Source organism: Stylophora pistillata, chromosome 2, assembly GCF_964205215.1.
Source record: "Stylophora pistillata chromosome 2, jaStyPist1.2, whole genome shotgun sequence".
Classification (NCBI taxonomy): Eukaryota; Metazoa; Cnidaria; class Anthozoa; order Scleractinia; family Pocilloporidae; genus Stylophora; species Stylophora pistillata.
The window spans coordinates 38,709,426-38,781,514 of NC_142520.1; the positions used below are offsets into that span (position 1 = coordinate 38,709,426).

General features: G+C 40.0%; 2 protein-coding genes and 2 pseudogenes across 3 annotated transcripts in view; all 4 read left to right on the forward strand.

Annotated features, from left to right (window-relative positions):
- The window catches only part of LOC111318843 (uncharacterized), a 77,103-nt gene extending 66,056 nt beyond the window's left edge, over window positions 1-11,047 (forward strand). Inside the window, exon 9 of the mRNA XM_088749474.1 lies at window positions 10,152-11,047. Coding sequence (XP_088605600.1) covers window positions 10,152-11,047 — 896 coding nt within the window. The remainder of the gene's footprint in view (window positions 1-10,151) is intronic.
- Window positions 11,048-13,752: 2,705 nt separating this feature from the next.
- Window positions 13,753-18,436, forward strand: LOC148739411 (uncharacterized; annotated as a pseudogene). Its single transcript, XR_015997371.1, has 4 exons — window positions 13,753-14,112; window positions 15,110-15,748; window positions 15,964-16,506; window positions 17,190-18,436. The product of XR_015997371.1 is annotated as an uncharacterized LOC148739411 (transcript).
- Window positions 18,437-29,492: 11,056 nt separating this feature from the next.
- On the forward strand, window positions 29,493-43,103 carry LOC148739412 (uncharacterized). Its single transcript, XM_088751254.1, has 3 exons — window positions 29,493-29,757; window positions 42,072-42,334; window positions 42,955-43,103. Exons 1-3 carry the CDS (start codon window positions 29,685-29,687, stop codon window positions 43,078-43,080), a joined length of 462 nt encoding a protein of 153 aa, XP_088607380.1. The 5' UTR covers window positions 29,493-29,684; the 3' UTR covers window positions 43,081-43,103.
- Window positions 43,104-63,349: 20,246 nt separating this feature from the next.
- LOC148739413 (uncharacterized) lies at window positions 63,350-70,171 on the forward strand (annotated as a pseudogene).
- The last annotated feature ends 1,918 nt before the right edge of the window (window positions 70,172-72,089 follow it).

The following is a 72,089-nucleotide window of genomic DNA, read 5'->3' on the forward strand; positions in this document are numbered from 1 at the left end:
CCCTTCTTCTTGCAGTTAAAGGCAAATCATGATTACGAACTCAAGGTTCGTAAAAGCCTTAAAAATCCTTGAAGAAGCTTGAATTTAAAAATAAAAATTTAAGGCCTTGAAAGCACTCGAATTTGAGGATTAGGGCTTGATTTTTGCAATGCTTTTTCTTTAGCAATTTTCAAGTTTAAAATTACATCACTTTCATGGAAAAGCTGAGAAATAATATTAAACAATTTTATAATTGCTTATGCAAACCTTTCCAAAACTGTTCCTTCAGTTTTCCAAAACTTGGCTTTTAAAGTCATTGAGAGTTCCCTGAATTTCGACCTTTGGCATCTGTAGGAAACTACTCCTATATGGTAATATATTATTAGTACCATAACAACATTCATTACACTCCAGCAGACAAAAATAAACTCAAGTAGACTTATTCATGACCGGCAATGACGAAATTGGGTGACGACAGTAAAATGGCAATATGGTAGTCCCTTAAAGATAACTCCAGATGTGCGACATTGAAAGTCCGAGTTCACGAAGCTATGCGTCTAGTTTAGATTAAGGAGGCTGGATATAGCCTTTCACTTTTCTGATGCAAGATATTTAAACTAAAATTACGAAGCTTATCTTTAACGAATCGCGATCACATTTTCCCCTAAAAAAAAAATCTTATTGAAGAATCAGTTTGTTGTAAATATATTGATAAATTCGTTGCCATGGCAACGTTGCTGGCTTGCAATGCTGGGTCCAAAATTAGACTTCACTTGAATTTTCTTAAAAACTAGACGGTGAATTTTTTTTTAGATTTTGCATGCGTCGTTTGACTGTCTTGGTCTACTTGACTGTTAACTTGAAAAATTTTCTGTCAGAAAGTTTAAGGAAAAGAGGCCTTTTTTAGAATTCATCGTTAACTTTTTTCCCTCTAACAGAATATTTTCGAATTTTTGTAAAACATGCACAGAGCCGTTCAAAGTTAACGTGCAAAAAATAAAAAAAATTCACTGAGCAGAAACGGAAATACGTAATGCTAAAGTTTCAAATTTCCGAAAATTTCGACTCGACAAGATGGGAAATTGCGCACGCGCAAAATCTGTGTCACGCCACGTCACTTGCCACGGACGTCACGAGGTTTTGGACGTCTTATTCGCCGAACGTCCTTCGCGCTCTTCTAAAGAGCTTTAATTTGCTAAGAGAGGTTCACCTTCTGGGTGGATTGCGCCTGGAAATGGCTGCTGCTCTATTTTCCTTCAAAGTGCTGGATTTTTTTGTGCAAAGTGTCGGGATGTTTTGTTCCTCTTGGAGCTGATCGACGCGATGTGGTTGGCGATTTGCTAAGAATGGAGACCAGTGCTTCCTTCCCACCGTTGTTGTAAAGATCTTTTAAGTCATCATAACACAGACCGCTTTCTGCAATTTTCTGAATGATGTTTTCTTTGACAAGGAGCCCGTTATCGCCCTGTGAATAGAGCTTGTCTTCGAAAGTTTACATGCGTTCGTGGCGTCCGTCAAAAAAGTCCATGTCTACGAAAGCGAAGGAGGCGGATTTCACATGCTTTTGTTTACAATGTCAGCGCTTGTTAGCTGCAACGGGGATTGCAAGAGGACACAGTGGAGGGCACGTACATCTTTCAAAGCATCGTGTGCGTTGAAATCTTCATAAAAAACAGCTTGATAGACAGAAGGGAGATGCTTTTACCACAGGTAACCCAAGCTCTGTCTCAGGCTCTTTCACAGCGAATAATTAAAGAGTTTGTATAGTGGTTTAGTTGGACTTGCGTTTGAGCTCCGTAAATGTAAAGTTGTGTGAAATAATCAAAGAAATAAGGTCTTACCTTCGTAGAGAGTAGTCTGTATTGTTCTCCTCGCGATTTGAGGCCGTTTTGATGTGTTTTAGCTTGACGCCCTAAATTACCGTGCATAAAATACGGGAAGGTCGGAAAATTTCTGTCGACACATTGTAGCCAAAATCGCTCGAAAACAACACTTAAATACTTTCCCTCGAATCAAAACTCAGCAGCACGGGAGCCAAATAGTTGCCCTTTAAGTTCATCGAAAAAATTCCTACAAAAGTCGGTTTGTCGAGCAACTAATCCAGCGAGAATTTCAAATTAACGGCGTTCGGAATTCTTCTAATGCGTGGAAGGAACTTCTTGTGCAGCTGAGAGAGCGTTAATGCGCGGTCAACCTGGAACCTAGTCAAATCTCATTCAACGGGTCCTCCCCATAGTCTTCTAACACCAACTCTTCACGCATACTAAGGCACCACGGGTAAGAGGATATATGTAAAAATCCATTGAAAACAGTGAAGATGGACGGTATCGACGATCTAGTCAAGTGAATGAGTTTACTTGGGGTACCTTAGTATGTGTGAAGAGTTGGTGTTAGAAGACTATGGGGAGGACCCGTTGAGAGAGGTTTGACTAGGTTCCAGGTTGACCGCGCATTAGCGGTCTCTCAGCTGCACAAGAGGTTCCTTCCAAGCATCAGAAGAATTCCGAACGGCCGTTAATTTGAAATTCTCGCTGGATTGGTTGCTCGACAAACTAACTTTTGTGGGATTTTTTTTTCGGTGAACTTAAAGGGCAACTGTTTGGCTTTCGTGCTGCCAAGTTTTGATTCGAGGGAAAGTATTTAAGTGTTGTTTTCGAGCAATTTTGGCTAGCATGTGTCAACAGAAGTTTCCGACCTTCCCGTATTTTATGCATGGTAATTTAGGGCGTCAAGCTAAAACACATCAAAACGGCCTCAAATCGCGATGACAACAATAAAGACTACTCTCTGCGAGGGTAAGACTTTATTTCTTTGATTATTTCACACAACTTTACATTTACGGAGCTCAAAGGCAAGTTCAACTAAACCACTATACAAACTCTTTAATTATTCACTGTGAAAGAGCCTGTGAAAGAGCCTGTGACAGAGCTTGGGCTACCTGTCCTTTTACATCAGTGGTTTTCCGTCGGGATTGAGAAGAGCGTTACCACCTTAAGCGAGTGTTTTGATGAGTGTAAGGCTATCGGCGAAAAACACTTTCTTCGACGATAATGTTTCTTTATTTAAATTTCCAGCACATCGTAGGAGTGTAGGAGCGTCGAACACAGAAGAATTATGGCCAATTAAAACGGTGTGACAATGCGTACTGCTGAAAAGGCAAGTGCTAAAAGATAGAAGACATTCGCTCAGGAGTGTACTGGAACATTCTCTTGGAGCAAAGTTCTCTCACCATTCACAGTTTTGACAGTGACTTGTTTACACGAGAAACGTAGCTGCTGATATTGCATGTAGGTAGCACCTATTTAATTTTTCGGAAACCAGCCACAATATGGGAAAATAGCTCCGACCATCGCGATCGTATTTGCGGCCGGATTCACGCGTATTTTGGTCACTTGAGAGTGCTGTAGCTTTCCGTTTTTTGAAACGCACTACTAATAAAGTTAGAATAAAGTGTAGGCAGCCTACCTAAAGGCGTAGAACATAGTCTACTAGGCAGATAAAAAAAAATGATTCTGGCCTAAGCGCGGCGGCCATGTTTGTTTCTTTGTGTGTTTTTTTTTTTTTTTTTTTTTTTTTTTTGCAACTTTTAAAAGTCCGGGGTAAATCAGAACCCAGTCTGCGCACGTCAAAGAAACTATATCCAGCCTCCTTAAAGACCTATTAACGAGAATTACTGGACTTTATCCAGAATCACAGTGCAATGTAAACTTTAAATAGAACTGTAACTTTTTGGTTTGCGTCGAAATTGATGTGTTATCCATTACAAGTCATAGTTGAATTCGCATGACGAGCTTTGCTCGAAAAAAAATTTTTTACCACTAAAGCGTAAAATGGTCCATAGGCTCGTCAATGTAAAGTGAGAAGACTCCATTAGCAAGTGAAGAAGAAGGAGAGGCGTTTATCTTCGAAGGTGAAATTAATTAAAGTCGACAATGAAAATTTTACATGCGCAATGATCCGCCTCTTTGTAAATGGCTACGTAATCATAGCATAAATGGCAATTTTCAAAATTGCATAATGACTCGGCGGCGGGAAAGGCCTAGCTAAGCCCAACGTGTCATGACATTGGAGGATAGCATGATTACACTGCGTGACGTGACTACCAAGTAACGCTAACTGTACCCGGCACGTTTTAACCTTGATAGGCTTGTGACATAGAAAGGGCTCTTCTTTGTTCTACTAAAACAATGCCAAAGTTAAATTGTGACAGCTAAATACTCTGATCAGACCTTCGACTCTGAGTCAAAGACCATTCAGCATGGAGGCTGGCTCTGCAAGGACCTTGTTTTCGTAGAAGATTTCGACTTTATTATGTTTTTGAGCTACAGGAGGATACAGGGATTTGGTTTTACACTTAAAACATTTGGATAAATTTGTTGAAATCACATTTTGGATAGATTTGTTGAAATCACATTTCTGGCGTCTACAATACTGAGCTCTTTATGTGTGAAATATCGTTTTTTGTAATCAACTACCAAACATCAGACAAGCGCGGGATCTTAATCCCGCGAAATGACTGTGCGAAGGTAGGATTGTATTCGGCGGTGTCTGTGAAGAAGCTCTAACTACATATTACTACGCGAGAGAGAAATTCTATTCGTTGGCTTGACCATTTTGACATTAAGGTAAAGTTGGATGCCCAAAAAATTCCATTTAGAGCTATATGATGATGCGCAATAAATCTCGCTGCTTAAAAATGATGCTTCTATGAGTTCGAAGCAAGAAAAGAAATCATTTCTATGGTAGTTATATTATAGTTAGTAGAGGGGAACGTTTCCAAACGAGTTCCCCTCTACTAACTATAAAATCACATGGTGTATCTTGAGTGAGAGATGAACTTATCATGGAATGAGCCCTGACATCAAAAATTCAAATATTCCCTCCTAGTAATATGACGGGCTCTTGGCCGGGTTAGGGTGATTGTTAAGTAATTGTAATGAATATCCCACAGTTTCAGAAGCAAAATCCTAAGCATGCTGTCGTTTTTTTTGCTAAGTTTCCTTCTTATTCTCTTGAGTAATCAATCCTAAATCACCTGTTCTTATCTGAGGGAGGAACCTTTATTTAATTTAATCTTTTTTTTTTTCATTCTTTTTCATTCGGTTTTGTCACTCGATTCGCCTGGTTCTGTTTCACTTGGGTAGTCAGTCCTATTTGGGATTTCGTTGTCTGAAAGCACATGAACCAGGCAGATCTGCTTTCACTATAGTTCAAACTGTTGCATGTCGTTCAACAACATCCAAGTCAGAACCTGTGGCCCTTGTCATGTATATAATTTCTTTGCTGCACCCTTGTGTGATTTGGGTTACTGTAGCGCGGACTAGTTGCTTCAGCCTCATTCAGGAGCAAAACGCTTATAGATGCAATTTTACAGTACGAACTTTAAAAATATATACTGATGTTATTGATCTCTTTTGGTGTTTTTTCAAATTATGAGGTCTCCGTGTTTCAAATTTCCTTGGGTAAGTTTGTTTTTTGGTGAAAGTACCCTTTGACTTTCAACAGTGATTGTCATGCAACTTCCCCTAACAATCGTCTAGCAAACAGATGATGAGACGATGATGGAACATCAAATACTCCTCACAAATTAATTGGGAAAGCTATAGCAAGTTGAAGAGGAGAATTACCGTTCAAAATACTCTGACTCAAAGGGTTAAAAAGCTTAACAAGCTTTCTTTTGTAAAGAGATAGTCATTGAATCTCTTGCCGCGGTAGTTTACAATGGAGATAAGATGCAATAGATAGAATAAGTAAGATGGTAAAATTTGAGCTTGGTTGTGAAGTAAAGAAATATATCACTCGATTTTGTCAAGGGTGCATGACTGAGCCGGAAAAGATCTTAGTTTGAACAATGAATCGAAATGCGCAACCAAGGTCAATTTTCGTAACATAGCGGTCAAACGTCGGGTATGTTCGAGGGAATCAATTATTGCCGACTGCGCGCGAATTTCCCGCGCAATATGTGAAATAAAACACAAGGAACAAACAATGTATCACAAAATAAGCCAAAGATTGAGTATCCTGTTTTTTGCTTTAACAAAAAGCTATACGCTTTTAAAATATCATGGCAAAGTGTGTTTATTGACTTATTACGTCACAGATCTAATTGTAATAACAATGATAATGGTTATTGTAATTCGAAGCACGCGCGAGCAATTAGCGTAATTTCAAATTATTAAGACCGGGTTTATATTTAGAAATAAAAAAAATCTTTCTTTGTTCTTTCTCATGACCTCAGAAGGGCCGAGAATCTTGTAAAACGGAAAGATAGTGAACTGAGGGGTCAACCCCGCAGCACATTCATCAATATGCTTGCTGACTCCCAATCTGTGGAATAAAACGTTGCGGAAGATACCCCTATTTGAAACAGGGTAAAGAATTCACCTTCTCAGCCACGAATCAAACAGTTCGGATAAAACACTTGATGAACTGCACCTCAACAAACTTGACTTACGTAATAACATGTGCAAGATGGGGACATAATTTTATAGGAGAAACGGGTGATGTCCGGAGAAATAGAGTGGCAGTTCACAAACAACAAATTAGAGACCCGCACACACGTTTGCTGGGAGTCAGCAAGCATATTGATGAATGCAACCTTACCAGTGTATTCGAACGAAGATGCAAAAGCGACCGTCTGACAGGTAAGAAAACAAAATCATCCGCTATCATCTCGACTTGCATAAAGGACCTTGAGACGGACGCTTCAATGACTTCGCTTACAAAATCGAGTCTCTTGGTTTTCACAATTTGTTAAAAAATTTTTTTTCTCGAATTCATACAGCTCTTAGGCGAGGAAAACAAAAGAAGAATGTAAAGACTGTCAAGCAAAGCTCGCCCATGCATAAAAACTAAAAATTCTCCTGGAGGTACGAGTTTCGAGAAATTAAACCACCCGCCGACTACAGTTAAACAAATGAGTCTTTACGACGAAAATTTAGGACCAAAAAACGTTTTCTTAATTTACTCATTTCAACACTTTTCTTTAAAGATTCTGTAATATTGTTCATTCTCATATCACACCGTTCAGATCTTAGCAATGATAATGGTATCTTGAAAATTTGAGCAACTCCCACGGAAAAAAAAAAACAAGCAGCCCGCAAAAGATGGAATGAGATTCTAAAGCAGACGTTTCCTCTTCAAAAGGAAGTCGTTAACTGCTTCAAGGCTCTGTCATATCTGCTCGATAAATTGTGGATGACGTAAAAAAATTATCTGTAAAACCTTACATTTTCAATAACCTTAATGAACTACACTGTTAGCGATTAGATTTAAAACTGTCAAGCTGAGAAGAATGTTGCTATGTTTTTTTTTTTCTTTCTGTACATTTATGTAAAACTTCGTGTACTTGACGCTAACCATGGAATAAAGTCGTCATGCCTTTAGCGTATGACGGAGCCCTATAACTTTTATGAACAGACTCTTAATCATCGATCATTATTTGGCCGCAGACTTCCTCAAGGCCAGAGGAAGATTTAAGACTAAAATTACGCGAATAAAGATTAAATTCTTTTCTTAATTAAGGAATTAATTGCCAAAACCGAAAATATGCATAATACCTCTCAAGAAAACGAAAAAAAAAAAAAAAAAAAAAAAAAGAGAACTAACCGGTTTTCACCTGCCTTATACAAATTTCTTTAGCACATATTTGTTTTACGGAAGTTACATGCATTATCAGTGGGGCTCTTGGTATAGGTTATAGCATGGTTTTGCATGCAATTTGGCGTAAATAACAACGCAGGCAACAAAATTGCACGAGCCCGTCGGACAAAAGCTTTTGGAAATATCTGAAAAATTTACAATTATTTATTCACACCACACTACACGATAAATCCTGTAATTACTTGTAAATAATTTAAATGAAAAAAGAAAAAGAAGCGTCACAGAAAGTGGGGGATAGCTTAAGCAATGTTAAACTTGACGTTTCTTTAAGCTAATCATATTTCCTGGTCAAGGATATTCCTTCCTTATTATTTTTTTCATTGGCGATTCCTTTTTAACACATGGTGGAATTTCCTTGATCGAACACTGGATTATTGTAGAACGCGAAATATATTTCATGAAACGACGTCTGAAAGATACCTAAGACTGATTCTGATGTTTCAGGATTATAATTTGTCAGCTTTGGCAGTTGCAAAATACACTAATTGCACGATTCGGGATCGTGATGACAACTGTCTATTTTTTTAAGAAACAAATATTGAAATGGTTGCCATTGTCCGGCGAAATTTTAGATGGAGCGAGGAAGTTCTTTTCCAAAGTTCATTATCGTTTTGGCTCGAGACAAACTGTTTTTTTCTCGTAACCACAGATATAGACAAAGTACTCTTAACTCAAAAGCGGAAAGGGATCAAGGAGCTTGCATCTTAATAGGTAAGAGTTGATCATGTCTAATACACCGATGGAAGATTTGAATGATACACTCCGTGGAAAACTCATATCCTTTACAAAATGTAACTTTATTACATGTATCTCTGGCTTAACTCTCAAATAAGGGTATTGTAGAATTTTGACGGCAAACTAACTAATCTTTTTGCAAGAAAGCAGATAATCAATTCTAAGAATCAGCTTTGGTTCCACAAGAGTTTTATTATTTCAACCTTTACATGTTTTTTTCTCTGAAATATGAAAGCTCTGGTAGACAATATATTGCTCACATAAAAAAATTACCAAAATGGCACTTAGCTTTCAGCCTCTTGCAAGACTTGAGTATGTCGTAAGTATACCTGGAATCCTTTTCGTAATGAATTCATTTTGCACAAGCGAGGAAGGATTATTTGTTATAGTTTCCTGTTTTACTCATTGGATCTGTTTTGCCCTTTTGGTTATTGAACGTTATAGTCAGATAAAACGAAAATACGCATCGAGATATGTATTTCATAATCATGGGGATGAACAGCACCTTTAAATTTAAGGTAGTCAAGTTGGTAAAGGTTTCTTCTTTTTTTCTTACGGTCAATAAGACAAGATTATATCTTTCAAAGTTTCCTTTGCATAAGAATCGTTCTTACTACGCGTTTAGAACCACTTTTTTTGGATGGAGATTTTTCATGCTAATATAAACGCTCTGCTTAGGTCGCGTAAAACACGAGGACACAATTCAAGGGTTGCTATAGATCAACAAAGGAAAATAGTGCTAACTGCGTCAAGCATATAAAAGTTATCATTCCACAATAGCTGAAAGATCCTTCAAAACTTAAGTAGTAGACTAAAAGGTTATTAAGATTCATTTCTCTCTGCTCACACAACTTAAGCTATGGACTTTGTTTAGGAATTTTCAGGCAACATATTAATGTGGATGCAATATGATTGTTATACGTCTTCATCTGACACATAATCAGTTATCGAGTGAAAAAAGGCTTTTATCTTTCATAGTAAGCTCTTACAATGTACGTTTGTGGTCTTATACTCAATATTTTCAGATTCAGCACAAGAAAATAAGTATGTGGTGGATATTCCATCATTTAACAATCGCCTTTTTCGCTTTTACCATGGAGTTTGTCACAGCTAGTGATCAATGTAGGACAGAGGTAAACACACAAGGAATGGCTCTTAAGCGCTCTGTCTTCAAAAGATGGTCAGTGGCGGCTCCTCACCTCTGCGATGTCAATTGTGGACAAGAGATCACGTGCCAAAGCTATAACTACAATCGAAAATACCACATATGTGAGCTAAATAACCGCACCAAGGAGGCGAGACCAGAGAATTTCCTTTCATCCCCTGGATGGTTTTATATTAGAAGACTAAACGGTAGAGGTATGAAATCAAATGTCTGTCTGTGTGATTTGTGTTTCTTGAATTCTTTTCTATCCTCGGCCGACCCAGTTCCTGTCACTTGATAAAACTAAGAATATAAAGACAATGGAAGACGTTTCTTTTGTACAGTTCCCTTAGGTTCTATCCCTGAATTACCGGCGCTGTCTTGTCAAGAAATAAAGGCAAGTGAAGGTAAACACACCATGAACGCGAAATATTGGCTGTATCCAACTAGCAAAGGGAAGGCAGTACTGATTTACTGTAATATGGTTAACGAAGGTAGGTTCCATAAGTTTTGTTTGAGTTGTTTTATTTTATGAATAGTTATCAGTATCTTGAAAGTATCATGAATTATGCATCTACTATTATTAAGATCACTATCCTAATATTTGGTTTGGATAATTTATTCTGCAAAGGTTCGTTTAATTTTACAACAAATGGAAACAGTGGACGACATGGAATCATACAGAAATTCACTGTTGCTAGGAGCGCTCGTTATCTCATCAAAGCTTGGGGCGCTCGAGGAGGAACACACTCATGCAACTATGGATCCAACTCTGGAACATATTATGGCGGAAAGGGAGCTTTCAAAGAAGGCAGTGTCAGGCTGACAAAAGGAACTGTACTGAACATCGTGGTGGGGCAAAGGGGTGGAGACTCAGTGGAGGTTAAAGGGGGGCAGGCAACCAACAAAACGGCAGCTGAACTCGGACTGTCTGTTGAGGACAATGCTGGAACTGGTGGCGGGGGAGGGAGTTTTGTTTATACTACGAACAACGTGTTACTAATAGCTGCCGGAGGGGGTGGGGGTGCGTCTGGTGGATATAATGGAGTGGATGGTCAGTCGGGAACAAATGGAACCAGCAGTGTGGGAAAAGAACAGTCATACGTGAGGATGGGTGGTACCGCAGGGCAGTCAGGTGAATGCAACACTCTTGGCGGTGACTACCATGGGGGAGTGGGTGCGGGTTGGAATGGTCAGGGTTGTTCAAGGAAAGGGCCTAGTCACGGAGAGGGAGGTGGGTCACTTGCTCAAGCCTGGATAGGAGGTCGAGCGGGAGATATGAACAGTGGAAATAATGGCGGACCAGCACCAGGAGCAGTGGGAGGATTTGGTGGTGGTGGAGGAGGAGCAGAGGATAACGGCGCATCAGGTGGAGGTGGAGGGTACTCTGGAGGAGGCAGCGGTACTAGTTCTCCGCAAGCAGGGGGAGGTGGAGGCTCGTATTGCGGTGGGGAAAATTGTCGTGGTGTGAATGGCAGTAACTTGAGTGACGACGGCCTGGTGCAAATCATTCTTTTATCTTACTAGCATGAACAATCAGACATCTCCAAGGTTTTTTTCTAGTTGATAACGACATTGAGTTATTTTTTAAAATAGACGTAGGTTACTGTACAACATTTAAAACCTCAAAGCTAATTTACCTGAAAAAGGACTTGAAACGGTAGCTAACTTAACTTTTTTTAACTATCAGAGCGAGTGAAAAACTCTTTTGATCATGAATTGTACAATTAAGAGTTGTTGCCAATCTGTGGTCTGTATTTTCACACGTGGCATATAAAGATGCAGCATGAAATGAGGAATACATGCGTGTACTCAAATCAAGAAACAGATCTAGAGAGTAAAAAAGGAAAGTTAAATTCGAGTAGAAGTCGTACGACATAAAGTATATCTAATAGGTAAATTGTCACTTGATGAATGCTCATTGTTTTCTTTGAGCTTGGCTCTCAAGATCAGTATTCAGTGGCTAAGGAGTTGGATTCGTTGTTACGGGCAGATAGAAAAGAGCACGTACGATCTGGTGAAAATCGAAAATTGGACTCGTAATGGTAGTGATAAGGTCGAAGGAATCAGCGTCGAAACAACCGGAACTTTTCCATTTATTTTGATTGTGCTAATGACTCATACGCGCTTACGAAATAGTGGCGGAGTCGCCAGCAGAATCGGATAAAGCAACTAAGCTCAAGCAAGGGGGGCGGGGGCAGAGAAAGTGCGGTGCTGCGTCCATGGGGGGGGGGGGGGGGGAGGGAGGGAGAGGATTACATCTTTTTTTATTTTATTGGATCCGAAGTTTAACGAAGGACTGAACACTCGAAACGTCTGCCCCAGAACCTCCATATAGGTGGTGAATTACATTATCATCAGCTCAGTTTATAAAACCATTCTTCTCGTGTTGTTAGTTTTAATTCTCTTCCAAAGGCAATGAAATAGTTAATTTGTGGAACGCCATAAATTAGCTAATTTATGGAACGCCATTCCCGATAATATTAAGTCACAGGCTTCCATTTCTTCTTTCAAAAATAAGTTAAAGTATTTCTTCTTTCAAAGGCTTAAATTGGTATTTGATGGAGACAACATTAGTTCACATAAGCTAATTTGTCCTAAATGTCGTAGAGTTAATCGTATGAATATTTGTAGTTGCTAATTGTTGTTACTTTTTCTCTTTTCTTATGTAAAAAAAAAATATATTAATGGGTACTTTGGGTTAGGATTGGTTTTCCACTTTTCTCTTTCATACTCGGGGTTGGGTTTGGGTGTTGATATTTTATAGGGGACTTAGAGTCCTACTATATTATCACCTGCCCCTGGGCGAATCATTAAATAAATAAACAAATAAATAAATAAAAAAGATTTATGATGTTTTTAAGCTTACTTAAAAACCATTAAATGGAAAACTTATCTTGATCAGTGGCTCGTTTCGTCGTGCTTTTTCTATTTCGGCTATAACCCCTCGGATATAAGCCCCTCTGTTTATGAGCCCCCCTAAAAATCCTTACAAAATTATATTATATAGTTGTATATAGAGAAGGCAGATCATGTTTACTGTAGGCACTCTCGGTCGAGAGTCGGTCGATACTCAGTCGATATGTCGGTCGTCACTCGGTCGATAGTCGGTCGACACTGGGTCGATAGTCGATAACCTCGCCTTGAGCGAGACCGATATATCGACCGACTATCGACCGAGTCTCGACTGAGTATCGGCCATCGACCGACTATCGACCGACTATCGACCGACTGTCGACCGAGTGTCGACCGAGTTATCGGTCGAATATCGATCGACTCTCGAACAATATATTTACCTACAGTAACATGATCCGAGAAAGGGAGGGTAAATGTAACACCAAAGTAATGCAGAAATCACAACGTAACGTTAATGTTTTGGACTGCAGTACATTGTTTTGATTTGTCACGCATTGACAGACGGGGTTAGAGTTATCGAGGGTAAAAAAAATATCGAGAATGATCTGAAGGGAAACGAAAATTGCTTCAAATTTGTGGAATAAGACGCTCGAGTTATCGAGGTTTTGAGTTAACGAGGGTAAAAACTGCCATAAATGTAAGTTAGCGCGAGGTTCGAGTTATCGGGATTCGACTGATATTACCATAGTTTAAATGGGTGGAGTACAACTTGGTCTGAAATCATACAGGTGACTTCAAAATCAAACGAACGCGCAGCACAAGTTTGATTTGAAATCCCAACTATGAATTCAGACCAAAACTGCATCCATTTTGAAATCGCAACATTCAGTCGTTCAGATATACAGGAGTGTTTAGGAGCTGGTTTGTGGAAAGCTGCAAATTTATAATGAAACCTTGCGGCAACGCGAGTCAGCGCTAGGTCTGCCAGCTCAGGGGTCTACCGTTGATTATGAGGTTCCAGACCCCCCCCCCCCCCCCATAGCATACCTATCCCGACTCGAAAAGTCCTGCGGGAAGATTGAGACAGGCAAAGTCCGGCAGCTTACAGCACAAATAATGACGGCCTGCTTACAGGCTAAGTAACACCTTAACCCTAAAGTTTCCGTAACTCTTACTTCATGCGGCCCCTTTACCTTTCCTTCTATTTTCAGCCTTCGACGTTTTAGAATTTATTGCAGCCTATGCGCTTTAGGTCTTGACTCGATCGAATGATTTTGAATTTTTTCGAGCCATCCGGTAACTTTGAGCTGTTAATCTGCACAACTGTCAACAACAGATTCGCATTTCAAGATCACTTTTCATATTTGTCTGGGCTTTCGCTTTCCTCCCCACAATACAAGTAACATAACGCATTACACGAGCAATTAACAACACTGCTTCGGTATGTCCGAGAGAAGTAAACCACTCGTCTGTTGGCGATATGCAGAGATGTTCATCTAGGCTTGTTTGTCCTGTGTTGTTGGTGTGTCTAGTAATCTGTACCACTGCCTTGGTTCATGTTGAGATCATAAACCAGCGAGTTCATCATGTTAAAGATGTTATTGCGGAACTGACGCAAACTTATGACTCGATTAAAGATACCAATGATGCAAGCAGCTTTAGAAAATCTAAAAGGCCTTATTCCGTTGGAGAACCTGGCTGCCACATCTCCAAAGAGGGACAAGGTGCGATGAAAGGTATTCCTTCGACATTGTGTTTTGTTCTGAATCATCAGTCGCACTACAATAGGTTGATTCTGTGCTTTCTGCTCAGCTCAGTAAACTCGAAATCCATTTACCAACACAAAATGAAACATGGTAAAATGCGTTCAGTCCCAGACAGACCTTTCATCTCGTCTAGTAGATGTATCTCTTTCGTAGATTTTGTTTTCGTTTTTGGCTGATTTTTCTACGAATTGTGATGACTGGTAACATGACACTTGGATTCACCTTATCTGTTACCCGTTAATTCTTAACCATTCATCACTAATGCTTTTAGTGAGCAATTAAGAATAACAATTAAATAGCGATAGTGAAGAACAATTTAAAGTTTGCTTCGTTATATTTTTCTTTTGTAAGATCTCAGATCTGTAGAATGTTCTTTTCTTTTTACATATGTTTCCTCTCGTGCTGAAGTGATTAGCTGTGCACGTGGCCGTAGGGTAATGGACTGTCAGGAGGTCAATTTCCTGAAATAAAAAGAATCTAAAACTGCATTCAATGCTTGTATGTAAACATGCAGTATCTTTAAGGTAGAAACGAAGATGTCAAAAATCTTGATCCTTTGTCGATAGGCATTAGGGAACAACGTTATTTATCGCCAGGAGAGATCGAAGGGAGGTCACATAGTTATCAGAGGGATGAGATCGATTATAGAAAATTTCTGTTCATCTGATTGTGTGATATATACAAAAAGTTAATCTGTGATACCGGAATTTATCACCGGTGATGTACTCAGTATACTGTAGGAGGCATATCCATCGGCAAATGCGGAAATTATAAGCTCAAATATCAAAGTACAAAAAGCACAATTTAAGGCCTGAGATGTTAATTACGTTTACGTTGATCGCTTAGAATTCAAACATGCAATTCTCAACGATAGTCTCAAGATCTCAGATCGATAGAAAATGGCTTTTTTTTTTCAAATGGGAAAATAACGACAACGTTAGGTCAAAGTCTTTCTTTTCCTCGCCAGGGCGCATCGACAGAGTTCGCCGATTTTCAGCGGAATCTGGAGCCAAACCAGATCAAATTGCCATGGTGGCAATCAGAAATGAGATCAACAAAACCTTACACTCGCTGTCCCCACTATCATTCTGTTCACGGAGAGAAAAAATATGCGTGCAAGGACCGCCGGGAATGCAAGGACTCAGAGGATCACGAGGGTGAAGAGGACCAGGTGGAGCCCAGGGAAGAAAAGGATCACGTGGTATCAGAGGAGAACCAGGATCGTACGGAAAGCAGGGAAAAGTCGGACCACCGGGTCAAAGGGGAGAGCAAGGGTTAAAAGGAGTCCCGGGTCCCAGGGGGCCACCCGGTGCCAAAGGAGAACCCGGAGAGTCCATTTCATCCCCCGTGGTTGGGGTGTCACCGAGTAAGCAAACGGTTAAAGAAAATCAAAGTGCAGTGTTTCAGTGTTCTGCTAGAGGAAATCCTAAACCGACTGCGTCATGGCTAAGGTCAAATTCATCTGCATGGAACAGTCGTTTCGTTTCTGGTCCTGATGGGAAGCTAGAGATGCACGACGCCTCTTTAAAGGACGCTGGAAAATTTATCTGTGTGGCAAGAAATATACTTGGATCAGCGAACCAATCTGCTACGTTGACTATAGAGGGTACAAAGTTTATTTGACTAATTGAAGTTACGTACCGTGATTGAGGGCTTTACTAATAGAGATTTTCCCTCGTATAAGCCTTTTTTTGTTATCTGGTTGAAGAATCTTACTTAATGCATCACCTTTTTACGCAATCATTTTCTTCATTATACAATGGAAGAGACTATTGTTATTATTCATGGAAGCATGAATATCTCCTAACAATTCCTTTTAAGCTCCTCCACGCGTTCAGCTCGTTCGAGGTCCTACGCACGTTAAGACTGCGCAAAACATCACCCTACCTAGATGTCACGTGACAGGATTTCCGAAACCTCTTGTTACTTGGACAAGAATTTTGGATTCTCTCCCCAAGGATAGAATCACGTTTGCTGAGGGAAAGGAATTAATTACCCTTGCTTTGGCGGAGAAGCAGGACACAGGATCATATATATGCACTGCTACAAACTCACTTGGTAAAGTTTCTGCTGTCACAGCATTGGTAGTTTGGTCTGCTCCCAGGTTTGTTATGAAGCCACCAAGCAATGTAATCAAATATGTAGGAGAATCGTTATCTTTCAGTTGTTCCGCCGATGGTGATCCGACTCCATTAGTTTCTTGGAAACGCACATCTGGGGCCTGGGTTGAGGCGCGAATGAAAGTTCTAAATGGAACCCTAAGGATATCTGGACTCGTGGATGCGGACACAGGAACTTATGTATGTGAGGCTAAAATTCCCCATTTGGTGCTTGAGGCTAGAGTGCATGTAAAGGTTAAACAAGGTGAGTAAGAGAAAAGGTCGTTATTGATACCAGTAAATTGGCAACCTATTGCTGTGAGTTATCTTAATTTCTTCTCATTGTACGCTTCGAATTTCGAAGATTTTAGTTTAGTTTATTGTAATAAGTCTGACCTATTTCTTTGACATAAACCTTTAGTAAACCAGTGTCAAATGTTCTGCAATTTTTAAGCAACCGAAGAGAAAAAATTGGTTTTGATTACGAGTATTTATCTGCGGTGGGCCGACCGATCAATTGTCGCTTGATATTTCGATCAAGGCATCGGTAAACTCTCGGTGTATAATCGACAATTGGTCGGTTTTCGACCTTCTATAAGTGGACTACTTATTGATGGACTGATCTGTTATCTAGCTGGGCTATCCATATTGCCTATGGTTCTCACAATAGTTTCAGGAAACGTGTGGACCATCGTCCATCGTCACTCTGTAACTAGTCAACCCCTGAAACGAGTTTATTTCTCATATATTCGGTAAATTACATATGCTGAAATAACATGCACATGAACAATTATACAGAATTATTTGTTTCCATTACACCAAATAACCAGTGTGTGTTCTGAATTTAGACAAAAAAAATTATCATTTATCTATTATATATCCTTCATTGAGTTTGCATCTGCGTGTGCTCATCTTAATAAATAACCAAACAAAATAATGTTCGCTTAGTTGAGGACTGCCTAAGCTACTCGAGTTTGACCAGTGCTGACCGTAAAACTACATACAAGCTTGGGATTTCAAAGTGTGACAAGTCAATGTCTAATGGCTGGTATCGTTTCCAAGGAGCTGCTGGAACAAAAATGCCAACCACTTGTCCACCACCTTATAGGTGTGGAACATCTGCTCCAGGTTGGCTTAATGGTGTTCTTCATACAGTGGCTGAGGGTCAAGTTACCAGGCAGGTCTGCTTTCACTGGTCATCAAACTGTTGTAAATGGTCCATCAACATCCAAGTGAGAAACTGTGGCTCTTTTTATGTGTATCATCTCTCTGGTACACCATCTTGTACTTTACGTTCTTGTAGCACGGACTTGTTGCTTCTTATCCAGGAGCAAACGCTGACAGCTGCAATTTTACAGTAAGGACTATAAAAATATGTACTGTACGTTATTGACTCTTTTAGTGTTTTTTTTTTTTAAGTTATGAGGTATCCGTGTTTCAAATTGCCTTAAGTAAGTTTTTGTTTTGTTCAAAGTACCCTTTGACTTTCAATAGCGGTTGTCAAAGAACTTCTCTTAACAATGTTGTAATTACCGTCCAGCAAACAGATGACGAGATGATGATGAATCACACAATAATCCTTACAAATTTATTGGGAAACCTGTAGAAAGTAGAAGAGGATAACTTTGACTTCAAGAGTCAAACAGCTCAATGAGCTTTATTTAATTTTGTGATGAGATAGTCATTAAATTTCTTCCCGCGGAAGTTTACAAGGGAATTGAGAGACAATAGATAGAATAAAGAAGAATTTGAGTCATACGCCTTTAAGATATCATGGCTAACTGTTCGTGTGTTATTTTGTAACTCGTGTGAGACAATTTAGTTCTGGCAGCCTAAAAGCTGCACATGCGCAGACATTTGACCGCTGTGTTAGTTTTTGCCATCGTTCTCTTTCTGTCTACTCACACGACGATTTTTTTTTATTTAACTTTTTCATTTTTTTTTTTTTTTTTTTAATCGCTGATCAAAGCGGTATAAAGGAAGCCCGTCATAAAGGACTCTAATTATGGATTTATCATATACTTTTCCTGTCCAACGCTTTTAATACATGCAAATTACATAATTCATTAATGTAAGAAATGTGGGTGACAGCTTCTGAATATAGAAGTGGTATGGGTTAGAAAGATCAACCTTCAGATTAGGATTTTTCGGACACTTCTGATAAGTCCTTTGAATTGAATAAACACGTAAACTGACCAGTGACTTTGTTTCTTGTGGCTGCCTATGAGAATTATTCATCCCACATCATAATCGGATGAAATACACGTAAAGAAATGATCCTCGCAGATGAGCTGCAACTCGAGAAGGTTTACCTCTTTTCAGTTTTAAATGTTACGGAAAGTCACATTGTGAGCGAATTCAAACGACGGTGTGTTTTGAAGTTGTGAGTTTGCTTGTTTCTGCAATGGCGTGTGTAAATCTTGTCTTCCTTCCGCCGAAAATTGACACAAAGGAATTTAATGCGACTTTCGCCCATCGAAACCTTCGGTTTTTGTCGTAAAATTTAAATATCGGTAAAAATGGGTAAGTTAAAGGAACTTGTTTTCGCTTAACGTTTCTCAAAGGAACAAAATGTTTTGGAGAATTCAGATACATACATACATACATACATACATACATACATACATACATACATACATACATACATACATACATACATACATACAGTTTATTGAGCATCCCTGAAAAGGGCTTTTCAGCATCAATATTAAAAATAGTAAAACTAAAAATATTGAATGAAGTAGAGTCATATTCAATGAAGATATGAAGTTCATATATTATCATCACGGGTTTATTACGAATGAACGGCCTGCTCCCAGTTTATTAAGAATCAACGGCCTGCTCCCAGTTGGCTTGTTAGCTCAATTGGTAGAGCGCTGCACTAGTATCGCAGAGGTCGGTGGTTCGAATCCCGTACAGGCCTGATTTTTTTTCAGGTCTGATTTTCGCTATTGCATAAATAGCGCTCTCTACTGCGAGGATCGTGCATCATACGTAGAATCATATTGTGAATTGTAACTGTTAACCGGAGATAGCTTTCGTTTTAACTTTCTAAGTTACGTTTTGTGAAGGATAAGAAAATTACTAAGGGTTTTTTAGGCAGCGTGTCAATCCGTTTAAAAACAAGTTTAGTACTACAAAATTTATTTCAAAATCAATTTCGCGGAAACATCAGTGATTTGAGGGAGGGAGAGAGGAGAATATTAATGTTATTTATTGGCTAAAGGTCTTGACCGAAGTCTTTGCTTAAAAATGCTTCCCAGCCTGTAAAACAAGATATATTTATGAAAAATTGCAATGAAGTTAGAGATGTTCTTCAATGTGATTCAACACGAAACCGATACAGCCTGCTCACGAACCGAGAAAAAATAATGCAATATAATTTGGTTTTATCAGATCTTAAGTCTGACGAAGGGCTAATAGTCGAAACGTTAGTTCTAGAACTTCCTTACGGCGGCTAATTTACATTATAATCAACTCAGTTGATAAAACCAGATTATCTCCAGGTCTGGCGAACTATGGCCATCTGATTACTAACAATTCAAGACAACGGGGACTAGCTTACTCGGGCAAATATGTAAGCACATTTTGACACTGACGGGGGAGCCGTCTTTTATTAACTAGACAACATCAGTAACACTTAACCCCAAACTTCTAACCTCTTATTCTCCCAAAGCCGTCATACCTTTCCTTCTATTTTCAGCTCAGTTTCGACACGTTGAATTTTATTCTAGTCCAAACATGACTTTTGGCCTTAACTCCCTCCAATGACTTTGAATTGTGTCAGCCATCCGGTAACATCGAGCTGTTAATCTGTGCAACTGCCAACAACAAATTCGCATTTCAAGATCTCAGATTTCATATTTCAAGATCTCAAGATTTCATATTTGTCTAAGAGTAACCTAAAAGATACATGATCCGTCTAGGCTTGTCTTGGCTTGCATTTTCCTCCCCACACTACAAATAACATTGCGCGTTACACGAGCAATCGACAACACAGCTTCGGTATGTCCGAGAAAAAAAAAAAAAACCACTCTTCGGTTGGCGATATGCAGGGCTATCGATCTTGGTTTGTTTGTCCGGTATCGTTGGTGTGTTCACTAATCTGTACCACTGCCTTGGTTCGTGTTGAGATCAGAAACCAGCGAGTTCGTCATGTTGAAGATGTTGACTCGATAAAGTCTACCAAAGATGGAAGCAGCTTCAGAAACTCTAAAAGCCTTGCGTATGTCGGAGGACGTGACCACCACATCTCTAAGGAAGGACAAGATGCGATGAAAGGTATTCCTTTGACATTTCCTTTTGTTTTGAATCATCAGTTGCACTACAAGGGGTCAATTATAAATGCAGAATGAAAAATTCTAAAATGCGTTAAGTCCGAGAAATGTCAAAGGAATACCTTTCATCGCATCTTGTCCTTCCTTAGAAATGTGGTAGTTACGTCCTCCAACATACACAGGGCTTTTAGAGCTTCTGAAGCTGCTTCCATCTTTGGTAGACTTGATCGAGTCATAAGTTTGCCTCACTTCCGCCATAAGCCGGTGATATATTTGTCTCCTCTCAGCACAAGGAAAAAGAAAATGGTTAGAAAACTGACACGTATGTAGAAATCACTTGCATATTTTATCCGAGGTTTATTGCATATGGTGGTGGGTAAGACCTACTCCACGATGTTCCGAGAAATTCTTTACTTATTAATGAACACTCTATATACTGCTCGCCCGTTTTCATCTTATTCTTATTATTGAATACAGTTATCATTCTCATATTTTTTTATTATCGTTAAACGTGCGACATGTAAGTTAGTTCTGAGCGATTCTCTTGCTCGCTGCTACCGGACGTAAGGCGCAGTTTTTTAACGAATGATTTAACGACTACAGTAGGTGATTTGAATGGCTGCCTGGATTTATTGTCACCGAAAAGGGTTTCTAATTGGTTGAATGGGTGTCAAAAGAAAAATGAGGTATTATTTGATGGTAAGAGTTGGTCACGCAACAAAATAAGAAGTGAAGGGCGCGGTAAGTAGAGCGTTGTCTTTCCAAATTCGAGAGGAAAACGGTTGTTTTGAAAGCAGAAAAAGACACAGCTGGGATAAGTCTACCAAGGGGAGAGGTTTTCCTTTCAATTTTATCTACAGGCTGTGGAAAAAGCATGATTTTCACCGTGTTTGCACTGCCGGTGCGAAAGCTGAACAGACCAGCCTCAAGATCAATTATTTCTCCTCTAAATTGTATTAGTGCCGACCAACTTGCACAAGTAGAAGGAGTTTGTACAGCGCTTGAATGCTGCGTTTACCACAGTCTTCCAACCTTTGAAAAAGCGATAGGTGCTTCTTAACTTGCGACCTCGTGGCCTGTAAATTCTGTAGGTTAACTTAGATGAATGCGTCAACCAAAAACCAAGTTCACTACATAACACATAAAAAGTTTTGTGCGCTATGTCGGGAAACTCAATGCCTTTACCTTGGGGATCCAAATAAATTTTTCGCTGAAATGTCGGTTGTTTCCCCATCGGAAGACTAGCCTCGCTACGCAAATTATGCATTCCTCGTTTTCCGAATTTTCTGTTGGTCTTAACTTTTTTTACCGCTTTAAGTGGTGTATCGCTGCGCCGTTCCGTCCGCGATCACTGCACGTGAATATTTAACAAATGATAAAAACCATAGCGTACACCATTGAGTTATGGTGCACGCAGGAGGTTGCTAAGCATGAAAGAAGCGCAAGAGTCGCGCGAGACGATAGTCGAGAGCGACTCTAGCTTCTTGAGTGCTTACAAAACCTCCCAAGTGCGTCCGTAAGTCAATAGTGTACTCTGTGGCGTTTTATACATTGATACATTGTACCAAAATAGTTTTCTTTTATTTAACAAATCTTGGGTAACCAGAAAAAACAAGCGCGTGCGGAAAACTAGTCTTTGCATTTGCTCACGTCAGCAGCGTACACTCATGAGCAAATGGTGGACGCTGAATTGACCAATCAGAGCGCGCGCTTTACTTTGGTTATGCTACAATTAAGAATTTGTTCATGCTTAGCGAGCGGGCATCCATAACTCGATATGCGCACAGTTAAAAGCATGAAAAAATTCTTTTATAACAGAGCGACAAGAAGGATCTGTGCGAAGAAGCTTTTTTTATTGTGCTAGAGTGCAAAACTCTCACATTGCGCAAAAAAGTAAATAAACAAACCTATTGGCTGGCCAAAAACACGCAACATTTTATACTTTCGTTTGAGCGAGCGCATTTGATCTCGTTAATCAATAACTGTGAATGAAAAGCTTAAAATTGACGGGAAGAATGGAGAAAATCAAAGCTAAATGAAGTCAAGTGTCACTATAAAATGTTTTAAAACTCAACGATCCGACAACTTTGCGAAACTTGCAACTTGGGAGTTTATTCAGCTTTGCTTTTGCTGCTTGTTGGATCAGGACCTAAAAGGTCAATGCCTATAGAAAAATTGGGCAGTTCTTCGCTAGTTGCTTCCATATTTTAAAGAGAAGGAAATCTGCACTGCAGCTTAAAAGGACGGCAACTCTAGCGATCTGCAGCCAAGTAAAAAAAAAAAAGCCCACGTCATCTTATTTACGAACAGGCGTGCGCAAATAAAGGTTTTGTTTATAGCGGCTCAATAGGACTAAGATGGGGCAAGCACGCGCGCTATGTTATAATTTGTTTTGGTACATGACGCGCCCATCATTTTTATAGAAAAGATTCCATTTCATTCCATTTGACTGTTCATTCAAGATGTTACTTTCGTAACGTATTTTCCTTTTTTTGTTTTGTTTTGTTTGTATAACTTGTTCATCAGTGATTTTGTAAATTTTTCTTTGGTTTATTGTTATTCATGCTGAGATTCCTGTGGTCAATGCAAGTTGCGTAATATGACCTTTGCAATCATGTGGCCGGAGACACCACATCCAACTCAGTCAAGTTGCGCCATCGGCGTTCTCGCCTTTTCTACTATCGCTGTTGTAGCTATCGTTTCTCTGAGTGATCGTTCCGTTAATTACTACCCTCGCAGGAGCAAGATCAAAATAAGTCTTCGCTACATATTTTTAGTTGTAATCGCGCCGCTATAGTTTAAGATCTATGCCCTATAACTGCTCTTGTTTAGATTTTGTGTCTTAGCTAGCATTAGTTTACGTAAGCCTTTTGTATCGCTTTGCCTTCAGTTCGAACCACATAATCACCACAACCATTGCTACGACCCTGCCATCTCAGTTACATCGCAATTTGTAATCTAACCATTGTATTGGTGATTCATCGCTCCCTTCAAATAAACGTTTATGATTGATTTTCTGTGATCTGGTTACTTTGAACTGATTACGTGCGTTCGAGTACTTCAAGCTCCTAAGGCGAAACCCTAACCTACACGTGGCTTCGCTCCTGGAAAGTCACACAAGAATGCGTTACATGTCTTCTATTCCTTCAACGATGTCTTTCACCTGTAATTCTAGATCTTTGTGACATGAGCAAAGCTTTTGACTCATTACATCCGAATTTGTTACTGGCGAAGTTGAAAGCATATGGACTGTCTGACTCCGCCTTGGTATTAAAGGGATCGTATTTTGATGATCGAGAAAATAGAACAAGAATTGACAACTACACAAGTGCTTGGAAAGCTGTCAAACGAGGCTGCCCGCAAGGTTCATCCTTGGACCGCTATTGTGGAATGTGTATCAAATTAAAATGATTTATTCTACACTGCATGGCGTTAAATCTCAGTTGTCCGCCTATGCCGATGACGATCAGATATACTGCTCCAACTTGAATCTGCACACAGCTATAGATAGAATTAAGAAAGATGGGGAAGAGACATCGAGGTGGTATAAAACAAATTTTCTGCAAGGCAATTATAACAAATACCAAGCAATGGCTGTAGCAAGGGACACGCAACAAATGGAGTTAGTGATTGATGATTGCAGAATCCACTTTACCGATGTTTTCAAACTGCCAGGCGTAATTATTGATAAAGACTTGAATTTCTCGCAGCATATATCAGAGGTCTGCATAAAGACCAGCAAAATGATTGGTGTTCTACAAAGTCTAAAGAATCTAATCCCGATGAACGCAAAACTACGAAGTCAATATATAAAACTGCAGTTCTACCCCATCTCACATACTGTAGCTTGGTGCGGCACTTTTGCCGTGCAAGTGACAGAAACAACTAGAGAGAATTAATGAAAGAGGTCTACGTACAGTCTTCAAAGATGGAGTCTCTGCTTATAGTGACCTTCTTACACAGACTAGAATGACTAGTCTATATAACATGAGATTACCAGATATCGCTATCTTTATGTTGAAAATCAGGAATAGATTACTGCCTTACAATATACTAGAACTCTTCTCGCCATCGCCTTCGAGCTACAACCTGAGGAACTCGGACTTTCATGTTCAAAGGGTAAAAACTGTCAAATACGGAAAGCATTCCCTCAGATTTTTTGGGCCATTTTTATGGTCAAAATTGAGTATGAAGGACAGAAACGAGACCTCCTTAAGAAGGTTTAAAGCAAATATAAGGAAAAAAGATGTGAGCGAATTGGTTAGTGAAAACGCATGCAAAAAGTGCCACCTGTGTAACTCATAATTCTTAAACAGAAAATATTATAACTAGTAGAGTTGATATATTATAAAATTGTATAGATAGTTTTTATTGCATATGTGTATTTTTAAGTATATTGACTATTGTATATATTTGAAGAAGTTTTGAATAGTTAAATCTTATTATCTTTTAGTATTATTAATATATATTTATCAGTAGTAGGTAATTTAAGTAGTGTCCCCGATTAGTAGGCCTGAGGACAAGCTAGAAGATTAGACACTTAGATAAAGTTGTTGATTGATTGATGCAAACTATTATTGATACGCTGTGAAACACATGCGAAAACAATTGAGTCTCTCTTGTGTTTTACCTGGAATAACTGTGATACTGACCGCCAATAAACAATGTAGATGCCATACGATCACTATTGAAACACTCACAATAATTTTCTCATATTTCGATTATCGCCCATATCCAGAGAAGCCAAGAGGAGATCTCGAATTTAATCAAAGGACTTCCAATGGTTTATTCGATATGTAGAAGTTTCAAATAAGATTAAGTGGCATGAATAATAAGGATGGGAAATATTGTTATGTAAAGCAACTTTAAGAAGTAGTATGGAAAATTTTATATTAAAAATTAATATGGAAAACTCGGGACTTTATGACTACATTATTTTTTTCTAAAAAAAATGAAAAAAATAAATAAATAAAATTAAGAGGCCTACTGAGTAATAGCACTTGATCAGGTCTGTAGGCTTTTCGAAGTTCTACTTATCAAAATTGTCACATGTCTGTTTAAAAATCGAAAAAAGTGTTTACTGCGGTGAAATCTTATGTTTCGTTTTATGTGTTTCGCAAGACTGATTCATTAACGATCTGCTTATGAATAGTTTATCGGTTGCAAACTGGGATGAAATAAGACGCAAGAAGTAGATGATTTGCATGGAAAAACATAAGCAATTTTTAACGGTGCAAACTTACAAGGTGAAGGATGCATCATCCGGCAAAAAGTATATTAAATTATAAGATCTCAAAAAGAAGCCTTCCCTTTCGTTAAATTGTCTTCATATGGGTTTGAGGCTCCCATTTTTACCGTTGCATGGCAACCTGGCAGATCAGCTGACAAGCTCTAGCAAAATTAAAGACATTTAGAAAACTGTGGCGATGTAGACTAAGTAATAACACAAAAACAAAACAAAAAAACTGAATTAAACAAGTTTTAACCGCAGATAAGCGTTGACTCTGCTCATCTGATTGGATGACCACGAGTTCAAGAAAGATGTTTACCATCATCACGTAGTGATATAAAACACCCCTTCACGTCCTGAGTTTCATAATTCAACAATTGTCAATGCACAGTAAAGAGGAAGTAAGATCTATGGTGGTTTCAAAGGTCTTTTCAAGACCATTCGTTTCATATCTAAGAGTTTTTGTGGCAGATATTATTATATATAAACCAGTTTTCAAGAAAAGATCAGAATATTCTGGTTGAGGCATTTCACAGTTCAGTTTGCGTACATATATATCGGTTTGGCAAGGTATGCCACTCTCTCGAAGGGCGGTCCTCTCGACTTCCCCGCGAAAGAAAGTTTTCTTGTTTTTTCTTTGCCCATGAAAAGTGTTTAGTGGAACATTCAACATTCATAATTTGGTTGTTCTCCAATTGTCCTTTTTTTGTGTCGCCGTAAGCTAAAACTGATTTCTGGCTAAATATCCCGCGTGGACAGCGATCGAAAGTGTCGAGCACGCTCACGAACTGCTCTCTTGCTACAAGTTAAAAGGTGTACTTAGTCATTTCACAGATAAAATATGGAAACTTCACTTGGAATCAGAAGAGAACCTTCTATCCGACTTAATTTTCTTATCAAAAACTCACTAAATTGGAGGAAAGAATACTTAAAATGCAAGTGCAAGTCGGGTTTAAAAAAGAAACTCTCAGTGAGAACGACACTTGACAAGAGAGTTTACCTCATTAAAGCCATGATCTCTAAAATCGTGTTTTAAAATCTCTTAAGAAATTTGGTCAAAATGCCACAGAGATATCAATTTGAATCTCAAAAAAAAAAAAAAAAAAAAAAAAGATTTCTTATGTGCTTGCATTTTCATAGAGTTTAAGTAATAATTTATTTTCTCATTTGATGCTACTTCTAATCACTGAAACAGGTACAAGAAGTGTCCTTAAGGTTAGAGGGTGAACGATGGAAATAACTGCCTGAGGAGAAAACTAACCAAATTAACTGTCTCAGAACAGCGTCTCCGTGACGGGTGACCAAACATCTTTCACATATCACGGCCAAATGCGATTGGCTAACACGTTTCTACGAAGTGTAGCTTTAAATTGGAGTTACATCTCAGTCAACAAACTGCTGTTATAAACTTCTTGGTGTGCTCAATAGCTCCAAAACATCGAAAGTATTTCTTTTCAGCTGGTTTTGTGCGGATATCAGAGTTTTTCTCCACTTGTTCCTTGTCTCTGTGGTGCTTCCCCTCAGACAATTTCAGTCCTGCCCAGATGGTATGTTTTAAAGCTTGCATTTTTTGATAAGAAACCGTTATTTTTCTGCTCTTCATTTTCCAGCCAAGCAATATACCAAAAACAAAAAGGAAACGCAAATTTTCGAAGACTGAAAGTCTCGTGCATAGAGGCCTCACTAACAAAATGGCTAGTGAAACTGGTCGTCCATTTTAATGCGCTGGTATCTTTTGTTCATTCAAAATTATTTTAGATCCTTTTTCCCAATATATGAAAGTGTGTTTGCAAAGTTTTGTAATTATAACTTAACAATATCCGCAAGTACTTAATTGGTCATCTATTTTACAGCTTATAGCCTTGAATTCTCTTCAGACACTCATTTGAATCCATAAAGTTCTATCAAGGTCACTCAAAATTAATGACTATATGTTCGCAAGTTCCTTTTGTTTGTCTGGTGCTTGCACGAACTAAAGTAAGAGCCTAACGTTAGCCTCGCACTTAGGGAAATAAAAACTGATATCTTAACTAGTTGGAAAAATTTTTTTCTAAATTGGAAAAATTTCCTTCCCTTTTTTGTTGTTTTTACATGCTCCTGTGGAATAAGAATCTCTCTTTGGATACGTGATTATTCGCTGGTGTAATATTTAGTTGACATCGGAAACATGTTGCCGACAGGTGTTAAACATATACCAAAACGACTTTCTAGTAATTTTTGGAACTCGGCATTCGAGGAATACTGTTTTCTTCATAGCACCCTTTCCGTGTTATGTATTACGAATTTTTGGGAGCCCGATGAGTGGGTTTTTTCAAAGCTAATAAAAACGTAGAGAAAGTTGTTGAAATGCAGGCAGAGCAATTATGTTTCCAATAATGCAAAAGGAATACTGGCTGCGAATGAGTGGGAAAATCAAAACTTCTCACTTGACGGGTGGCTAAGAGATAGATGACATGAATGTCTAAACATGAACATATTGAATTTAGTTATATTTAACAACTCTTTCTTGGAACATTCTCGCAATTCAATTAAAATCGAGGCACAATGAAGGGACAGGATGATTTTAAAGTTCAATGGCGGTTTCTAAGGGTTTTTGAATATTAATTTTCTATGGACACGTTTTATCCCAAACAAGTTTAATTTATATCGATAATGAGAAAAACAAGTTCTAGCTAAATAAAGACATTTCTATTGTAGAGGATTTTATGGAAATTATTGCTAAATAAAGACATTTAGAAAATTGTGGCAATTTAGACTAAGTAATAACACAAAAACAAAAACAAAATGAAGTAAACAAGTTTTAACCGCAGATAAGCGAAGACTCTGCTCATCTGATGGGATGATCACTAGTTCAAAAAAGATGTTTACCAGCATCATGTAGTGACATAAAACAACCCTCAATGTCCTGAGTTTCATAATTCAATAATTGTCAATGCACAATGAAGCGAAAGGAAGATCTATAGCGGTTTCAAAGGTCTTTTCAAAGCCATTCATTTCATATCTAAGAGTTTTGTCCCAAACAAGTTGAATTTTTGTGGCAGATATTATCATATAAACCAGTTTTTAAGAAAAGATGAGGAATATACCAGTTAGGGTATTTTACAGTTCAGTTTGCATGTATCGGTTTGGCAAGGTATGCTTTTCTCTCTAAGGGGGGTCCTCTCCACTTCCCGTCTAAAGAAGGTTTTCTTTTTTTTTGCCCATGAAAAGTGTTTGGTGGAACATTCAGCTTTCATAGTTTGGTTGTTCTCCAATTCTCCTGTTTTTGTGTCGCGACAAGTTAAAACTGATTTCGGGCCAGATCGCCCGTGTGGACAGCGATAAAAATAAGAGGAGAACCTTCTTTTGGACTTAATTTGCATATCAAAAACTCACTAGATTGGAGGAAAGAATACTTAAAATGCAGGTGCAAGTCGGGCTGAGATAAAAACTCTCAGCGAGAACGACACGTGACAAAAGAGTTTACCTCATTGAAGCCATGATCTCTAAAATTGTGTTCTAACTTTCTTAAGAACTTTGGTCAAAATGCCACAGAGATATCAATTTGAATCTTAAAAAAATAAATAAATAAGATTTCTTATGTGCTTGCTTCCTTTTCGCAGAGTTTAACTAATAATTTCTTTTCTGGTTTGATGCTACTTCTAATCACTGAAACAGGTACAAGAAGAGTCCTTAAGGATAGAGGGCGAACGATGGAAATAACTGACTGAGGAGAAAACTAACCAAATTAACTGTTTCAGAACAGCGTCTCCGTGACGGGCGATAAAACATCTGTCACATATCACGGCCAAATGTGATTGGCTAACACGTTTCTAGGACGTGTAGCCTTAAATTGGAGTTACATCTTAGTCAACAAACTGCTGTCATAAACTACTTGGTGTGCTCAATAGCTCCAAAACATCGAAATTATTTCTTTTTAGCTGGTTTTGTGCGAACATGAGAGTTTTTCTCCACTTCTTCCTTGTCTCTGTGGTGCTTCCCCTCAGACAATTTCAGTCCTGCCCAGATGGTATGTATTAAAGCTTGCATTTGTTGATAAGAAACCTTTATTTTTCTGCTCTTCATTTTCCAGCTAAGCAATATACCAAAAACAAAAAGGAAACGCAAATTTTCGAAGACTGAAAGTCTCGTGCATAGAGGCCTCACTAACAAAATGGCTAGTGAAACTCGTCGCCCATTTTAATACGCTGGTATCTTTTGTTCATTCAAAATTATTTTAGATCCTTTTCACAATGTATGAAAGTGTGTTTGCAAAGTTTTTTAGTTATAACTGAACAATATCCGCAATTACTTAGTTGGTCATCTATTTTACAGCTTATAGCCTCGAATTCTTTTCAGACACTCATTTGAAACCATAAAGTTCTATCAAGGTCACTCAAAATTAATGACTATATATTCGCAAGTTCCTTTTGTTTGTCTGGTGCTTTCACGAACTAAAGTAAGAGCCTAACGCTAGCCTCGCACTTAGGGAAATAAAAATTGATATCTTAACTAGTTGGAAAATTTTTTTTCTAAATTGGAAAAATTTCCTTCCCTTTTTTGTTGTTTTTACATGCTCCTGTGGAATAAGAATCTCTCTTTGGATACGTGATTATTCGCTGGTGTAATATTTAGTTGACATCGGAAACATGTTGCCGACAGGTGTTAAACAGATACCAAAACGAATTTCTTGTAATTTTGGAACTTGGCATTCGAGGAATACTGTTTTCTTCATAGCACCCTTTCTGTGTTATGTATTACGCAATTTTTGGGAGCCCGATGAGTGGGTTTTTTCAAAGCTAATTCAAACGTAGAGAAAGTTGTTGAAGTGCAGGCAGAGCAATTATGTTTCCAATAATACAAAAGAAATACTGGCTGCGAATGAGTGAGAACATCAAAACTTCTCACTTGACGGGTGGCTAAGAGATAGATGACATGAATGTCTAACCATGAACATATTGAATTTAGTTATATTTAATAAATCTTTCTTGGAACATTTTCGCAATTCAATTAACATCGAAGCACATTGAAGGGACAGGAAGACTTTAAAGTTCAACAGCGGTTTGTAGGGGTTTTTGAATATTAATTGACTATGGACACGTTTTATCTCAAACAAGTTTAATTTATATCGACAATGAGAAAAACAAAAAAGAAGAAAAACAAAATAAAAATCACAATTTAAAATTAAGAATTTGTTGGCATGTGGTATTTCACGGACTGGACTGGACTGGACTGGACTAGTAAAACGCGGACTAGTCAAGCGTAGACTAGTAAAACGCGGACTAGTAAAACGAAAATAAAGAAAAATTATCGTCGAAGAAAGTGTTTTTCGCCGATAGCCTTACACTCATCAAAACACTCGCTAAAGGTGGTAACGCTCTTCTCAATCCTGACGGAAAACCATGTAAAAGCAATCTCCCTTCTGTGTATCAAGCTGTTTTTTATGAAGATTTCAACGCACACGATGCTTTGGAAGATGTACGTGCCCTCCACTGTGTCCTCTTTCCATCCCCATTGCAACTAACAAGCGCTGACATTGTAAACAACAGCATGTGAAATCCGCTTCCATCGCTTTCGTAGACATGGACTTTCTTGACGGACGCCACGAACGCATGTAAACTTTCGAAGACAAGCTCTATTCACAGGGCGATAACGGGCTCCTCGTCAAAGAAAACATCATTCAGAAAATTGCAGAAAGCGGTCTGTGTTACGATGACTTAAAAGATCTTTACAACAACGGTGGGAAGGAAGGAAGCACTGGTCTCCATTCTTAGCAGATCGCCAACCACATCGCGTCGATCAGCTCTAGGAGGAACAATACATCCCGACACTTTGCACAAAATAATCCAGCACTTTGAAGGAAAATAGAGCAGCAGCCATTTTCAGGTGCAATCCACCCAGAGGGTGAACCTCGCTTAGCAAAATAAAGCTCTTTAGAAGAGCGCGAAGGACGTTCGGCGAAGAAGACGTCCAAAACCTCGTGGCGTCCGTGGCGAGTGACGTGGCGTGACACAAATGTTGCGCATGCGCAATTCCCCATCTTGTCGAGTGGAAAGTTTCGGAAATTTGAAACTTTAGACTTACGTTTTTCCGTTTCCGCTCGGCGAATTTTTTTATTTTTTACTCGTTACCTTTGAACGGCTCTCTGCGTGTTTCACAAAAATTTATTGCTACAAAGACGAATGTCATTAATATAAATCAAGAAAAGTAAGGGGCCTAACACAGATCCTTTTGGAACTCCAGTTACCGAGTTTTTCTTAGATGAAATATGGTAATTATCAATATGCGTTGTTTGCGTTCGATTAGTTAAGTGCGACGAGAACCACTCATGTACAATACCTCTTATCCCATAATGGTGCAGTTTATCAAGTAGAATAGTGTGATTGACAGTATCAAACGCTTTTTTAAAATCGAGAAAAATACCACATGTGAACATTTTCTTGTCCATATTAGTTTGTACTGTATTCACTATTTCCAAAACTGCATGCTGAGTGGAAAATTTCTCTCTGAAGCCATACTGGGCTTCAAATAATAGTTCATTATATTCGATGCATGATTTCAATCGGTTGTAAATAATTTTTTCAAAGATTTTATTGAAGACGGAGAATAGTGAAATAGGACGGTAGTTGCTAGGGTCGGTCTCATCGTCGCCCTTGTATACCGGAATAACTTTTGCATGTTTTAGCTTCGAAGGATATTTTCCACTTTGGACAGAGAGGTTGACAAGCTCAGTCAGTGGTGAAGCGAGTATGCTCTTTGCACGTTTCAAAACACGAATAGGGCATGAATATAGTCCATAAGCCTTGTTTGGTGGTAAAAGCGAGATTTCTAGTTCAGTATCTGATGAATGACTTGTTCAAAGAAAAAGGAAGTGGTGAAATTGATATCTGTTAAGTATTCGTTATTGTGATAGTAAGTTTTAACTCCAAAAGAGTAAGTTTTAACTCAAAAAATGAAGATGAAAGGTAAACATTGCTAAATATTTCGTTAAGTATTCGTTATAGTGATAGTAAGTTTTAACTCATGAGTAATAATTTTTAACTCATGAGTAATAATTTTTAACTCAAAAAATTCAGATGAAAGGTAAACATCGATAAATATTTTCGTATGTGTGCCAAATAGGCACGCGGGTTATATTCTAAGTAGGAATATGCGAATTTGTGCGTGAGTGAAGAGATCTCGTTTCATGAAATCTGTCAACAGGAAGCAGGACGAAAATGACCAAGAAATATTTCGGGAATATATTTCTATTCAAAACAGTTCTTCATTTGCTGATATAAGCGAAAAACGTACGAATTTCTCTCATGCACAAAGCTCACGCGGTAAATTTCATCTGCTTAGATCGTTGATTACTTGACTTCAGAGCCGGAAAATTGCGTAGCGTTCGTTGAAAATTCTGAAAAACTGCGATTTGTACTTTTTGAGCAAGTTGTTTCTCGAACATAATATTTACCGGACCATGGAATCGTCAAATTGTCGCTAGGCCCTGCTAGAAGTCCGAAACCTCGGTCTCCAATCTACGTCCACAATTCGCATCGCTTTAGAGAATCGTGCTGTCCGTTGACTCGAGAGCTTATTCTGTCACCTTTAAGACCTTGACATCCATTATTTTCTAAGGAAAGTATTCTATAGCATAGCTGCTTTATATTCTGAGTTTCCCAAGGTCTAACTCGATGGCAAAGGAACGAAAAATCCGATTTGAAAATTTTGAAGGTCGGCCGCGCAGAAGCCATATTCTCAAATTTGATCACTTTTGTATGAACGCACAGAATAATGACCCTCTACTACCCCCTAAGACCATGAAAATATATGCGCAAACGACGGATTCTGATTGGTTTATTGATCTCCAAACTATGGAGGAAGTTTGGAGACAAAATTCTGCTTAGAAGGGGAGGTAGGGGGGAAGCGTTCTCGCGCGGGCGGTTACGCACAATTAAGCAAAACGAACTGAATTTACTTTCGCGCTGCGGATTTGATCCAACCGCTCCTTCGTAACAGGGAAAGTTACTATGTGGCAGTACCGCAAGGCCATCTACGGCATGACTCACTAGACAGCATAAGCATAAAAAGAACGCAACCTTGTGATAATCTGAATAAGGGCTAATAGTTTCTAAAGAAACTGTTTGGGGCTGCGTCGATGGGGGTAACGAAATAATTTCAATATATCAACAAAGTTGAAATGGTAAATCGGCCACCGTCACGATTATAAAAGCTGACGTTTCGAGCGTTAGCCCTTCGTCGGAGCGAATAGAGGAATTGTGGGTTGTGTGTGCTTTTAAAGGCAGAAAATGGAGCTACGTGATTGGTGGGAACATGGCAACGAGAAAAACGCGAATAAATTAGTGGAATGAAAAGCATTCGTTGATACCTGTGGGATGTAGACTGCCGGTTTGAAAGATGAGCTTTTGTTCAAGAGTTTTGCGGCTTCCGTGCTACCTAAGTGTAAGGAAAGACCGCAGATTGCCATATGTTGCTTAGAATGATTAGGTAAATTAAAATGTCTAGCGACTGGTTTCGATGTGTCCTTGTCATTCCTCTCCATGTCGAGAAGGTGTTCTCGGAATCGGTCACCTAGTCTTCTGCCTGTTTCGCCGATGTAAATCTTTTTGAAATAAGTGCAAGTTATGCAATAGAATACATTGGCGGAGGTGCACGTAAAGTGATCGGAGATCTTAACGGATCGTTTGGGTCCCGATATTTTCTCAGTGTTGTGAATGAAAGGACACGTTTTGCATCGTGCACGAGCGCATTTAAAAGTGCCTTGTTGGTCATTAGTCTGAAAAGAACTTCTGACCACAAAATTGCCTATGTTTTTGTCGTGTTTGAATGAAATGAGCGGAGGCTGCGAAAAGATAGTGCTTGTCTCTGGATCGTTTTGAAGTAATGTAAAGTTTTTAAGAATGATGGATTTAACTGAGTGGTTGTGAGGGTGAAACGTGAGAGTGAATGGAATACGGTCGGAGTCTTCCTTTTGTGACGTTTGTAGTGCTGAATGTCGATCAATAAGTTGGGTGCCGTGGTAACCCGCTTGAACTACAGAATCAGGCTAACCACGTTTATCGAAAAACTGGCGAATTAAATCTGATTTATGGTGGAAATCAGAGTCATCACTACATAAACGACAGAGTCTTAGAAACTGAGAAAAAGGAATGGAATTCTTAACGTGAGATGGATGCGAAGACGAATGCAACAAGTAATTATGCGAGTCTGTAGGTTTGTAATACACACCGTTGCCTTCAATTGAAACTTTGATGTCTAGAAAGGATAAAGAATTGTCAGAAATTTCCCAGGTATATTTCAGAGCCGGGTGAAAAGAATTGACTGCGGTTATGAATTGAGTCAGCTCCTCTCTGGTAGAGGAGGTGGCGCCGATACAGTCGTCGATGTAGCGACCGTAGAGTTTAGGTTTGGAGCCGTTGTATTGGCTGAAAAAGTGGTGTTCGACAAAACCTACAAAAAGATTTGCATAGCTAGGTCCCATTTTGGTACCCATGGCTACACCATTGGCTTGTTTGAAAAAGTTTTCCCCGAATGAAAAACAATTGAGTGTGGGCACTAGTTCGGCTAATCGTAGTAGTGTTTCAGATTTAGGTTCCTTAACAGTACGTTGATCAAAAAAATGTTTGAGGGTCAGATGACCTTCACCATTAGGAATGACAGTGTAAAGAGACGTAAAATCCATGGTGAAAAGAGGTTTGTTTTGGCCAAGGAAATTAAACTCGCGAAAAATTTGAAGGGCGTGTTGGCTGTCTTTAATATATGATGGTAAAGTTTTGACTATGGGAGCCATAATTTTGTCTAGATAGCCGGAGATAAGTTTGGTAGGGCAACTGCTAGCCGAGACAATGGGTCGACCCGGATTGTTAGGTTTGTGAATTTTAGGTAAAAAGTAAATACAAGAAGTTCTAGGAGTGATTATGATGAGATTTTCGCTCCAGTTTTCATGCATCTTCATTCACCAAAGAATACCATCACCAAATTAAGTGCGCCCAAAATTCTTTTTCACGTAACATCATGAGAATTACCATTAGAGCTATGTGCCGAAAACGTAATCACCTCACGGAACAAATCCTACATTGGCGCTCTGAACTTTCCAAAATCTCTCCAGCAGTTTTATTACAATCCATCCGCGCCAAAATTCAGGAAACTAATTCGAAACTTTTCAATCATTTGAACCAAATTAAGGCCCAAAAACTTGACCAACTTATCGGTCTCCAAATCGCTAACCACTCATTACCAGAAAACCTCAAAACTGTAGTTACCATTCCAGAAAACCTCTCACTTTCCGATTCAGATAAATCCGTCTTTAGTACGGGCTTAAATTTCGTTCCCATTTCTGAAACAACGGACGAATTCTCAATTAAACAAGACGTAAAAAAATTCCTTCGCCGCGTTCAATTAAAAGCCTTTTTTCACGACAAAGAGGATTATTCTAGCACCTCGAACAAAGATAATTTTGAAACACTTCAGACTCGAAAGTCTAAATGGACTCCCCCGGAGGGCCAGTTCGCATGAATTAGACTTTTTTATCAAAAAATGTCGCCACGATATCAACAAACTTAATTTCAATCGTATTACCAAATTTTCCACTCTCTCTTCTGAAAGAGTGGTCGGCTCTAAAAAGCCTTAGAAAACGCAAAGACATAGTTATCAAAACGACCGATAAGGGCGGCTCAGTCATTGTTTGGCGACCTCTACCAAAGAGAAGCTTTGCGGCAATTTTCTGACACCTCTTTTTATCAAAAGGTTGAGAAAGACCTCACGGCCAGCAATCAAAACACCGTCAAGAATACGATCAACCAACTCATAACTAAACAAGAATTACCGGTGACAGCAAAAAATCTCATTATAACCACTCCTAGAACTTCTTGTATTTACTTTTTACCTAAAATTCACAAACCCAACAACCCGGGTCAGTCCATTGTCTCGGTTTGCAGTTGCCCTACCGAACTTATCTCCAGCTATCTAGACAAAATTATGACTCCCATCGTCAAAAACTTTACCATCATATATTAAAGACAGCCAACACGCCCTTCAAATTTTCCGCGAGTTTAATTTCCTTGGCCAAAACAAACCTCTTTTCACCATGGATGTTACGTCTCTTTACACTGTCATTCCTAATGGCGAAGGCCTTCTGGCCCTTAAACATTTTATTGATCAACGTACTGTTAAGGAACCTAGATCTGAAACACTACTACCCTTAGCCGAACTAGTGCTCACACTCAATTGTTTTTCATTCAGGGACAACTTTTTCAAACAAACCAATGCTGTAGCCATGGGTACCAAAATGGGACCTAGCTATGCCAATCTTTTTGTAGGTTTTGTCGAACACCACTTTTTCAGCCAATACAACGGCTCCAAACCTGAACTCTACGGTCGCTACATCGACGACTGTATCGTCGCCACCTCCTCTACCAGAGACGAGCTGACTCAATTCATAACCGCAGTCAATTGTTTTCACCCAACTCTGAAATATACCTGGGAAACTTCTGACAATTCTTTATCCTTTTTAGACATCAAAGTTTCAATTGAAGGCAACGGTTTATGCACTAGTGTGTATTACAAACCTACAGACTCGCATAATTACTTGTTGTATTCGTCTTCGCATCCATCTCACGTTAAGAATTTCATTCCTTTTTCTCAGTTTCTAAGACTTCGTCGTTTATGTAGTGATGACTCTGATTTCCACCATAAATCAGAGTCAATGTGCCAGTTTTTCGATAAACGTGGTTACCCTGATTCTGCCGTTCAAGCGGGTTGCCACCGCGCCCAACTTATTGATCGACATTTAGCACCACAAACGTCACAAAAGGATCATTCCGACCGTATTCCATTCACTCTCACGTTTCTTCCTCACAACCACTCAGTTAAATCCATCATTCTTAAAAACTTTAAATTACTTCAAAACGATCCAGAGACAAGCACTATCTGTTCGCAGCCTCCGCTCACTTCATTCAAACGCGACAAAAACATAGGCAATTTTTTGGTCAGACGTTCTTTCAGACTAATGACCAACAAGGCACTTTTAAATGCGCTCGTGCACGATGCAAAACGTGTCCTTTCATTCACAACACTGAGAAAATATCGGGACCCAAACGATCCATTAAGATCACCGATCACTTTACGTGCACCTCCGCCAATGTAATCTATTGTATAACTTGCACTTATTGCAAAAAGATTTACATCGGCGAAACAGGCAGAAGACTAGGTGACCGATTCCGAGAACACCGTCGCGACGTGGAGAGAAATGATAAGGACACATCGAAACCAGTCGCTAGACATTTTAATTTACCTAATCATTCTAAGCAACATATGGCAATCTGCGGTCTTTCCTTACACTTAGGTAGCACGGAAAGCCGTATAACTCTTGAACAAGAGCTCATCTTTCAAACCGGCAGTCTAAATCTCACAGATATCAACGAACGCTTTTCATTCCACTAATTTATTCGTGTTTTTCTCGTTGCCATGTACCCACCAATCACGTAGCTCCATTTTCTGCCTTTAAAAGCACACACAACCCACACTTCCTCTATTCGCTCCGACGAAGGGCTAACGCTCGAAACGTCAGCTTTTATAATTGTAACGATGGCCAACTTATGATAATCTTATGCATATATACTTATTCTTATGTCCGAGCGTCCCATCCAGCGCATAAGCTTTCATATGCTTATTCCCATGTTTACATCGCAAGTAAATACCAAACTTAATATTGCAGTAAATGGTTTGAACCCGGGGGTAACATGTGAAGGTGTAGTCTGATCGTCTGGGTGAGTGTAGTCCTGAGAAGGACTGTTGTCGGTGGTAGTGACTGACGTTTCGACAACCTGTGCGGAAGTCATCATCAGAGTCAAGTGAATGACTGTTGTCATTAGAATGTTCTTATTACAGTTCGTGTGAAATGATCGGTTGGTTTTGCCGTGATGTTATTGGCTGTAAGACTCAAGTGACGTAAGTCGGTCGTGATTGGTCTGTTTCGATCTGTCGGCAAAGTTAAGTCGTTCTTTTTCGGTCGTTTGTGATGTTTATGTCGTGAATGAGTCGTTTGTATGGAGCGGGTAGTTGTTGACATCTGTTTAGGGGAGTCTGTTCTAAGTTAGTAAACCAGCTTTCCAGAGTCAGTCGTTGAAAATAGTCAGTGCTGTAGGTTAGGCATTGCGCAGAGTCCCAGTAGATGTTGTGGTTGATAAGTCGATGGTGTTCAGCAATGTGATTGGTGACATCACCTTTCCTCGTCGCCCGTCTGTGTTCAGTCAGTCTTGTTGTGAGGTTTATGCCAGTCTCACCGATGTAGGAGGCTTGGCAGTGGGAACAATTGATCTTATAAATCGTTCCCTGTCTGTTCCTCGGTTCGTCATTAAATGACAGCAACTTGACTAAAGACGAACAACCCGCACTGAAACGACTGAGAAACGACGAGAACATAGTCATCCTACCAGCCGACAAAGGACGAGTTAGTGTTGTTATGGACAAAACTGACTATCACGACCAAATGGACGCACTAGTTAACGACAAACGAACCTACGAAGAACTCAAACGTGACCCAACTCTTGCACTTCAACGTAAGCTCAACAGTAAACTACTGACACTCAAGAAAACGAACGCCTTCAACACCCAACGGTACTATCGACTGAGGTGCTCGGTACCACAGTCACCGAAACTCTACGGTTTGCCGAAACTAAACAAACCTGGTTTCCCGATGCGACCTATTGTTTCTTTCTGTGGCTCTCCCATATACCAACTATCCAAGTACGTGACGACAATACTACAACCGCTAACCGACAAATCCAGACATAAACTACAATCCACCGAAGACTTCATTAACGCTACCAAGACTGTTCAGATACCTGACGACTACAAAATAGTGTCATTTGATGTGAAATCACTGTTCACAAGTATTCCACTTCAATTGGCATTACAATGCACTGAGACTGCAATCCGACAATCTACCGACCCACTACCGCTACCGACAGACGACATTATGGACTTGCTAAACATTTGCCTAACGTCTACTTACTTTCAGTACAACGGTAAACACTACAAACAGTTACACGGCACTGCCATGGGGTCTCCAGTTTCTGTTGTTATAGCAGAAATTGTGATGCAGAACATCGAGGAATGCGCCCTTTCGACTTGCCGACAAACGATACTGCTTTGGTTACGTTACGTTGACGACACCTTCACCGCCGTTCGACACTACGAAATTGACGTATTCCACCGTCACCTTAATGAACAAAACACTGACATACAGTTTACCAGAGAAGTCAAAGAAAATGGCAAACTTCCTTTTCTAGACTGCTTGGTAAGCCACAACGACAACTCATTACGGACGACAGTTTACAGGAAACCGACACACACCGACAGATTACTAGACGAGTCATCCTACAACCCTACATCACACAAAGCCACAACTATCAGAACTCTAACACGACGCGCACAACTAGTATGCGACTCGACAGACAGCTTATCCGACGAGAACAAATACCTTCACCGTGTTTTTACGAAGAACAACTACAACAACGACTTCATCCGACGAAACACTCACCGACCCACTACCACTACCGAAACAAACGACACCGCAACCCCTACGACTACAGCAACCATACCGTACATAAAAGGCATGTCTGAAAACATCTCGCGCATCTTACTACCCTTCAATATCCGCGTCGCCCACAAACCCATCACCACACTACGTCAGTTACTAACCAACGTTAAAAACAAAGACGAACCGAGGAACAGACAGGGAACGATTTATAAGATCAATTGTTTCGACTGCCAAGCCTCCTACATCGGTGAGACTGGCAGCAACCTCACAACAAGACTGACTGAACACAGACGGGCGGCGAGGAAAGGTGATGTCAGCAATCACATTGCTGAACACCATCGACTTATCAACCACAACATTGACTGGGACTCTGCGCAATGCCTAACCTACAGCACTGACTATTTTCAACGACTGACTCTGGAAAGCTGGTTTACTAACTTAGAACAGACTCCCCTAAACAGATGTCAACAACTACCCGCTTCATACAAACGACTCATTCACGACATAAACATCACAAACGACCGAAAAAGAACGACTTAACTTTGCCGACAGATCGAAACAGACCAATCACGACCGACTTACGTCACTTGAGTCTTACAGCCAATAACATCATGGCAAAACCAGCCGATCATTTCACACGAACTGTAATAAGAACATTCTACTGACAACAATCATTCACTTGACTCTGATGATGACTTCCGCACAGGTTGTCGAAACGTCAGTCACTACCACCGACAACAGTCTTTCTCAGGACTACACTCACTCGGACGATCAGACTACACCTTCACAAACTTAATATTGCAACAATAATTTTTCGATAAACAAAACAGCAACCTTTTGAACTTTCTTTCCACAAACCTTTACAGTAAAATCTGGAACTGTGATTGTCATATACTAACTCCTACCCAGACCATATTTTCTGTCTTTGAGGCCTAATTTAATTTTACATCATATTCCTCAAAACGTTCATTTACCAGTCCAACACTTCTTAGAACGATTCATACCCTAGTGTGGAAATCAAACATCACTTTCAATTGACGACATTGCATGTCTTTTCCAATTCACAAGTTGGCTCACAGAGCCTTTGATTTGCTAGAGTTCATGACGAGAATGTGTAGCTTTGAGTTGAAAATTCTGAAAGATTTTAAGAAAAAAATAAGTAAATCAACAATGCTCAAATAATCCTTGTTGCGGCCATAACTCGTATTGCGTTTAGGAATTAGATATTGTCAATCCCAAAGCTATTTTCGTCTAGGCGAGGAAAATGTGATTTGAAATAATGTACACAAGTTGAAAGTACATAACTGAAACTTCTTGCCTCTTTTATCATTGAACATTAATGGCAAGTATTGAGTTTTCTGAGCACAAATTTTCTTCGGAATTTGGGCTCGTCAAAGTTACACTTTGTAATTGTCGGTATCATTTTTAACAACTGTGAAGCTATGTGTTTCAGGTGTCCCGCAAAAAGTAATTGAGATGAAAAAAATATATATATAAAATATTTTGATGAATGTAAGTTGGGGCAGCAGAGGTCATCATGAAAATTATTTGCATTTATATAAAAGAAATAAAAAATATATATTTTCCGGCGTTTGGAGGTCATACGATCTTTTTCTAGAGATCTATTTGGCTGGAAAAAACTAAAGAATATATATAATTTGATGTTGGTATTTTACTGAGTGTGTCATAATTATCAATATAAGTCCCAAGCGCTCGGAAAGCGAGTTTAATTAACAACAGCTGCGACCTTTAAAATTCATGACCCATGTCTCTATTTAACATTTAATGATTTAAATTTTTAGATGAATGCCGTATATTAGCATTTCCACCGACTCTGTTCTTTGAGGGAGAACGTCTTGTTAACCACACCGTAAGAAATACTAGTGTGATTGACAGGGACACATGTGAATATCGTTGCTACCTGGACTATGACTGCGTCAGTGTTAACTTTTATTTTGGAGAAAATGGAGCAGAAGAACACAACTGTGAACTGAATAACTCAACGGCTAAAGAGCATGATAAAGATCTGGTGGAAGCAGCGAACTATGTGTACCATGGAACTAAGGTACATGGACGAGCTGTTAATTGCACCTCTCTCTCTTCTAGCGATTCACGAGAGCAGAGGGGTACTTTCGTCCATTATTTGTTATTTTTACACAATTTTAGGCAAGTGCTTTTATAAATAAGCAGTTGCCAAGAACAAAAATCCTTTGAGTGCCTTGTGGACACCCAACTCTATTAACAAAAGTATGTAATTTGTCAGTTTAGAACCATGCTTCACCGGCCTTGAGTAAACCGGCAATTGATCGCTTTCTTTGTTTTAATAAAGAAAACACAACCATGCCCCTTACATGATAATTCTCGTAGGCAAAAATAAATGGGTCATTTTAAGGCATTACCGCAAAAGTTTTTATTCAATTGGTTTTTCGAAGCTTGAATATACTACGTTTAAATTTAATCGAAATAATTAAATCCATTTCATGGCTCAGGAGAAGATCACAACGATGGATATAACGATATAGTCGACCTATGACTGGGGTTACTAAGTGCTGTTCTTAGGAACGACACTGTACTCTTTAATTCGTGTCTAAAGACGCCCCTTCCCGATTTTTTTTTTTTTTTGTTTGTGTGCGCTCACGTTCTCTGGGCAACTACCTGTGACATCCCATTTTTTTTCTTTTTAAGAACTTTTGCGCTCAATCTCCATGCAAAAACAACGGCACCTGCCACTCGGGATTTACACGACAACGATTTCGATGTTTATGTGCGTCTGGATTTACTGGCCACGATTGTGACGTGGGTAAGACTTGAGTTGATAGAAATTAAATTTGTATTTAATCGCAACACAGTGGATGGTTTAAGATTCAAAGTCGGCTGTACTTATTTCACTTGTTAACAGTGACCTAATGCCGAGGAAAAGGGGGGGGGGGGTAGGGGCGCAATCTCAAATTTCTTTTTCTTTTTCTAATTTCTGGGTATTGTGTCTTGTTTAGGGTGAACAGGAAGGAGCTGTAACCAGCTCCGTTACTTGTAAAGTTCGTTTTCTTTTTTAAAGATCGTCCAGCCTTTTTCAACTTGCAGCCTCGGGTGCACTTATGTATTATTCTCTAGACATCCCTCGGTGGAGTCTTTTGATATCAATAAGAACTCAAGCCACCTCCATTAGGACCAGTCTATTTCAGGCATTCAGTGGAAAGTAGAGCAATGGATTTGAACTCTCCTATTCAGAACACGATGCTTTATCGTATGATCGTGATAAAGCCTTTAGAACTGGGCGAAATTGTTGGAGGCGCAGTGGTCTCATAGTTGGTGCGCTCGACTCCGGATAGAGTGGTCCGGGTTCGAGCCCGGGCCGGAGACATTGTGTTGTATTCTTAGGCTAGACACTTTACTCTCACAGTGCCTCTCTTCGCCCAGGTGTTTAATTAAAAATGGGTACCGGCAAATTTCATGCTGGGGGGGGGGGGGGTAACCCTGCGATAGTCTAGCATCCCATCCAAGGGGGAGTAGAAATACTCCTAGTCGCTTCATGTTTCAGACACCGAAGTTAAGCACCGGCCTGATGGGCCACTTGGCTGACTGACCAAATTAATGCACCATAAATGGTAACCTGATATGATTCGGAAGATGATGGTCTAGTAGAATAATTGCTTAATGGATGACTGAATGCTTTTTTATCAACGCTGAAAATCATAAAAACTCTGCACATCATGCACAACAGCTTTAAAAGTTTTATTCAATCCTCACGTGTTTTTAAGATAGATTTGATGATCTAGGACTCACCTATCTCACTCGTTTGTTATGGGACTAAGAAGAGCCTGGGCTGCACCTAAGAAATTCTTAACAGCGGCAATTATTCTAAATCACCACATTTAAGGACCATGTGAGATTGCAACGCGCATGCGCGAGATCAGTGCACGTTAGCTTGCCAGCAAGATTGGTCACGAACGTTCGAATCAGGCGTGAAAAAATGTCAAATATTGAACATATTGAGGATTACGCCTTAAAAAGCTCTTCTAAAAAGAAGGCAAGAAGCTCCCTCATGGCGGGAACGAGGTTCCCAGGTCAGAGGGTGCTAGTGGTGTAGAAAACACTACTTCAAACGGTTTGTCGGAAAACGCGCCCGAAAATGACATAACACAACAGAGTGAGCTGTCAATATTTGGCAGTATGCTAACGAATTCTATGCTTACACTCCAAACAACTTTGACTCAGCAGTTTGAAAAACTGCAAAATACTATTGAAAGAACTTGGTCCACAGAGGAAAATAATCTGTTGGCGAGCTCCGAGGGAGATCACAGGAGTGAGAGTGACAATAACAATAGCGACAAAACTAACGATCGCCCTCGGTGCGACGAGCCTCGGCCAAAACGCCAAAGAGTTGCCTCCCCATCAAAAATATCTGTCTTGTCAGACGATGTGACAGAAACCGCTGCAAAACGGTCGAAAAACGTAGATAAAAAATGTGATGTACTCGACGCAATTGCTCAACGCCTCACAAAGACAGAGCCGACCGACGTTGCTGTTAACGAAAAACTTGCTACAATCGTGAACGGACTCATGTTAAAATTGAAAAAACCTGAAGAATCAAAGCTCAAAGGAGAAGGGGAAAAAATCCTCCGACCACAAAACTGCGAAAGTTTGGTCGTCACAAAAGTGGACGAGCTTATTTAGAACAGACTGAGGCCGAACACGAGGTCCTTTGACTCGAGGGTACAAACAGCCCAAGGCATGTTGATCAAAGGTGTCATTGAGGTCACCAAAATGCTCAATGAAATGCTGGACCTGAAGTCCAAAGCAAATGACGAGTCAGTGAATGATAGAATAGATTATGAGAGCAAACTTAACCAGCTGATCGACAAAGGAATGTCAGCTATAGAAATGCTTAGCTACGCAAATTTCGAGATCAACATGAGACGATGAGAGTGTATAAAACCCGACCTCAATGAAGACTACCAAACCTCGCTATTCTCCTCGTCAGTCCCTGTGAACAACTTCCTTTTCATCTGATGTAGAAAACCTACCGTCATCTCGAGGTAAAATACTCAATTCTTTTCGCACAAAGGCAATAGAGATTAAAAAAAAAAGAAAAAAAAAAAGAAAAACTGGGTTGCTCAACTTAATTCCTAGTCATCCACGATATTTATTTGTCCAAAAAGTTACGTTGACATTCCTAATACTTACAGATATCGATGAATGCGGTAATGGAAGCAATGCTTGTGATATGAAAGTCAACTGTACCAACACTAAGGGCTCTTATAATTGCACATGCAAGGATGGATACAGTGGAGATGGATGGTCATGCGAAGGTAATTCAGATTAGCCTCACAAGCCGAAACTATATAATAACTATCGTCTTAGTAAATGTTACTTCTTGAATTTTTGAATGCTGTTCCATCTATGAGATGAAAATGGCAATATACCGATGGCAAGTCATGTGGACACTTCTCTAGCTAGCATTTATTTTACGAAACTCACCGAAGTCGCCTATTTTTTTTTATATCACGGCTGATATACTTTTCAGCGATATACTTTTGTTCGTTTATTCCTTTGTTTGTTTCTTTTTTTTGGGCTTTATTGCTTCTATTGAATTGCCCCGACATCTCTTTTACTTTCAGATATCGACGAGTGCAGTAACGGAGACCATCTCTGTGACGTCAATGCGAACTGTACCAACACTGACGGTTCCCACAACTGCACCTGCAGGGAAGAATACATCGGAGATGGACAGTCATGCCAAGGTACGAGCGAATAATGAATCAGAAATATGACTTCGATCGCACGCTACATCATAGTAGCCTTAGCATTCTACAAAGCATCGTTAGCTGGAACTATTATCCTATTAAGTGCTACGTGCTGCATTTTAAGCAGCCTTACCCATGCATGTTTATGCAAGGGTTCACCATGTTCTACATTTTGCCTGTTTCAGAGCCATTATAGTGGTGGGCTAAAAATAATTGTGATGAAATGTTCGTTTACAATATCTAACTCGTAAAACACAAAAAGGAGAACCGTTGTTTTATCCTTTGCAATGATTAATAGCATCGCACGACTGAGATTCTTTATCCACTTTAAAGCAACAAAAATGAAAAAAGTGCAAAATATATTTGTGGTGTCTCAAATATTGACGAATGTAAAGGAAATCACTCTTGTCACCTGAATGCTACCTACGCGAACGGCAACGGATCGTACGTTTGTACTTGTAAGCCCGAATGTACTGGAAATGGACGCAATTGTACAGGTATTTAATGTATTACATTTGTGAACGATCACATTTGAGAGAAAAGTAATACCATACGTGCCCAAAGTGTATACTTATCATATCATACTTTTCCAGATAGAAAAGGAAACACATGTGGGCCTGTTGGTGTGGCAGACCGCAACACAATTCCAGATGCCAGAATGACAGCAAGCAGTGTGTATGATGATTCTTATGCTTCATACTTCGGCCGACTGAATGAAACCAGAGAACGGGGAGGGTGGTGTCCTAGGAATAAATTTAATAGAACCGACTACCTTCAAGTAGATATGGGTTCAGTGCTGTCTGTTTGTGCTGTGGCTACTCAAGGAGAAGTGCGATTTTTGGAATGGACCACCAGCTATAAACTGCGCCTATCCATTGACGGTTTGACTTGGAACACTTACGAGGAGACAAATAAAACAAAGGTTTGGAAGTACCAGTAAAAAAAGAGTCGATTTGATCAACAACTATTAGTGATGGTTATAGGGCAAGGGGACTCCAATTTGGTCCGTGAATAACGTGAGTGAGTTACAACATTGTATCACTGCAAGCAAGAGTGTGAATTGTTGTTATTCACGAGTACAGTATGCATATGGTTATTTTACGGTGGGACAGAAAGTCTTGTGACCAGTCAACCAGAAATATTGCACAGCTGGAGAAACAAAATAGCCATCTGTTAAATGCATTAAAAAAGAACCACATGTCTAAAAGGTTTAGAAAGCACTACAATTGACATTTTTTAGTAAAAATCGAAGAGTTTGTGGCGAATACGGATAGTTTGCAAGCAGATATAAAGCTAAGGAATTCGTGCCATCTTTAACATTTTCTATGAGTATAGGAGGGTGTATAAACGAGCGATCAAAACAAGAAAAGTGACAGAAAATTTTACTCCGTTTAGAAAATTCCGGCCGCAACAAAAAAGCACAACATTATGTTAATGATGTGAGCTGTTGAGACATGGTCAGATGCCCCCTCCATCCCCTCCCTCCCCTCCTTCACCTACAAGTACCTCCTTGTTTAAATGGAATTTAGAATTGGTGGACTACAACAAGGTGCTCAGTTTCTTTCTTTTTTTTTTTTTTTCGGTTTTCTTTATTCTAGGTCTTTCAAGGAAACTCAGATAGAACAAGCATCGTGAGGCATTCACTTAGAACTGACTTCAAAGCCAGATATGTTCGGTTTTATCCTGTCTCACACCATAACCATCCCTGTTTGAGGGTGGAAATATACGTGCTTAAGTAATGCATGAAAGATTTCTATTGGAAAAAAAGTGGGTACGCATGGTGTACAGTAGGAAAATAAACATCACCAAAAAACTAAAAAAACTTTTTAAATCTAATCTCTACACACCTTTCGCTGCAGCATAATAAAACAGTTACACAGGATAAACGTGAAGTGGAAAAGGTATTCCAGAACTGTGTTAAAAGTTGTGTTTAGTCACTGTCGCTTATTAATTCTGCATTATTGTTGCTATCGGTGTGAGTTTTCTCAATTTTCCGATAAGTTGATAGCTTATGCAAACAATATCAGAAGATACAGAGGAATCGAGAGTAAGCGCGAATACCTGCAACTTAAAGGCGGAGTAGTCAGTCCAGCCAATAACAAAACAGATCTGTGGCAGAGCAACGCCATCTTGGAGCATTAATGTATCAACAACAGTGCTCTAAGACATATCAGTAACAAGTCACTATACGACAACATTAGCGACGGGTAGCTATTCAAACGTCGTTGCCTGATGAAAACAAGCAGCACTTAAGAATGGCTGCCTGTAAGGATCGAGAATCGTTCGTCAGCGACCATTTTGGTGAGTTGCTCATATTTTGCTCAACGATACCCTTTGGTAAACTGTTTTCAAAAATCAAGTTTAAAAGTTCCGACGAGTGTTAATTTTTCAGAAATTTGCGAAAAGTGCGGTTTTCCGCATGGCAAATTGTCCAAAACTCACTGCGAAAAACCCAAGCTCCGTTGAAGGCTTAAAATTGATTCAATTAACACCAAACTTCACACGATTTAAGAAAAAGTCTTCCCATTCATTTGTGTTGTTAATTTTTTCCGTGCACAGTTATATTGTGATTTTTTTTTTGTCCCTTAAGCAACACCCTCAAAAAGTGCTGTACATAGGGCGAAAAATAGGTAAAATTTAACGCGATAAAAGTGTACCTGGTACATAATTTTTTAAATTTTTAACTAGATATTCGTAATAAAATGTCCTTATTCAATGCCTGAGTAAAATTTGAGGCTTTGAATCGGAACGCTTCCTTTTGAAAATACCACAAATGTTTGTGTCCTGAGCGAGCAAAGATATCTGTTGTGTAAACAAACGCTAATCTAATTATTCCCTGCCAGGGTAGAAAAAGGTTTTGAAATCAACTTTAATTTTGCAAAATTTTTGCTGTTATGTCACAAGATATTAGGGGAAAGGGAAATCATACATTCAGAGTTGCGTGAGAGCAGAGAGAAAATAAAATCAGTGTCGAAAATGTACATACTGTTGCTACATCGATCACCATTATGCAAATTACTACCTCAGCTGTAGGAAAACTATGATATCTCTTGCTCATTTTGTTGAAAGACTCTTTTAACCATTTTAGTGAATTGCTAATATTTCGCCCAAAGAAACCTTTCAGTAAACCCTTTTCAAAAACCATGTTTTTAAGTTCCAGCGATTCTTAACTTTTCATAAATTTACGAAAATCTGAAAACGCGGTTTCAGGTTACCTGAGTTCAGGCTCCGCATGTCGTACAGTCAAAAATTAACTGCGAAAACCAAGCTCCGCTCAAGGCTTAAAATGAAATCAATCAACACCAAACTTCACACGTTGTAAAGAAAGCTATTCTTATTCAATTCTGGTGAGTAAATTTTTTCGGGCACATCGATTTTGGGATTACTTAAGCCCTTAAAAGAACAACCTTACAGACCATGCAAAATGGCGTTGAAAAACGGTGATATTTCGCGCGAAAAAAATGTAGCTGCTACCTGACACTTTGGATTCTTAACAATATATTCGTCAAACATTGCTGTTTCCATTCACTGTGCAATTTTTGATGCTCTGAATCGCATTGCTTTCTTTCGAAAATGTCAGAAGTGTTCGTGACCTGAGCAAGCAAAATGATGGACTGTGTAAACAAATAACTAGGTAATTTAACCATATTGATACCATGAATATATGAAAGTTCATATATTTTGAACTGCGGTATTAGATAAGTATGATGTACGATCTTCACAGTAGAGAGCGCTATTTATGCAATAGCGAAAATCAGACCTGAAAAAGATCAGACCTGTACGGGACTCGAACCACTGACCTCTGCGATACTAGTGCAGCGCTCTACCAATTGAGCTAACAAGCCAACTGGGAGCAGGCCGTTAAGTTGATTCGTAATAAACCCGTTAGGGTTAGGATGGAATAAATTACAGGATTATAATAAATTACTGGATGGAAGAGCTTAGAAAAATTTGTACTCATCCTAACCCTAACCCCTTAGGGCTAGGGTTAGGGATAAATTACGGTAATTATAAGGTTGGAGTTAGGGTTAAATTACGATTAGGGTTAGGGTTGGGGTTACGGTTAGGATGGAATAAATTACAGGTTTATAATAAATTACTAGGGGGAATAGTCCAAAACATATGAACTTTCATATATTCATTGTATCTGATTTATCATCACGAGTTTATTACGAATCAACTTAACAGCCTGCTCCCCGTTGGCTTCTTAGCTCAATTGGTAGAGCGCTGCTCTAGTATCGCAGGGGTCAGTGGTTCGAATCCCGTACAGGCCTGATCTTTTTCAGGTCTGATTTATACTGTTGCATAAATAGCGCTCTCTACTGTGAAGATCGTGCATCATACTTAACCATATTGAGTTGTTAAATATCCAAATTAAATTGGGTCTCCGTTGTAATGACTTCTAGCTTGTAAAATGTAAAGAGACAGGTCAAAAATTTTTTAAGATGTTTGATAAGGTTCTCGAAAACATTTTTGGGCTGAAAAATCTGCAAGTGAAGTACACATTACATTACCACCTTCTCACATTCAAGTAAAGTCAGCATTATGATGACTTTTGGCAAGTACATTTGCTGACGATCTCTTTCAGTAGAGCCAAGTACAGGGCCTTTTTATGAATGGGCTTTGATGGTATATTGAGGCCAAGATCTTCATACATTTGCTGCAACGTGGGTAACCTCAAGGTTTTCAAAGAGTCCTTTAGCGCCATTTCAGAAAGATCGTACTGATCGTAGATCAGGGGATGGTCAAGTTGTATTGACGTGACACTCTCCTTTGCCTCGCTAAAATTACTCTCCTCCTGAGCTTCTCGGATATCAGCGTCATCAGCATCTCATTGGCGTACTAACACACTCTGTCTTGAGAAGAAAGAGGTGATCTGAGTAGTTGTGAGGAATTCCGATGACTTGAAAAGTCGTGCACCATCGGTGCCCCGGGCACACCGCATATCTCGAGCAACTACCTCAGCGTCAAGCTTGTGGCCTGTCGTCTGCCCTATTCGAAATTTAGACAGAAGGTGCGACTTTTGTTTTTCGTTGAATCTGTAAGCCTTCTTTATTACTCTGACAGCCCAGCCTTCTTTCAGAGATATACGAGAATCTACCTTTCCCACAGTATACACAGATAGTACGTCAGTATACTGGGTATACGGACGTACTATCCTTTGCCCTTTGTAGTAAATCTGAGATTGAAGGGTAAAAGTGTCATCGTGTGGTTATCAGACTTTGAATGAAGTTTTTGTTTTTTTCAGTCTTTGGTATATTTATGACAGCCCATTTAGGGTCTCATGTGGTGCGTGTTTGCTGGGATCGGACGTCGGTTATGATAAATAGAAATAATTCGCATTGGTACACTGAAATGCTTGTACAGAATAATGTTCTCCCCCTGCATTCTCAGGAATTATTGATCAATATATACATATTATCTCTATATATGTGAAAAACAACCATTGAATTGTTTAAGAGTCATTCAACAAACTGAGCAAGAGATATCATAGTTTTCCTACAGCTGAGGTCATAATTTGCCTAATGGTGATCGACGTAACAACTGTATGTACATTTTTGACACTGATTTTATTTTCTCTTTGCTCTCACGCAACTCTAAATGTATGATTTCCCTTTTGCCTAATATCTTGTGGCATACCAGCCAAAATTTCCAAAATTAAAGTTGATTTCAAAACCTTTTTCTACCTGGAAGGGAATAATTAGATTAGCGTTTGTTTACACAACACATATCTTCTGTTCGCTCAGGACACAAATATTCGTGGTATTTCCAAAAGGAGGCGTTCCGATTCAAAGCACCAAATTTTACTCAGGTATTGAAGAAGGACATTTTATTACGAATATCTAGTTAAAAAGTTAAAACATTATGTACCAGGTATACTTTTATCGCATTAAATTTTACCTATTTTTCGCCCCGTGTACAGCACTTTTTGAGGGTGTTGCTTAAGGGCCAAAAAAAAAATTACAACATAGCTGTGTACGGAAAAATCTAACATAACACAAATGAATGGGAAGACTTTTTCTTAACACATGTAAAGTTTGGTGTTAACTGAATTTATTTTAAGCCTTCAACGGAGCTTGGGTTTTGCAGTGAATTTTGGACAATTTGCCATGCGGAAAACCGCACTTAAGCCGCGTTTTCAAATTTTCGCAAATTTCTGAAAAAATAACACTCGTCGTAACGTTTAAAGTTGATTTTTGAAAACAGTTTACCAAAGGGTATCGTTGGACAAAATATGAGCAATTTACCAAAATGGTCGCTGACGGACGATTCTCGATCCTAACAGGCAGCCATTCTTAAGCATTAGTAGAGTCGCAATTTGCCCTGGATACCATGTCTCCACAAATAATATATGATCTTTATAATGAGAAAAAAGGTTGCACTTAACGTTCATTTACTATCTAAGATCAGCTTTTTGAAGCACTTGGTAATAATTAATGAATTAAAACGTATCAGATGACATGCGAAATTCCCATGGAGAAAGGTAGAGGGTGGTGCTATATATGCTAATTAATATGTACTTTGCAAGGTTTTGCACCATTTCGTCTGGAATCACTTGTGATGATTATCTTAGAAATAGAAATATCGCAACAAACGAAAACCGAGAACAACTTTCAAACTAAGTTAAGTTTTAACTTTAGCAGGGATAACTCTTGGGTCGACAATTACAAATAATGTCAAATAAGATAATAAAAAGAAAAACGACCAAAGAAGAAACAAACAAAGCAGAAAAAAAAAAAAGAAAATACGAACCGCCTCCCAGTTAGCTCAATGGGTAGAGCGCCGGACTGTTGTGCGGGAGGTCGTGAGTTCAAATCCGGCCGGACCAACACGCAGGGTCTTTAATAATATCTGCAAATGGTTAGACTTTCTAGTCTTCTCGGATAGGGACGATAAATGGAGGTCCCGTCTCACAAGGCCCTTGTATGTGATAAAAAAATTTGTGGGACGTTAAAGAACTCACACACTGTTCGAAAAGATTAGGGCACGTAGTGCCTGGTGTTGTGGTCTATCTTTGTGTAGTGTCTATCAAATTGATTGGGGGGTACTGCGCCTTTTAATATTGTATAGAATGGGCGCAATATAAATAAGGAATTCATTGATCAACCCCCGGCCTGAAACCTGATGTTTCTTTTAGCAACAACGGCACTGCATAGTAGCATGCAAATTGAATTAGAAATATCTTCAGATCTATCAGTAATTTAATCATTATGATTGGTAGCTAATTCTCAAATCGCCAACACAAGAATTTAGATTTAATTCACTTCAAATCTTCATGAAAATGAACCTTACATGATGCAGGCCAGAGAAATCGGGATAAAACTGTTCATAATTTGGGAATACTCAGAACCTGATGCGATTGTAATTTAGAATAGTAGTCTGTTTTAAAACGATGATCTTTCAAGCTGGGTTGATCTTGAATATCGCTGTTAGAAAATATACCACCAGAGCATACATGTATTAAAACACTAAAGGCAATGTTAGTTTCTTCAAGTTGCTTTTGTGTTGCACATAGGTCAATATAAGTAACATAAGTATTGTTAACAATGCTAGTTTTTTTTTGTATATTTTAGATTAAAAACCTATTAAAGAGAATTACTGGACTTTGTCAGGAATCATCGTGGAATATAAACTTTAAATATAACTTTATTTTTTTCAGTTTTGCGTCGAAATTGATTGTTACCCATTGCAGGTCAAAGTTGAATCCTCATGACGAGCTTTGCTCTGGATAAAAAATCCTCACCGGGAAAGCCTAAAATGATCCATAGGTCTGTCAAGGTAAAGCGGGAGGACTCCACGAGCAAGTAAAGGAGAGGCGTTTAGCTCCAAATGTGAAATTAATTAAAGTTAACAATGAAAATATTTCCTGGCGCGAGGATCCGTGCTGCTTGTGGGTTAACAGTGTTAAATTAGGACTCTCTCGCACAATTTTCACAGTTGTATAATGATTCGGTGGCGGGAACGGCCTAGCTAAGCCTAGATGTGTCATGACATTTGAGGATAGCCTGATTATACCGCGAAACGTGACTACCAAGTAACGTGCGTTGTACCCGACATGTTTTAACCGTGATCTATAGGCTTGGGACACAAAAAGGGCTCTTATCTGTTCTGCTAAGACAATGCCAAAGTTAAATTGTGACAGCTAAATACTCTGATCAGACCTTTGACTCTGAGTCACGGACCAGTCAGCATGGAGGCCGGTGAGCTGCTCGCCAGGGACCTTGTTTTCTTTCAGGATATTAAAGTGGCTGAAGTTGCTTTTATGATTATCTTCAATAAATTAAAGAAATCGAAATCCGCAACAACAACAACATTGACTTTATTTTTTTTTTTAAATTAAAGAAATAAAGGCTTTTGTAGCCCGCAGTTAGCAAAGCTATTCTAGGCTGGCTACCTAAACAGACACTGTATAGGCTCTCACACATACACACACACACACACACACACACACACACACACACACACACACACGCACGCACACACACACGCAACAATGAAATAAATAAATAAATGAGCAAATAAAAATAAATAATAAATAATAGTAGTGATAATCATGTTAAAGGTTTTAACTAGGCCAGTCACACAAGGGAGTTTTTAACAGGTCAAAGAGAAAGCTAATCAGTTGAAATACAAATATAAGCTAGAAAGGTCAAGGTAGCGCAAGTCAACATTCATCTCCTCAATTTCAAGAATTTTCAAAAGCAAGTGAGTTAGCTCACGTTTAAAAGGTGCTTTCCTTAGCTTACGAATTTCAGGGGGGGTGCCACTACATATTTTCGCACCAACTCTGGAAAAGGAAAACAACTGATGATTTGTTCTCGCCTGTTTTATATAAGAGCTTTCAGCTACTGAGAAACGAGTAGAGTAGGAATGAACCTGTTCAGAGTGAGTAAAAAGTTCAGAAATATTAGGAGAAACACACCGACTTTTGATGTCATGTAACAGAGAGGCAACCAATTTGAAGTAAAGCATTTTCATCGGTAGAATTCCCGAACTACTAAAAAGAGGAGCACTGTGAGATGTATAATCGGAAGAGTACATTAGACGAAGAACCCGCTTTTGTAAAATGACGATTTTCTTTAGATGAGTATTCGCGGCTTGGCCCCAACCAACGAGACCATAGGAAATATACGGTTCAATGAACGAGCGGTAAATGTTTATAAGAGTAGTGAGCGGTACCAAGTGTCTTACCCTTGCAACAATACCGATACCTTTGCTTATTTTCGTGGAAATGTAGTTAATATGGTACTTCCAGGAGAGATTACCTTCAATTAGAACACCTAGGTATTTAACATATGTCTTACGTTCAAGAGATACCAATTGTTCCGAGTTGTTATCAAGTATTTTAAGGGTCTCGTCAGTTTTTTTTTTATGTTGAAGGTGGACGGCCGGGCCCCCGATGAAGGGAGGTGCAGTGCCCGCCGACCTACATGTCTAAGCCCAACCCATGGCAGGCGTGCAATGCCTTAGGGATGGGGTCCACCAGAAACGAGGGTCACCAGACGCCAAACTCGCTGGGGAATCGAACCCCACCTCACCTAAAAATTACACACTCACTCCAACCTCTGCGCTGAGAGAGAGAAAGAGAGCCAGAAGAAAACATTCATTAAGGACAGCCAGAAGATCAGCACCAACCACATCCCAGAAACGGAGATAGAACTCCATAGGGAGCCCGTCTAGACCTGTGGTCTTGTTGCGTGCCATACCCTTGAGAGCGTCAAGGACCTCAGATGGTGTGAGTAGGCCCTCGCAACTATTGGACTGATCCTGAGGAAGAAACGAGGACAGATTACCGAGAAGGGAAGATTGGACATGAGAGTCTGTAGGCGAAGCAGTATATAGACCAGAATAGAAGGAATCAAGAGACGCACAGAGAGCAGCAGAAGAAGAAACAATTGAGCCATCAGGCTCTCTCAACGCAGAGATGCGACGGTCGGCAGAACGTTTTTTCTCTAAACGAAAAAGATAACGCGAGGAAGTCTCACCTTCCTCAACCCATTTGACTCGCGCCCGAACCTGGGCCCCCTTCGCCACATCAGAATCTAGGCGAGCAAGCTCAGAGAGAGCCGACCGCAGGGGATCCACACAAGAAGTAACCCCCAAATCGACTTTCTCCTGGAGATGTTGAACAAGGCGCACCAAGGCGTCTCTACATGCACATGTCTTACGGGCCCTACTGGCACAGAAACGTATGGTGAGCCCCTTAATCCGGCTTTTCCCCCTATCCCACCATTTAGTGAGAGAGGGAAAGCGAGGGACAGCAAGACGCCAGGCGGACCATTCCTCCCGGATAAGTTGACAATAATCCTGATCTTCCAAAATTGAGGTGTTGAGCTTCCAGAAGCCAGGGCCAGGTGGGACGACGTCAGGAACAGACACAGACAAACACAAGCCACGATGATCCGAGAATGGACAGACATACACAGAAACAGATGACACCGATAGGACCCATGCAAAAGGAATCCCAAACATGTCAATACGCGACGCCAAACTCCCGTCCCACCTGGTCCAGGTGAACCCCGGAGAAGAGGGGTGGAGGTAACGCCAGATGTCAGTGACGCAACACGCATCAAAAAGATGACTAAGCGAGGAGGAATTATCCCTAGATACAGTGGCAGGAACTGGACCACGTCGGTCACGAGCCCGGTCAAAGACGGAGTTAAAATCGCCAGCAAGGACCGTAGGTATTGAAGGGTCAATCTTCGAATGCAGGCCATCAAAGAACTGATCCCGTGCAGGGTTGCAATTGGGGGCATAGAGACAAACCACCCTAAAGACCTTTTCATGAAAAGAGAATTCACATTGCAAATAGCGACCATCAGCAGACCAAGAATTAAGAAGAGAGATACAAGGACGATAGAGCACGACGCAACCACAGGAATGGACAGAACCCAGAGCTAACACAGAAGAGAAACCAGACAAAGAAAACCACAAAGAATATTCAGCCCGAGTATCACAGTGCGTTTCTTGAAGGCAGACAACGTCAACCTTCACAGGGAGAGATCGCAACCACTGCACGAGACCAATCCTTTTAGACTGGTCCCGGATACCGTTACAATTTAATGTAAGGATGGAAAGAGCCATCACAAAGCATGAAAGAAACATCATGACTTTTTCTTAGCCGCACGACTTGCATTAACCCTAGTAGCAGCCGAAGGGCCCACAAGCAATTGAGGAGTGCCCGGGGTCCTCTTAGCTGGACGGCGCCTAGGAGTCGAGGAGGTGGAGGGCCTTTTGCGTTGGCCAGAGGCCGGTGACATATTCACATCCTGAGAGTCAACAATGTAACCCCAGTCCTGAGTCTCATCTACATTAGGTAAGGTACTATTTTCACTATTTGCATTAGGTTCATTTGCAATTTCATGAACTAAGATAACTTCCCCATTGCCAGCGCTGGCCTTATCGTTAATTAGATCACTACTTGTATTGTTAATTATTTCACTACTTGTATCATTAATTATTTCATTATTTGTACTACTTAGGATATCACCATTGCTCAAAATACCCTGAACAACCGACGAGGTGACACTAGCAACTTCATCCAACTGACTGAAGTGCTCGTCATACAATTTAACACCAGACTCCGAGGAGTCTATATCACTAGAGGGAACACAAGCCCCTTGACCAGACACAACTACAATTGGGTCAACAACATCCTCATTTAAGTAACCTTGAGAATCAAGTGGGCCCTGCGAGGCAGGAGGAAAGACATCACCGCACTCCATCGCAGTGTCCACAGGCTCGGGAGGGGTGGGGTCAGCAACGTTAACATCCGAAGCAGAGTGGGCAGAAACTTCATCAACTGAACCAGCCGGAGGAGGGGGAATAACAACAGCCGCGTCCAAAGGTTGTACCGCCTCATCACCAGGAGCTGCCACACTTGGGACAGTAGGAGCTGAGGCCTTGTTCCAGGCGTCGGGGCAAGTCCGAGCGGAATGACCTTCTTTGTGACACCTTAAACACTTGCCTCTATCAGGGCATGCTGCAGACTTGTGTCCAATCGCTCTACAAATATCGCAGCGGAGGGGCTGGCCACGGTACCAAACTTTACATCTAATCCCCTTGATTGACACAAACCGGGGGATTTCCTTAGTTCGTACCATCGATACAATTCTTGAACCAGTGGAGACATCGGGCAAGCCCGGCCAAACCTGGTGCCTAACGGTTTTAACTACCCCATAACCTGACAGAGCGGTAGCCACCGCATCATTTGGCCACTCATAAGGGTACCAGGAAACCATAATATTAGTGAACTGGGGGGGAGGGGGGGAGGCTCTATGACTGAGCACTTAACCCTATTGAGGACAACTGAACCCTGTTCTTCGAAAAACAATTTAGCCACGCCCTCCGTAAAAGTGACCCTGGCTATACGGCCAGGACATTCTTGAATGGAAACTACTTTATGCTGCGATTCCACTTCAAAATAGGCATCCATGTACTTAACCACCTCAGATTGTAACGTTCCAGCGGGGAAACCAGTACACCGAATATCAATGGTCTTCTCCAAAGGCGGAGCCATGGAGAAAAAAGGAAAAAAAGGAAAAAAAGGGAGCAAAAGGGCAAAGTCAAAAAAGCCCCAAACGGCTGACCCACCAAGTTCGGACCCAACCAAAAAAAAAAAATTTGGATGGGTGACGAACAGCGAAAAAAGAAAAAGACAACTGCAAAGCTTTTCCTCCCGGCAGGTACTCACAAGTGCAGAAAAGGCAAAAACGACAAGATACTTACCATTGTCCTGACCAAAATGACCTCCTGCCAGAAGAGCAAAACCACCAACAAGGAAAATCCCGCGTCATGTGGGTCTCGTCAGTTTTTTTTTTATGTTTAAGGTGGACGGCCGGGCCCCCGATGAGGGGAGGTGCAGTGCCCGCCGACCTGCATGTCTAAGCTCAACCCATGGCAGGCGTGCAATGCCTTAGGGATGGGGTCCATCAGAAACGAGGGTCACCAGACGCCAAACTCGCTGGGGAATCGAACCCCACCTCACCTAAAAATTACACACCCACTCCAAGGAAGAACGCACTCACAATAATAATAGCAGACCAAAACGATAATAATAGCCCCTAGCCAGCCAAGGGGTGGCACTAGAAAAAACCAAAACGATAATCATAACCCCTAGCCAGACAAGGGGGGGCACCAGAAAAAACCAAAACAATAATCATAGTCCCTAGCCAGCCAGTTCACAACAAAAACCAAAACAGCTAAAAAGCAAACAGGAGGGAGTCACCATGCACGGATGCAATGACACCACGGGCACACCACTGCCGATAAAACACGCGACGACGCCTGTTAGACTTGCACCGCCTGAAGGAGACTGGTACGTAGGACTTCAGGCGGGCCTTGATGGATGCAATCACCGCCACGGCGCTAGGACGAATATCACGAAACCGGAAATCATTTCTACACAGCCAGATACAAAACTTAGAGACATTGAGAAGATAGACAAAAACACGCGGAACAGAAACAAGGTCACTAGAGTTAAAGCCAAAAAGGACATGACGAAGAGTGATGACAGGACACATAGGAGAGAAACAAAATAGCAAAGACTGCACCCAGGCGAGAACACTCTGAGCAAGTGGACAATAAAAGAACAGATGTTCGAGCGACTCGACCCGGGGCCCACAAAAACAAGAGAGGGGAATAGACAAACCAAACGAGGAAAGACGCCGGGCGGTGTACAGGACGCCGTGAGCAATCTTCCAATTCAGATCGATAACACGGCGATCAAGATGAAAGAAAGATAAGGCGCGCCACGTGGCAGGCCAGTCGAGATTGGGGTAGATGAACATAAACTTTAGAACACAATGAGGCTGGACCATGTTCTCAGAGAGAAGATACAGGTAACAAGACCTGGCAGACATGGCCAAGACAGGAGAACAGACAAGAGGACACGAAGAACCATAAACCAGAGAGTTTTTGGACGTGGCGAAGGCCCCATCGAGCTTACGCCACGCCAATACCAGAGCTTGATAGAAGGGTGGCAAGACCCTAGGGTCAAAACTAAAAGGACGAGAAAACACAACAAAAGGAGAGACACCAAACAAGGAATTAAACCAAAAAGACATGAGAGGGACCCAACTGGAAGGAGAAGAGACAAATCTCCTCACCCATTGGCCCAGGAGGGCCCTCACCTTAGACTGAACGTCCACCACAGAGAAACCCCCAAAAAGGGGGGATTGAACAACGGCAGAGCGAGAGACGAGCTCCCGCTTGCCAGACCAAAAGAAGGAAAAAACCAGACGAGAGAGCACCACCTCCACCCAGGCCGGCATGTGGATAAGAGAGGCCACATACCAGACCCGGGAGAGGGCAAGAGCGTTAATAACGAGGGCCTTGCCACGAAAAGACAGAACACGAGCACGCCAAGACTTGAGAACATGGTCCACCGCATTGATGCGAGGGCGCCAGTTGTCTTCCTCAAGGTTACCAGGGCCAATGAAAACCCCCAGCACCTTGAGCTTGACGGGAGACCAGTCAAAAGGAACTGGGGGGTCCGTGCGACCCCGCCATCCACCCAACCAGAGACCCTTAGATTTGGAGAGGTTAATCCTCGATCCAGAAGCTAGTTTATAACACCTATATATGTCAAGAGCAGCCGAGATGCCTTCATCCGAGGTAAGTATGAGAGATGTGTCATCTGCGTACTGAGGGATGGGAGACAGCGGAGGACAACCTGGTAGAGACAGACCCTTAATTCGGGGGTCTGCACGAATGCTACAAGCAAGGACCTCCGAAACAAGAACATGCAAGAGTGGAGATAATGGACACCCCTGCCGGACACCACGAGAAAGACTAAAGAAGGGAGTCAAGTAACCATTAACATTTACAGCATTTTGGACACGAGTATAGAATAGGTCAATCCACGCTACAAAGGACGGACCAAAACCCATGGCGACCAGAGTGGACCGCATAAAACCCCAATCCACCCGGTCGAAGGCCTTTTCTTGGTCAAGAGATAATAATAATAATAATAATAATAATAATAATAATAATATAGATCAATTTCTATAGCGCATTTCCATGTAAATGCTCTAATGCGCTTTACAACACTGTGCGGGGGACTTTTCCAGACTGCCGGCGGCAGTTTACAATTAATAAAGGAGAAATTTTTACAGATGCCCCCTCCCCCCCTTCCCAGTAAACAGGCCAGACCACATCACAGTAATCTCGTGATGTGGGTTCTTTAACGTCCCTTGCCGAAATTAACTAATTGATAGGTGCAGGAGACGGGACCTCCGGCTTTACGTCCTATCCGAGAAGACGAAGCAATGTGAGTGAAGCTTCTTGCTTAAGGACACAACGTCAAGCCCCAGCCAGGACTTAAACCCGGGCCATCTGACCTAGAGTCCAGCGCACTGACCACTGGACTACTCACGCCTCACATAGGATAGATAGGATCGCAACGGGGGTGCCAGAGGACTCAGCATAGCTCACAACATCTCTCAGTAACGCAACATTCTCGCCAATGAAGCGGCCAGGGACCTCGTACGTCTGATCGCGAGTGACGACCAGGTGTATCACGCGGAGAAGACGCCCGGCCATGGCCCGCGACGCCAACTTATAGTCCACATTTAAAAGAGATATGGGGCGCCAGTTCTTAGGATCGAGACGATCCCCCTTCTTGAATGACAGAGTAATGACACCTCTGCGCTGAGAGTGAGAAAGAGAGCCAGAAGAAAAACACTCATTAAGGACAGTCACAAGATCAGCACCAACCACATCCCAGAAACGGAGATAGAACTCCATAGGGAGCCCGTCTAGACCTGTGGTCATGTTGCGTGCCATACCCTTGAGAGCGTCAAGGACCTCAGATGGTGTGAGTAGGCCCTCGCAACTATTGGACTGATCCTGAGGAAGAAACGAGGACAGATTACCGAGAAGGGAAGATTGGACATGAGAGTCTGTAGGCGAAGCAGTATATAGACCAGAATAGAAGGAATCAAGAGACGCACAGAGAGCAGCAGAAGAAGAAACAATTGAGCCATCAGGCTCTCTCAACGCAGAGATGCGACGGTCGGCAGAACGTTTTTTCTCTAAACGAAAAAAATAACGCGAGGAAGTCTCACCTTCCTCAACCCATTTGACTCGCGCCCGAACCTGGGCCCCCTTCGCCACATCAGAATCTAGGCGAGCAAGCTCAGAGAGAGCCGACCGCAGTGGATCCACAGAAGAAGTACCTCACTCATGAAGCTCCTGCAGTGCATCGACGTTACTTGGAGAGTTCCCCGTGGCGCAATAACAGCAATATTTTTGTCACTGCTTATTTTTTGATTCGTGCGATGGACTTCTCCGAAAAAAAGGGACTGCTCGTAGTCTATTGAAATGTTAGGTAACGGGAAACAAGCTTCGGTATATTGATTTTAAAAAAATATGGATTCCTTTTTTGTTTGTATTTTCGTTTGTTTGTTTGTTTGTTGGTTTTTTAGCGGTCAATAAGACTAGATTATTTCTTTCAAAGTTTCCATTCCATAAGAATCGTTTTTACTTCGCATATGGAACGGATATTTCTGGATGGAGATAATTCAAACTTGCATATACTTGTTATTAGATCGCGTAAAGCGTTTGGAATTATCAGGAGAACACAATATAAATCTAAATCAAAATATCGTTGTGTGTGCAAAATCGTTTAGGACATCACGCCAACTCTAAGATAACAAGAAGTGAAGCTATACTAAATATACAACACCATTAAAAACTATTGAAAATTATTAAAAACTATTTAAAACTACCGATAAAATAAATTTAAGTTAGTTTGCTTTTAAAAATACCGAGGGATTGGCTGGAAACAGTTTCTTTTGGAAGTTTGTTCCATTCAGTTATTGTCCTGGGAAAAAAAGAAAATCTAAAAATAGCTTTATGTCCTTTCGGTACAATAAATTTAAAATCATGGCTTCCTTGGGTTCTCCTTTCTTTGTTTGTTATCAAATAATCCCCCCAACCCCCAATCCCCATCCAGGAGGCCGTGGCTCATCTTGTACATAGCAGAGAGCCTTGCATGTCTTCTCATTGTTTCAAGTGTGTCCCACTGTAGGTCTTGCAGCATTTCCGTCACGCTCGTTGTTCGATCGTAATTTCCAGTGACAACAAAGATTTCTTAGATCAGAATAGGAAAAAAAATACAAATGTGTCAAGCATATCAAAGTTATCATTCGACAAAAGCTGAAAGATCCTCAGTTCAAATTAAAACATTCGAATAAAGCTTAATAAGAGTTTTCTCTGATCTTCCTTGATATTTTGTTTGTCATCCTATCGAGCATTGTGCAAATTTTGTTCTCACAAAATAAAACTTTGGAGTGTTTTTTAAGCAATTTCAGGAAATATTTTGATGTGGATGTATGATTGTTGAATGTCTTCATCTGGTAGGGAAGTAGTTTTTTTTTTCCCGAGAAAGTAAGGTCTCACAATATACTTATGTGGTCTTAGACTTGACGTTTTTAGATTCAGCACAACAAAAGAAGCATGTAGTGGATCTTCCGCCGTTTACGATTCGCCCTTTTCGCTTCTGTCATGGAGTTTGTCACAGCTAATGATCAGTGTAGGACAGAAGTAAACAAAGAATGGCTCTCAAGCGCTCTGTCTTTAAAAGATGGTCAGTGGCAGCTCCACATCACTGCTATGTCAAATATGGACAAGAGATCACGTGCCAAAGCTATAACTACAACAGGAAATACGAAATATGTGAACTAAACAACCGCACTAAAGAAGCAAGACCAGAGAAATTTCTTTCAGCCTCTGAGTGGTCTTACATCAGAAGATTGAACGGCAGAGGTGAAAAATCAAAAGTCTATCTATGTGTTTGGTTTGTACTTTTTTAAATTCTTCTCTAACTTTGGTCAACCCGGGTCCTTCTCACCTGAAAGAACCAACAGTATGAAGACAATGAAAAACATATTTTTACTGCAGCTCCCTGATGTTCTATTCCTGAATTACCGGCGCTGTCTTGTCACGAAATAAAAGCGAGTGAACGAAAACACACCATAAGCGGCAAGTACTGGCTGGATACAACTGGGAAAGGGAAGCCACTATTGATTTACTGTAATATAGCTAACGAAGGTAAGTCCCATAGGTTTTGTTTGAACTAGTTTCTTTTACAAGGACAGATCAGTAGCACGAAAGTTTTATTAATTATACTATCATTATCAAAATGTTTGGTTTGAGTCAGATCCAGCGCGGATGCCTCTCGTTAGTTGCTCTAACTTAGTCACCGTTTCTCTTTCTAAATTCTAGATATTGATGAGTGTTAATATAATATCAGTGACTGCGACGTGAAAGCAAACTGCACTAACACGTATGGTTCTTACAAATGCACATGTAAAGCGGGATGCACCGGTGATGGACACTCGTGTTCAGGTAATTTTGATGGCCTTATGGATGTTTTCCGAATAAGTGCGACGATAAAAGCCATAATTGCGATGTAAATGCAATGCGCACTACCAGCATGGCTCTAATAACTGTAAGTGTAAGGATACATTGGGGATCGACAGTCATGTCAAAGTACATTATACAGGTTTTCATATCAAGCTGTTATCAAAGTAAGTGCTACCTCTTTCATTTTAAGCAGGGTTACCCATATATGTTTATAACATAACCAAAGTAAAGCGCGCCCTCTGATTGGTCAATTTAGCGTCCCCCATTTGCCCATGGGTGTTCGCTGCTGACGTGAGCAAATGCAAAGACTATTTTTCCGCGCGCGCTTGTTTTTTCTGGTCACGTAAGATTTGTTAAATAAAAGGGAACTCTTTAGCTACAATGTATCAATGTTATGTTATAAAACAAATGGTAAACACCCCACCGTACACTATTGAGTTATGTATGCACTTGGGAGGTTTGCTAAGCACTCAAGAAGCTAGAGCCGCTCTCGGCTATCGCCTCGAGCGACTCTTACGCTTCTTTCGTGCTTAGCAACCTCCCGCGTGCATCCATAACTCAATAGTGTACGCTGTGGTGTTTACCATTTGTTAATTATGCACGGATTTATTATGATCAACATCCGACGTTTCCAGAGCTGTTATGTCAGTGGATTATATAAAATATTTTTTTTTGTGTTGAAATATGCGTTTGCTAGATCTAATTTGTGGAACGCGACTGACAGTCTTTGCTCATTTTAAGGTGACAAAAATGATAAAGTGCAATATATATATATGATATCTCAGATATTGCAAAAGCATGAACTCCCCTTAACGCTTTGACAAACCAAAAAAATATTTACTTTAGCTGTAGAGTGTCTAAGCTACTCAAGTCTGACCAGTGTCGACCGTAAAACCACATACAGGAAAACTTGGTTTCAAAAGTGTGACAGGTTAATCTCTCCTGGCTGGTATCGTTTCCAAGGAGCTGTTGGAGCAAGAATGCCAACCACTTGTCCACCAACTGATAGGTGTGGAACTCATTCCACAGCCTGGCTGAATGGTGTTCATCCCACAGTGACTGAGGGTCAAGTTACTAGGAAGGCCTGCTTTCGTCGGTGGTCAGATCGTTGTTATTGGTCCACCAACATCCAAGTGAGAAACTGTGGCTCTTATTATGTATATAATCTCTCTGTTGCGTTATTGTAGCACGGACTAGTTACTTCTTATTCAGGAGCAAAACGCTGAAAGCTGCAAATTTACAGTAAAGACTACAAAAATATATACTAGACATTATTGAATCTTTTTGGGTTAATTCTAATTGAGTCATGACGTCTCCGTGTTTAAAAAATTGTCTTTGGTAAGTTTGTTTTTTTTTTCGTTAAAGTACTCTTTGACTTTCAACACTCGCGATATGAGAACAGCTTTCTCCAGCCCAGCCATACATCCTGCACAATGCGCTGAAACAACAGTTCCTTCTGTGGTTGTTATGATCCAGAGCTGCACGTAGGGGTCATTCATCATTTGCGAATGCCTTACTTTAGCGAGAACAACAAATATATCTTGGATTATTTGGCCAAGAACACTTGTAACAAAACAAGAAACCATTTGATTGTAGGCAAATAGGCTTCGGAAATCCTTGAATTGATCCTTAGTGTAGAAGCTGGTCTCGAGCACAAGATATGACAAAATATCACAAGCTTCGACAGGAGGAAGGCATTCCGAAGTATATTTCTGCACCGGAACGAGCAAATGATCCATGCCGATCACTGAGATCTTTTCGACATACCTCTTAATACTGCCTTCCAGTGAATTGGCATAAGCGGAAAATATAAGCTTGGAATCCACAATCGCTTTGTCCGAAGACGCATATTTTCCCAATTCACTGACCGCTATCTCAAGAATCACTCCTCATACATGGCGGCGCCTCGTTTTCGAACATTTCTATGACGTCACGCGAACAGACTCTATACTAAAATAAATGAAAAACGAAAGTCCTCTTTTACTTTGCTTTTGCGCTACGTGTTTCACCGCTTTTGCGGCTCTTCAGGCATAGCAAAGTGTCTTTATTGACTTATTACGTCACAGATCTAATTGTAGTTAAAATGATAATGGTTATTGTAATTCGATAATGGTTAATGTAATTTTCCTCACTTGTTTGTTAAATTCTCTACCTCCAGCTTTTAAACGCAATTCGTTTCAAATCCTATTCCATTGTTTTACGGCGAAATATTTAATAGAGTTCAATCCATGCTTTGTGGTATTTACTTTTGGTAGCGATAGCATACTATTGCCCCTTAAATCATACTTATTATTTCTTCTTTTAACAAGTATTTTGATGCATATGGGGGCGGTGCCTTGAAAACAAGCGTTTATGGTTATTAACATGTCCTGGACACGAAGGTTTTCTAACGTGGTCTCTAAACCTACACGCTTTAGCAAAGTGAAAAAAGGTTTTCTTTTTTCTTTGCCCATAAAAAAGTGTTTAGTAGAACATTGAACATTCATAGTTTAGTTGTTCTCCAATTCTCCTGTTTTTGTGTCGCCACAAGCTAAAGCTGATTTCTGGCCAGACCGCCCGTGTGGACAGCGATCAAAATCAAAGGAGAACCTTCTCTTGGACTTAATTTGCATATCAAAAACTCACTAAATTGGAGGAAAGAATTCTTAAATTGCAGGTGCAAGTCGGGCTAAAAAAACTCTCAGTGAGAACGACACTTTACAAAAGAGTTTACCTCGTTGAAGCCGTAGGAATTTGGTCAAAATACCACAGAGATATCAATTTGAATATTGAAAAAAAAAATTGAGATTTTCTTATGCCCTTGCATTTTCGCATATTTTAACTAAAAATTTCTATTCTCATTTGATGCTGCTTCTAATCATTGAAATAGGTACAAGAAGAGTCCATAAGGATAGAGAGTGAAAGATGGAAATAACTGCCTGAGGAGAAAACTAACCAAATTAACTGTTTCAGAACACACCAATTGATCTCACAGCGTCTCTGTGACGCGCGGAAAAACATCTTTGATAGATCACGGCCAAATGTGATTGGCTAACACGTTTCTAGGAAGTGTAGCCTTAAATTGGAGGTACATCTCAGTCATCAAACTGCTGTTAAGCTCCTCTGTGTGTTCAATAGCTCCAAAACATCGAAAGTACTTCTTTTCGGCTGATTTTGTGCGGACATGACGGTTTTTCTCCACTTGTTCCTTATCTCTGTGGTGCTTCCCCTCAGACAATTTCAGTCCTGCCCAGATGGTATGTTAGCTTTCATTTTTTGATAAGAAACCTTTATTTTTCTGCTCTTAATTTTTCAGCTAAGAAATATATCAAAAAGTGAAAGGAATTGCACATTTTGGAAGACTGAATGTCTCGTGTATAGAGACCTAACTAACAAAATGTCTGGATCTTATCTTTATTAAGTGTGATGTTTTGCTCTTTACATCTTTCCATTAGAGCTCGCATGTTTTTTTCATGGTCGACCACGGCTTCATGCTCTGTATCACCCTCTCCATAAATTAGGATATCATCATGCACTGATATCACCCCAGGTAGACCTTCAACCGCTTCATGCTGTCGCCTTTGAACCGGACTATATCCATAATTACTTGATTGGTCATCTTTTTTAAAGCTTATAGCCTCGAAGTCTTTTGAGACACTCATATGAATCCATTAAGTTCTATGAAGGTCATCCAAAATTTATGAATATATTTTCGAAAATTCCTTTTGCTTGTCTGGTGCTTGCACAAACTCAAGGAAGAGCCTGAAGTTAGCCACGCACTCAGGGAAACAAAAATTGACATATTAACAAATTGGAAAATAGATATTTTTTTATTCGAAAAATTGCCTTCCTTTTTTGTTATATTCTCCTGTGGAATAACAATCTCTCTTTGGATACATGATTATTCGCTGGTTTCATATTTAGTTGACATCATTTGTTTTTAACTGAAGACAAACTTTCGTAATATACACCTCGAAAACATATTGCCGACAGGTTTTAAACATATACCAAAACGAATGTCTTTTAATTTTTAGAACTCGGTGTTCGAGGCATATTATTTTCTTCATAGCACCCTTCCTGTGTTATGTATTACACAATTTTTGGAAGCCTAATGAGTGGGTTTTTCAAAGCCAATAAAAACATAGAGAAAGTTGTTGAAATGGAGGCAGAGCAATTATGTTTCCAATAATGCAAAACAAATACTGGCTGTGAATGAGAGAGAACATCAATACTTCTCACTTGACAGGTGGCTAAGAGATAGATGAATGGATGTGTAACCATGAAGATATTGAAATTAGTTATATTTAACAACTCTTTCTTGGAACATTTTTACAATTCAATTAAAATCGAACAAACAAACAAAAAAAAAATCACAAAGAACAAAAAAAAAAAACACAATGTAAAATGAAGAATTTGTTGGTGCTTGGCGCGTGCATATCGTGAAACAGATGCACGCAGCAGGAAATCTGCAAAGCACAAGGGTAGCGTAAGAGTTGGTTGAGGTGAGGCCATGAGATAATTCAAGACGAAAGCTTTTCCCAATGGAGTGCTAAATTGTATGCTTGGAAGCGGAAAACGAACGAATTTCCCTCATTTACGACTATTGCGTAGTACAGTTAGCATGCTTGGACCATTTTTTGCTAGAATTTATGACGAGAATGTGTAGTTTTGAGTTGAAAATTCTGAAAGATTTTAAGCAAAAATAATTAAATCAACAATGCTCATATAAGTCTTACTATTTTAAAGAAGTGTAAGAGAGCTCAGTTTCCTTGTTGTGGCAATAACTCGTACCTTGTTTAAGATTGAAATATTGTCAACCTCAAGGCTATTTTCGTTTGGGCGAGGAAGACGTGATTTGAAATAATGTACATAAGCTGGGAGTTCATAATTGAAACCTCTTGCCTCTTTTATCATTGAACATTAATGGCAGTTATTGAGTTTTCTGGGCAAGAATTTTGTTCGGAGTTTGGGCTGGTCAAAGTTACACTTTGCAATTATCAGTACCATTTTTAACAACTGTGAGGCTGTGCGTTTCAGGTGTTCCGCAGAAAGTAATTGAGATGAAAAAACAAAACAAAACAAAAGAAAACAACAAAACAAATCCTTTGTTTAATGTAAGCTGGGGCAGCAGAGGTCATCATGAAAATTATTTGCATTTCTCTAAAAGAACGAAAAAGTTTATTTTCCGGCTTTTGGAGGTCATACAATCCTTTTCTGGAGATCTTTTTGGCTCGAAAAAACTAAAGGCTATATATATTAATGATCTTGGTATCTCACTGAATACGTCGTAATTATCAATATAAGTCCCAAGCGCTCGGAAAGCGAGTTTAACAACAGTTGTGACCTTTAGAATTCATGACCCATGTCGCTATTTAACTTTTAATGATTTGAATTTTTAGATCAATGCCGTATATTAGCATTTCCATCGACTCTGTTCTTTGTGGGAGAACGTCTTGTTAACCACACCATAACAAACATTAGTGTGACGGACAGGGACACGTGTGAACATCGTTGCTACCTGGACTATAACTGTGTCAGTGTTAACTTTTATTTTGGAGAAAAGGGAGCAGAAGAACACAACTGCGAACTGAATAACTCAACGGCTCAAGAGCATGATAAAGATCTGGTGGAAGCAGCAAACTATGTGTACCATGGAACTAAGGTACATGGACGAGCTGTTAATTACATCTCTCTCTTTTCTAGTGATTCACGAGAGCTGAGGGTTACTTTCATCCATTATTTGTTATTTTACATAATTTTAGATAAGTGCTTTTATAGATCAGCAGTTACTAGGAACAGAAATCCTTTGAGTGCTTTGTGGACACTCAACTCTATCAATAAAAGCAAGTAATTCGTCATTTTAGAACCATGCTCACCGGCCTTGAGTAAAAATTGATCGCTCTCCATGCCTCTCATATAACAATTCTCGTAGGCAAAGATAAATGAAAAGGTCATTTTAAGGTATTACTGGAAGAGACAGTTTTTATTCAATTGATTTTTCGAAGCTTGAATATACTATGTTTAAATACAATCGAAATAGTTAAATTCATTTCATAGCTCAGGAGAAGATCACAACAATGGACATAACGATAAAGTCGAGCTATGACTGGGGTTACTAGGTGCTCTTCTTAGGAACCACGCTATTTTCTTTAAATCCTGTCTACAGACGCCCTTACCCGATTTTTTTTTGTGCGCTCAAGTTCTCGACGAAACGTCAGAGAAGGCTGTCAAGATACTGGACAACTACTTGTGACATCCCCTTTTTTTTTCTTTTTAAGAACTTTTGCGCTCAATGTCCATGCAAAAACAACGGCACCTGCCAGTCGGGATTTACAAGAAAACGATATCGATGCTTATGTGCGTCTGGATTTACTGGCCACGATTGTGACGTGGGTAAGACTTGAAATGATATAAATCGATTTTGTATTTGATTGCAACTCAGTGGATATTTTAAGATTCAAAATCGGTTGTCCTTATTTCACGTGTTAACTGTGACCTAATGCGGAGGAAAAGGAGAGTAGGGGCGCAATTTCAATTTTCTTTTTCTTTTTTCTAATTTCTGGGTATTGTGTCTTGTTTAGGATGAACAGGAAGGAACTAAAGCCAGCTCCTTTTCTTGTAAAACTCGTTTTCTTTTTTGAAGACCCTCCTACCTTTTTCAAGTTGCAGCCTCGTGTACACTCATGTTGTCACCTAAAGTGATCACCTAAACTGACCAAACAGTTTTTTTTTTGTGTGTGTGTGAGAACTGTATTCCTGTTAACAAAACTTTACACTAAAGAAAAATGGCGCCTAAACCAAAACCAAAACAACAGCAACATGAGGTTTCCAGTTACGTCATTATCACGTGGCCACTAACTAAATCAATGTATTTATAGTCGCGACACATGTACTATTCTCAAGATATCCCTCAGTGGAGTCTTTTGATATCAATAAGAACTCAAGCCAACTCCATTAGGACCATTCTATTTCAGTCATTAAGTGGAAAAGTAGAACAATGGATTTGAACTCTCCTATCCAGAACACGATGCTTTTTCGTATCAGCGCGATGAAACCTTTAGAACTGGGCGAAATTGTTGGAGGCGCAGTCGCCTCATAGTTGGTGCGCTCGACTCCGGATAGATTGGTCCGGGTTCGAGCCCCGGCCGGGGACATTGTGTTGTGTTCTTAGGCTAGACACTTTACCCTTACAGTGCCCCTCTTCACCCAGGTGTTTAATTAAAAATGGGCATCGGCAAATTTCATGCTGGGGAGGTAACCCTGCGATAGTCTAGTATCTTGTCCAGTGGGTAGTAGAAATATTATTCAAAGTTGCGTTCAAAATCATAATCAACGCTCACTTTTACCATCAAAGTTTGCAAAAATTTTAGGGATAAAATGCTTTAAAGTCTCCTTCCCTCTTGGCGCCCAACCCCTCCTACCAGCGTTACAGCCGTGTTATCATTATTATAATCATGGGTACGGTCTGTTGATTTTATTTGAGACATTGACGAGTGTGCCGAAGATGTCCACAATTGTAGCAAGAACAACGCCACTTGTACCGATAGCAAGGGATCGTTCAAGTGTTCTTGTAATCCTGGTTTTAGAGGGGATGGATACAACTGCACAGGTATGTCATATTATCAGAGCGCGAGATTTTTCGCACGTAAACCTACCAACTTCCATGCATAAAAATGATAAACTTGGCGGAGATTTAATATTGTAGTATCTTGTTAAATAAGGCAGGCT

Coding starts and splice junctions, on each gene's coding strand:
- LOC148739412 (XM_088751254.1), top strand. CDS start 29,685: ATGAGAGTTTTTCTCCACTTCTTCCTTGTCTCTGTGGTGCTTCCCCTC. Junction 29,758..42,071: donor ATTTCAGTCCTGCCCAGATG/GTATGTATTAAA, acceptor TTAAATTTTTAG/ATGAATGCCGTATATTAGCA. Junction 42,335..42,954: donor ATGTGTACCATGGAACTAAG/GTACATGGACGA, acceptor TTTCTTTTTAAG/AACTTTTGCGCTCAATCTCC.